General features: G+C 41.8%; 2 protein-coding genes across 2 annotated transcripts; one reads left to right on the plus strand and one right to left on the minus strand.

Annotated features, from left to right (window-relative positions):
- On the minus strand, positions 36,775–39,984 carry LOC8075429. The gene is made up of 2 exons (XM_002457910.2): positions 39,532–39,984; positions 36,775–37,756 (listed from the first exon to the last, which is right to left on the minus strand). Exons 1-2 carry the CDS (start codon positions 39,795–39,797, stop codon positions 36,979–36,981), a joined length of 1,044 nt encoding a protein of 347 aa, XP_002457955.1. The 5' UTR covers positions 39,798–39,984; the 3' UTR covers positions 36,775–36,978.
- On the plus strand, positions 64,722–70,465 carry LOC8074965 (protein usf). Its single transcript, XM_002455688.2, has 5 exons — positions 64,722–64,990; positions 65,858–66,000; positions 66,139–66,268; positions 69,047–69,238; positions 70,077–70,465. The coding sequence occupies exons 1-5, from the start codon at positions 64,730–64,732 to the stop codon at positions 70,287–70,289; spliced, it is 939 nt and encodes a 312-aa protein (XP_002455733.1). The 5' UTR covers positions 64,722–64,729; the 3' UTR covers positions 70,290–70,465.

Raw genomic sequence — 72,089 nt, forward strand, 5'->3', positions numbered from 1 at the left:
CTCTACAGGATCCAACTGACTGGTTGATCACAAGCCTCAACTCCTCCTGAGGTTTGGGGGAAATAGCAAGAGTGAGTCCATGTCGAACTCCAAAAGTATAGCAACTAGATTGTATAGATCCCACAATCTCATGATCAATGTGACATAAATAATAAATAATGAGCATATTTAACACACAAGAATCATCACCGTTGATGCAAGAATCCCCAAGGCCGCTCTTGACCGTGAGCACGGCTAGTATGCTAGTTTTAACACTCTGCGGAGGTTGTACATCTTTATCCATGAGTCATGATTTACCCTTTCGCCCGAGGTGATCAGCCTCTTAACCCAGTGCCAAGGAAGGTTGGCAGGGATCACTATGAAGCCTTTCAAAAGTTCGTCTAACATGTTAGGGCCGCAAGGTTTCCTTTGCGCGCAGATATAGAGCCCCCCTTGCGATGGCACAATGACTCGCAGCCTATACACATACAGACAGAGGCCACACTATACCCAAAACGGTTCAGCCCCTCCGCCCTTTCAGGTAACCTCTAACAAGCTAGAAAAGGTCTTCATACTGAGCTAAAGCTAGAGCCATTATAGCCCTCATGGTTGCACTGTTGTCCTGGTTATCACTTACAGATAAATCATCAAGTGGCTAAAAAGTCATTTTTATCATTTATTACTTAACATTAATCTAGTCACAGGATCATGGTCACAGAAATAAAACTCAAATGCTATACTTGCCTTAATCCAAATGCTCTTGTTGATCCTGCTGGTCTTACTAGTTGCCAAGGCTCTGATCTTGATCACTGAAGCACTCTTGATCACCACGAATTGCTCACCGACTAATTCCGATCATCGATCACAAACATACGACAACCAACATACACGAAGCAAATAAGGCTACAATTAGAACAGTACACCAGTCATATAAAAACAGTATGAAAAGTTTATAAAAAGATTCTACGCATCGCTACGATCACACGAACGTAAAGATCACAAAAATCGGAGCTAAAACGAAAAAGTTATGAATTTTCTAAAATTTTCTTTAGAAAAATAATTAATTAATTAGGGTCACGAAAATAAAAATTTTTAAACTGAGAAAACAGTGTTACTAACATGTAGAGCACATTAATACGAATCCAACGCAATTTGAATGGGTCAAAACGGAGTTAAGATGAGTATTTTATGGCCAAAAGAAAGTCAGTGGCAATTCTGTAAATAGTGAAAACGTATTTTTAATCTAAAACCGAGTTGTTTGCGTTTTCCAAACTGAAAGGCAAAGTGATTGGGGCTTACGTTGGTGGACAGGGAGCAGGTTCACCGGCAGCGACGCTTTCTTGGAGCTACAGGAACGCCGGAGGAGCCGACCGCTCGTAGATGTCGTGTATAGGCGAGACGATGGCGATCACGTTGTAGAGAAGAAAATATAATTTTTATTTTACTACCTTAGGAATTCTCAAATTAGAGGCTTGCTGACGGTCCTTAAGTATCAAATTTAATTATCAAATAAACAAAGAAAAGGATCCAAATGAAATCAACATCGAGACTTAGGGTTTTATCTGACAGAATTCCACAAGTTTTGGTGTATGTCTATTTCTGCAGGGATTATCAGGAAATATGGAAGAAAGGCCCACATGTCGGGATTACATAGAGATATTAATGTGTCACGCAATTATCTTACATCTACATCTAAAAGACTCCAGAAGCCACGGGAACGAAGCGGAGGCCGAACGGTGCCTGGCCCAAGGCGCCCGCCCTGAGGACCAGGGCGCCCGCCCCCTGTTGGAGTCCAATCAGGACACTCTTTCGGGATCAAGCTCCACCAACCTAAAGGATCAAGGATAACCGTTCAAGCAATGTCGGTTTGATCCAACGACCCATATTCACTTGGAAGGACTATAAAACCAGACCCCTTGGCCCTTGGAGGAGAGAGCCTCTCAACCCTAATTCATTATCCATCAAGAGATAAGAAGTCTCTGATCAAGCCTAGAGCCACCACATCAATTAGACATCTAGATTAGCATAACTACATAGGATTAGAACTAGAAGGAGTCAATCTTCGATTGGTTTCCGGATCTGTCAAGAGGATTCTTGGTAATTCTCTAATTGTTCTTCTAATTGTTCATCTTTGTTCTTCAATATTATGAATATGACTTTGTTCTACTTCAATATATTGCTTATGACTTTGCTCTACTTGTTTATATTCGCAATTCTATTGTTCTTAGTTTATCATAGTTATATACTTGGCTTAGTTAAATTGGATCTATATACATGTTTAGGATCGTACAGCGTTTATCCATCGGATCCATGGGTAAATGATAGATATTGTGTAGGCGTGGTGCTTATACCGTATTTATCTGCGATTGTACCCAATATGCCAGATCGTGGGGTAGTTCGTGATAGTGACCTCTTCATTGATTGTTATATAGTCCCCCTCTCGTGTATTGGGCTGGCAAAGCTACATTATTACAGGGGAGTGATTGCTATGTTTCTCATATTCCTTGCTAATATCACTATGCATGGGCGTAGTCCTGTCTCGCAATGATTGCTAAGTATAATTGCACTAACTATGATATGCTAGACTGTATAGTTAAGAACAACTTAGGAAATTTTCTTGTAGTTCGTTCTAATTCCATGCTAATGACTTGCTAGAATATCTAATTGAGGTGCTTATCATATTTATTATGTGGCTAAGTTATGCTGATCAGATTAATTACCTTTGTCACTATTCATTACTTTATATATCTTTTATGTGACACTTATCCCTGTATGAAAGAGTTAGATAAATGTTCTCAATTATACATGCAATGATAGATACTCAATCTTATATTCTATTCTATAATCAATATTGATGATTGCTAATCCCTTCCCAGTGGTAAAAATATAAATAACGATACCTATAATACTTCCCGGTTAAAATGTTACTGTAACACCCAAAATTTGATTTTCAAATAATAGAATTTAATTTGATTTATTTAAGCAATTTTTGTGGGCATTTAATCTAGTAAATAAATAATTTTTGTTGAAATTAAAATTCACCATAAATTTAGAAACATGGTTGTGCATTCATGCTGAGATTTATTTATTCTCCTGTGTGTTTTGTTTTGTCTACAAAAGAATTTAAAAACTCTTCTCAAAAAGCTATAGAAAAGAGATTAAAAAAAAGAAAAAAAAAGAAAACCCCCAGCCAAACCCCTCTCCCCCTCCCCCCTCGGCCGGGCAAGACCCAACCCCCCCCCTTTCTGGCCTGCTTGCCCCTCCCCCGCAGCCCAGCAGGCCGCGGCCCATGCCGAGCAGCAGCGTGCCTCCTCCTTCTCCCTTTTCGCTGATAGCGGGGCCCCTTTCCTCCTTGTCGCTGCCATGCGGGACCCACGAGTCAGCGTCTCTTCCTCCCCTTTCCTTTCTTCCTCGCGCTGTCACCGACCCAGACTCAAGCCGCACGGTGGCAATCCCGATTTCTACGGGATTTCCGAGTTGGAGATTTCCCACAAGCCTATAAAGCTTCGAGGGTGTTTCCCCGCATTCCGTTTTCCTAATCTCGCGACCCGGTTATGCCCTAGCTACTGCCGCCATCCTAGTCTGGATCTCACCAAGTTGGGAAGCAAATCGCCATCGCCGCACGCCTCTCTATCTACTCCTCGGCCGTAGCAAAGCATTCCAGTGAGTTCGCGGTGAGATTCTCCATCCCGTGGTGTTTTCCCCGTGAGTTTTAGCGCTCAGGGAACTCAAATGCCACGTCCATGAAAAGAAGTGCTTCTAACACTCCTACCAGGTGTTTTTGTTGTGGGAAGGAAGGACATATGTCCTATGATTGCCCAGAGAAGTTTAATCCGCAGAACAACGACCGGAGATCCACTCCTAATTCAGCAAAGGTGAACAACGTGGCAGCGGAAACAGTTCAGAAGGGACCAAAAATCATGATCGGTACGTTCAGCATCAACTCTATCCCTGCTACAGTTTTATTTGATTCTGGAGCTTCGCATACTTTCATATCACAAGCATTTGTTAGAGTTCATAGCATTCCACTTGTTGCAATGAAAACCCCTATGCTAGTTAATTCACCGGGTGGGACTATACCAGTTTCTTTATGTTGTCCCTCAGCAAGTCTTTCTTTAAGGGGGTAGATTTTCCTATCAGTCCCATGGTTATGAGAACTTCTGGCAAAGATGTGATCTTGGGTTTGGATTGGATGAAGCAATATGACACAGACATTAAGTGCAAGGAGAGAGTAGTGGCTCTGACAACCCCAAAGGGAGAACGAATCAGTGTTGATGTAACAGTGCAAGCACCACTCACAGCCAAAGTGAACCAACTGAATGATGATGTTGATCCTCAGAATCTGGTAGTGGATGAGTTTCCGGATGTCTTTCCAGATGAATTGCCAGGTATGCCACCTGACCGAGACATTGAATTTATTATTGAACTACTACCTGGTACTGCACCCATAGCTAAAAGACCATATAGAATGGGGGTTAATGAACTAGAAGAACTTAAGAAACAAATTAAGGAATTGCAAGATAAAGGGTTCATTCGTCCTAGTTCATCACCCTGGGGTGCACCAGTTATCTTTGTTGATAAGAAGGATGGTCGTCAGAGGATGTGTGTTGATTATCGGTCACTTAATGAGGTCACTATCAAGAATAAATATCCCTTGCCTAGGATTGATGACTTGTTTGATCAGCTAAGAGGTGCTTGTGTGTTCTCTAAGATTGATTTGCGTTCTGGTTATCATCAATTGAAGATTCGGAATTCTGATATACCAAAGACAGCTTTCACAACAAGGTATGGGTTGTATGAGTATATAGTTATGAGCTTACTTTATGTACATGATGAATAAAGTATTTATGGAGTATCTGGATAAGCTTGTGGTGGTCTTTATTGATGATATTCTAGTATTCTCCAAAACCAAGGAAGAACATGCTGAACATCTGAGATTGGTCTTACAGAAACTTAGAGAACATAAGCTGTATGCTAAGCGTAGTAAATGTGAGTTTTGGTTGGAAGAAGTTTCTTTTCTTGGTCATGTTGTTTCTAATGGTGCTATTGCAGTGGATCCTAGTAAGGTGAAAGATGTGCTGAACTGGAAACCACCTACAGATGTAAGTGAAATTTGCAGTTTTCTTGGTTTAGCTGGTTACTACCATAGATTCATTGAAGGGTTCTCAAAACTTGCAAAGCCTATGACTGCTCTATTGGAGAAGAATGCTAAGTTTGTATGGTCTGATAAGTGCCAAGCTAGTTTTGAGGAATTTAAGAAGAGATTGACTACTGCACCTGTGTTGGTATTGCCAGATCTGAGTAAGAGTTTCTCTATCTATTGTGATGCTTCTCGTCTGGGTTTGGGTTGTGTTCTTATGCAAGAAGGTAGAGTTGTTGCTTATGCATCTAGACAGTTGAGGAAACATGAACTGAACTATCCTACTCATGATCTAGAGTTAGCAGCTATAGTTCATGCATTGAAGATTTGGAGACACTATTTGATTGGGCATAAGAGTGACATATACACTGATCATAAGAGTTTGAAGTATATCTTCACCCAGACCGACCTGAACTTGAGGCAACGAAGATGGTTGGAACTGATAAAGGATTATGATTTGGAAGTGCATTATCATCCTGGAAAGGCGAACATCGTAGCTGATGCACTTAGCGGGAAGAAATATGCTAATGAGCTTCGGGCGACACCTGAATCTGAGGAGTTGTGTGCTGAATTTGCATATTTGAATTTGGGAATTGTAGTAAATGCTATGGAAATTGAGGTCACTCCTACTCTAGAGGAAGAGATATTGAAAGGACAGTTGGAAGATGAGAAACTAAAGGAGATAGCACAGAATGTTGTCCTAGGCAAAGCACCAGGATTCAGAATAGATGACAATGGTGTACTGTGGTTTGGAAAAAGGATATGTGTTCCTGAAGTGAAGGCTATTCGTGATATGATTCTGAGAGAGGCTCATGAGTCAGCATATTCCATTCACCCTGGTAGCACTAAGATGTACCTAGATCTGAAACAGAAGTACTGGTGGTACGGCTTAAAGAGAGATGTGGCCGAATATGTTGCTTTATGTGATATTTGTCAGCGAGTGAAAGCTGAACATCAGAGGCCAGCTGGACTGTTACAACCAATGAAGATTCAGGAATGGAAGTGGGAAGAAGTGGGTATGGATTTTATAGTGGGTTTACCACGTACACAGAGAGGGTATGTCTCAATATGGGTGATAGTAGATTGTTTGACTAAAGTGGCTCACTTCATACCTGTTAAGACTAAGTACACTGGAGAACGCCTAGCTGAGCTGTATATGGAGAGAATTGTTTGTTTGCATGGAGTACCTAAGAAGATTGTGTCAGATAGGGGTACTCAATTCACATCTCACTTTTGGAAAGCAGTGCATGATTCCTTGGGAACAAAGTTAAATTTCAGTACAGCATATCATCCACAGACAGATGGACAGACTGAGAGGATCAATCAGATACTGGAGGTTATGTTGAGAGCTTGTGCTTTGCAGTATGGGACTAGTTGGGATAAGAGTTTGTCATATGCAGAATTCTCCTACAACAATAGCTATCAGCAAAGTCTTAAGATGGCACCGTTCGAGGCACTGTATGGTCGGAAGTGCAGGACACCTTTGTTTTGGAATCAGAGAGGAGAAACTCAGGTGTTTGGGATAGATGTGCTTAGACATGCAAAACAACAAGTGCGGACTATTCAGGATAACTTGAGAATTGCTCAATCTCGTCAGAAAAGCTATGCAGATACGCGTAGGAGAGAGCTGGCTTTTGAAGTGGGTGATTATGTCTACCTGAAAGTATCACCAATGAGAGTGTGAAGAGGTTTAATATGAAGGAAAAGCTAGCTCCAAGGTATGTTGGTCCATTTAAAGTATTGGAAAGGCGTGGAGAAGTAGCATATCAGTTAGAATTGCCTGAAAGTTTGTCTGGTGTGCACGATGTGTTCCATGTGTCTCAACTTAAGAAGTGTTTGCGTGTACCTGAGCAGCAACTACCATTGGAAGAACTTTCTGTTAAAGGTGATCTCACTTATGAGGAGTATCCAGTTAGAATATTGGAGACAGCTGAGAGAGTCACCAGAAGTCGGGTCATCAGAATGTGCAAAGCACACTGGAATCAGCATTCGGAAGCAGAGGCAACTTGGGAAAGAGAGGATGATCTGAGGAAATCATACTCATATTTGTTCGAGTAAGCACCGTTCAATCTCGAGGACGAGATTCTTTTAACGGGGGTACAGTTTGTAACACCCAAAATTTGATTTTCAAATAATAGAATTTAATTTGATTTATTTAAGCAATTTTTTTGGGCATTTAATCTAGTAAATAAATAATTTTTGTTGAAATTAAAATTCACCATAAATTTAGAAACATGGTTGTGCATTCATGCTGAGATTTATTTATTCTCCTGTGTGTTTTGTTTTGTCTACAAAAGAATTTAAAAACTCTTCTCAAAAAGCTATAGAAAAGAGATTAAAAAAAAGAAAAAAAAGAAAACCCTCATGACGAGCAGCAGCGCGCCTCCTCCTTCTCCCTTTTCGCTTACAGCCGGGCCCCTTTCCTCCTTGTCGCTGCCATGCGGGACCCACGAGTCAGCGTCTCTTCCTCCCCTTTCCTTTCTTCCTCGCGCCGTCACCGACCCGGACTCAAGCCGCACAGTGGCAATCCCGATTTCTACAGGATTTCCGAGTTGGAGATCTCCCCAAAGCCTATAAAGCTTCGAGGGTGTTTCCCCGTGTTCCGTTTTCCTTATCTCGTGACCCGGTTGTGCCCTAGCTACTGCCGCCATCCTAGTCTGGATCTTGCCGAGTTGGGAAGCAAATCGCCATCGCCGCACGCCTCTCTATCTACTCCTCGGCCGTAGCAAAGCATTCCAGTGAGTTCGCGGTGAGATTCTCCATCCCGTGGTGTTTTCCCCGTGAGTTTTAGCGCTCGGAATCATGTTTTCAGCATTCTCCGGCAAGCTTGGGCCCTCCGGCCATGGCACCACCGCGCCAGAGGCCAATCCGGCCAGCCGGCCGCCGCCGCCAACCCCCTGGTGAAGTATGAACCGTTAGATCAAGATCCTGCGGCCGAGAAAGGAGGATACCTCTTCGGGGCACATTTTGCTAAAGAAACCCCGACCTTTTTATTTATGTAACCCGCGGTCCAAGGCGTAATCACTGGTTTCCGTTTTTTGTTTCTGAAGGCGCATTCCAATTGGGTTGAGTCGGTTTACGTTTTCAGATAATTTCAGATTTGCCACTGGATTTAGTTTGTTCATAAAATACTTATTTTAACTCCGTTTTTGTCCATCCAAATTTCGTTAGATTCGTTTCAACGAGCTCTACATGTTAGAAGTATTAGTTTACTGTTTTGAAACTTTTTAATTCTGCAGTAGCATTTAATTAATTATTCCTCTATAGGAAATCCTAGAAAATTCATATCTTTCACGTTTTAATTCCGATTTTCGTGAACTTCACGTTTGTGTGATCGTAGCGCTGCGTAGAATATTTTCATAAACTTTTATCTTTGATTTCTCACTGTTGGTGTAATGTTCTAATTATAGCTTGTTTGCTTTGTGTATGATTGTCTACATTGGATTGCGTGTTGTTGATTGATGATTGGGAATAGACGGTGGGCCGTACGTTGGTGATCAAGACCAAGCCTTTGAGGACCAGCAGGCTCAGGAGAGCTTTGATCAAGGCAAGTATAACTTGGGATCATCCTTGTTACCTATTCATTTATAAATACACATATATATCATATGCATGCTTTCACCTTGTCGACCTTAGCAAAATCATAGATGATTGTTACCTGGATTCCTTGCTACCTACTTGTTATGAATTTGTTGTAGTTGTGCTAGTGCTTGATATAATCCATGATCTTGTAAGATGATTAAAAGCTATGCAATGAACATAAAAGAATGACAAATAACTGTATGAGATCTTGTTTGTACGTGATCACCCGGGATAACAGTGCAACCATGAGGGCTATAATGGCTCTGGCTTTAGCTCAGTATGGAGACCTTTTCTAGCTTGTTAGAGGTTACCCGAAAGGGCGGAGGGGCTGAACCGACACGGGTATAGTGCGAGCCCCTGTCCCTATGTGTATAGGTTGCGTGTCATTGTGTCATTCGGAAGGGGGGTATCTATATCTGCTCGCAAAGGAAACCTTGCGGCCCTAACATGTTAGACGAACTCTTGAAAGGCTTCATAGTGATCCCTGCCGACCTCCCTGGGAAGGGGGTTAAGAGATTAGCTACCTCAGGCGAAAGGGTAAATCATGACTCATGGGTAAAGATGTACAACCTCTGTAGAGTGTAAAACTGGTATACTAGCCGAGCTCACGGTGAGGAGCGGCCTTGGGGACATCTACATTAAGATGATGAGCTTATTATGTTATTATGTTCATTTGATTATCGTTTATGCTAAGAATTAATTATGCTTACAATTGATCATGTGATTAATGGATTATTACTGCTACCTTGACATTTGCTATTAATTATGAACATGTTATCCACTATTAAAAGCTAAATACAGTCAAACCAGTGTCAGCTATTTGAGCCTCATGAACCCCTGGTTATACTTGTTGAGTACGATATGTGCTCACTCTTACAATTTCCCAACACCCCAGGTTATGATAATGATGATGCTTGGAATGAGGACTACCGTTATGAGTACGAGGTTTGGAGTGAACCAGTCAACCGTGTCCCTGTGTGGAGCTTCCGTTGTTTACTTCATGCTATCATTTTTTTATGAGACTATGTGATATATTATATTCCGCTATGTAATAAACACTGCAATGGTACATTTGAGATTTGTCTACTTATGTGTGCGACTGTTTCTGGGGCACATATGAGTCTTTTATGCATCCTATTTTGTTCTTCAAATATGGGTGTGACAGTTACATCGGTATTAATCTGTGCGCTTGTTGATCCCATTCATTATTTATTTAGATGAGCAATTGCATATTTCAATACCGCGTCTCTCATATCATGCTGGGGATGACAACTTGGCTTAAGTGCTATGAGAGATAGGTTTGGCATTTTTGGCGCTGTTATCAGAATTAGAAAATTAAGTCTATTTAAGAATACCCAACAAGGCTTCCCATATGATAGTCTTTGATGTGCTTTGCTTAAGGGGTTGGTACATATATATAAGGAGAAAAACTCCTCACCTCCACGTCAACTAGCGATATGGTACTAATTGATTTGCAACCTTCATCTTTACTAATAGGCCTAATTAATTATTAAAGCCCATTAGTAAATAACTACATGGTTTTTGGGATTTATTATGGGCTTTGACGTTGAAAAAATAATAAGAGATTTATTATTTTCGGAATTAATTATTTTCATTGATAAAATAATTCTAGAAAAGTTTAGAATTAGTAGTTAAGCCACGAAAAATACTCCGAAAGCTCCGAAAATTCAGGAAAAATTCTCAGAGATATTATAGAATATGGGGAACCGGAATAAAGTTTTTAGAGCTCATGATAAGATTGCTTAGAGCATCTAAAAATTAGATTATGCTCCACAGAAAAGGCCAGAAAAATTCCCGAGAAGTTTATAGAGATTGTTTGACGGATGAGGAACTGAAAGAAGTGCTTTGAGTGACAAAGAAAAGATTTTAGGAAGCTCCTAATAAAAACTTGAGTTGAGAAACAAGAAATTTTGTTGATAAAGATAAAGATAAAGACGTACTGGTCAACAAGGAAGATCGATCTACAAAACGCATTTTAAAAACTTTGCTCACTCAACACATAAAGGAGCAACAAGCATCACATCAAAACATATGCACCAGCATGTATGCATAATAATATTGCTAAGCCTTATGATAAATTTTAATTTAAGGAAAATTTTCATTTTACTATATTTTCATGAGCACAAAAAAACAAAATAAATTATTTTAACTTTATTTCGAAAGAAGCAAAATTTAGGGTGTTACAATTCTACCCCCTTAAAATGAATCTCGTCCTCGAGATTCGGAAGAGGCACAGATTCCAAAAGAGAGACAGGAACAAGATCTTTAAATACTCTTTCATCTTCACAACTTGCATACCACAGGAAAACACTTATGTCTCATAGTCGTAACTCGTGAACCAATTTTCCATAGAATATCTATTACTCATAATTGATCAAAATCCTTCTTGACTACCAGCTTTTGACTTATACAACTCAACGTGATGATAACTTAGCATGGATTTGCCTCCTCAGGTAGGAGTGAACCACCCAGATACTCAATTCTTTTTGGACGCTATACATCATAGTCTTTTAAATTTCCTTGTACCAAGTCTCTTCATCTAAGGTTACTTTCATCACTAAGTTCCAACTATTAGTACCTTTATCACCGTTGAGTTGCTTCACTCTCACATCCCATATATAACTTCATAAACTTTGATGTCATCTGATCCTCATACACAGCTCTTAGTCCATGAGTATCAGTAATGACATATATCTCCATTAACATTCTCTAAATGGGATGATATCTTGAACAAACCAAATTCACCAAGCACTTAATGTTCTTGTATATGATTTAACTTTTACCAATCATTCTCCTTGTAACTCCTTTAATTAGGCTACCCCCCTTAAGAAAGGTCAACTAGGGGACATAAGAAAGGTAGCTTGCATATTTTCCAGACAAGTTAATTAACATTGAGAACTTCTGACATCCCAAAGAAAAACTTATGTGCAAGAGAACAAACACGTATCCTGAAATTTTCTCGTGATATGAAAACACCAGTGTAGTAAAATAGACATAACTCTTGTTATGTTAATCCAATAGAGTTGCGGCTTATACCATTAGAAAACTTATGATATTCCCAGCAGCTTTCATGTAGAAAACCTCCTTAGGTTCTGTCTTTAAACTTAGGTAAAACAGCCAAACTTAATATCCATCCTGAAAATGTCTCAGCAAAGGTGCAGTAGCTTCCAGAAGTTATATCTCGAGCTACTTAACTCATCTGGAGATGATCCTTGCATATTTGAAAATCTTAGAAAATCCTCTACAACTTTTGTATACAACTCTTTCCCAGATTCTGGAGTTAATTTAGCTGAAACTGGGAATTACCACGTCTATCCAGATTTGGAAACAGAACAGAAACATCCAATTGTAAATATCCTATCTCAAGTTCTACTCATCCAAATAAGTTCCAGCTTATACCGTTGGAAAGCTTAGGAAATTGTCTATAACTTTTCTATAGAACACTTTCCAAATTCTATAGTTATATTTGTCTCAAACAGTAAGTAACCAAAACTGGTCCAGATTTCTTGACAGCACATCTGTATCATCTTGTGATTTTTGTAACTTCCAAACCATAATAGCTATGGGGGTGATTCTTGCGGTCAGAGAAAGATCTTGAAGTCTAGGTGTTCCCAGAAAATTTTGATAAACTTTGCACGATCAGACCTTGAAATAAACCAGTATTATTTCAAACTGCTCCAGAAATCAACAAGGAATAGAAACAGGATATAACCAAACCCCACTACTTATTTCATTACTCCTTATGCCTTAGGCCTATAAACTAAATGATATTGTGGAGAAATCCCACAAAATCATTGCACTCATTACAAAGATTCAAATCAAGCATAAGCATAATGACAAACCAACTAAGCATTGAAGATTCACACTTCACTCAATTTGCGATACTATCGTTCTCTTCATAGTAAGAGTAAAGATTCTAAAACTTATATTTCAAAGATGCAAGAAGGTGGTAAGAAAAGGTTTTAAAAGCATATCAAATCAAGGAGTGAAGATGAGGACAAGTACTTTTAAAATAAACAACAAGGTAGAGACAAATAGCAAGGATCGGGATATAGTATGGATGAAAATACCAAGGTTTATAGAGCAAAGATTTTATGACAATTCCAAAACCTTAAGACGACCAATTTCTAACTAGGCTTGCGTCCTACAGCTAGCATTGCTTTGATACCACTTTGTAATACCCGATTTTAAGAACAAAATCAGATATGCACCATATGTGAGTCTTAGAAGCCAAATCTCACATATAGCTACAAATAAGGGGTAATATCAAAAGACAATGCATAAATATATAACGTACTTAATATAAAAGAGATAACCTTTAATAGCAAACAACGGATAGACAACTCCAGCTTCGGGTATTAACTCCACTCTACAGGATCCAACTGACTGGTTGATCACAAGCCTAAACTCCTCCTGAGGTGTGGGAGAAATAGCAAGAGTGAGTCCATGTCGAACTCCACAAGTATAGCAACTAGATTGTATAGATCCCACAATCTCATGATCAATGTGACATAAATAATGTAGAGCATTAAATAATAAATAATGAGCATATTTAACACACAAGAATCATCACCGTTGATGCAAGAATCCCCAAGGCTGCTCTTGACCGTGAGCACGGCTAGTATGCTAGTTTTAACACTCTGCAGAGGTTGTACATCTTTACCCATGAGTCATGATTTACCCTTTCGCCCGAGGTGATCAGCCTCTTAACCCACTACCAAGGAAGGTTGGTAGGGATCACTATGAAGTCTTTCAAAAGTTCATCTAACATGTTAGAGCTGCAAGGCTTCCTTTGCGCGTAGATATAGAGCTCCCTTCCGATGGCACAATGACTCGCAGCCTATACACATACAGACAGAGGCCACACTATACCCAAAACGGTTCAGCCCCTCCGCCCTTTCGGGTAACCTCTAACAAGCTAGAAAAGATCTTCATACTGAGCTAAAGCTAGAGCCATTATAGCCCTCATGGTTGCACTGTTGTCCCGGTTATCACTTACAGATAAATCATCAAGTGGCTAAAAAGTTTTTTTATCATTTATTACTTAACATTAATCTAGTCACATGATCATGGTCACAGAAATAAAACCCAGATGCTATACTTGCCTTAATCCAAATGCTCTTGTTGATTCTGCTGGTCTTAATAGTTGCCAAGGCTCTGATCTTGATCACTGAAGCACTCTTGATCACCACGAATTGCTCACCGACTAATTCCGATCATCGATCACAAACATACGGCAACAAACATACACGAAGCAAACAAGGCCACAATTAGAACAGTACTCCAATCATATAAAAACAGTATAAAAAGTTTATAAAAATATTCTACGCATCGCTACGATCACACGAACGTAAAGATCACGAAAATCGGAGCTAAAACGGAAAAGTTATGAATTTTCTAAGATTTCCTTTAGAAAAATAATTATTTAATTGGGGTCACGAAAATAAAAAGTTTTAAACTGAGAAAACAGTGTTACTAACATGTAGAGCTCATTAATACGAATCCAACGTAATTTGAATGGGTCAAAACGGAGTTAAGATGAATATTTTATGGCCAAAAGAAAGTCAGTGGCAATTCTGTAAATAGTGAAAACGTATTTTTAATCTAAAACCGAGGTGTTTGCGTTTTCCAAACTGAAAGGCAAAGTGACTGGAGCTTATGTTGGTGGACAGGGAGTAGGTTCACCGACAGCGACGCTTTCTTGGAGCTACAGCAACGCCGGAGCAGCCGACCGCTCGTAGATGTCGTGTATAGGCGAGACGATGGCGATCACGTTGTAGAGAAGAAAATATAATTTTTATTTTAATACCTTAGAAATTCTCGAATTAGAGGTTTCCCATATGATAGTCTTTGATGTGCTTTGCCTAAGGGGTTGGTACATATATATATATAAGAAGAAAAACTTCCCACCTCCACGTCAACTTGCGATATGGTACTAATTGATTTGCAACCTTCATCTTTACTAATAAGAGTAATTAATTATTAAAGCCCATTAGTAAATAACTACATGGTTTTTGAAATTTATTATGGACTTTGACGTTGAAAAAATAATAAGAGATTTATTATTTTCGGAATTAATTATTTTTATTGATAAAATAATTCTAGAAAAGTTTAGAATTAGTAGTTAAGCCACGAAAAATACTCCGAAAGCTCCGAAAATTCGGAAAAATTCTCAGAGATATTATAGAACATGGGAAACCCGAATAAAGTTTTTGGAGGTCATGATAAGATTGTTTAGAGCATCTAAAAATTAGATTATGCTCCACAGAAAAGGCCAGAAAAATTCCTGAGAAGTTTATAGAGATTGTTTGACGGATGAGGAACTGAAAGAAGTGCTTTGAGTGACAAATAAAAGATTTTAGGAAGCTCCTAATAAAAACTTGAGTTGAGAAACAAGAAATTTTGTTGATAAAGATAAAGATAAAGACGTACTGGTCAACAAGGAAGAACGATCTACTAAACGCATTTTAAAAACTTTGCTCACTCAACACATAAAGGAGCAACAAGCATCACATCAACACATATGCACCAGCATGTATGCATAATAATATTGCTAAGCCTTATGATAAATTTTAATTTAAGGAAAATTTTCATTTTACTATATTTTTATGAGCACAGAAATACAAAATAAATTATTTTAACTTTATTTCGAAAGAAGCAAAATTTAGGGTGTTATAGTTACCTTAGCCATGATGTTGCCACCTGATCCGGTGTCACAGACAGTGTTATAGAAGTAGCATCTATTGATGGAGCAAAGAATGGTCGGGACACCTAGATCGTCCTTCTTGATCAGATGTGGGGACTTGAGTAGGTGGTCATACTCCATGCAGATTGCAGTGACCATCTGTGCTGTCTTGGTCTTCTAGCCTTTTGTTTGCCATTGTTCTTGGTTTTGACCTTGTTCTAGGTGTTGCTCTTGTTTCTACCACCGAAGGTCTCCTTCTGGGCAGGGATCGACAATGTCTTGTTCTTGAAAGAAAAGGCTTCCCTATTGCCCTTGATGTTGAAAGTGATCTTGGCATTGTTAGCGTAGATGATAGCTTCAGTAGTGTTCAAGAATGGTCATCCCAGAATGATAGGTGACCTCTCATTGGTACCAGTGTTCACTACTGTGAAGTCTGCAGAAATGTACGAGTTGCCTACTCATATAGAGATCTCTTCCATGTCCCATAGGGTAGCAGAGTGACTGATATGCAAGCTACAAACACATGATTGTACAGAATAAAGGATAATTGAAAAGTTTATCGTAGATCACCTTAGGCGTGATGTTTATGCTTGCACCAAAGTCATAGATTGCCTCGTCGAAGTTTGCACTTCCAATGGAGATTAGAATAATTGGTCTCCCTGGATCACCTTTCTTGGTTGGTAGAGACGAGTCTAACCATGTTCCTTTTGGAGGGTCACTCCAGTAGCTTCCTGCATTAAAGATGTCTACAAGATTTGCAGTTTCTAATTCTCCTGGTTGTCTAGGAATCTTACCTTGATCATTGGTGGCAGCAAAGGGAGCAAGTTGTTGTAACTGAGATTCTAGCATCTTATTAAAGCTAAGTTGATTCTTGATAGTATTGGCAAAACATTCCATTCTAATATTAACTAATTCTAAAGTTTTATCATTAGATGCTAGCTTTTTAGATAAGCTATCCATTAGCTTACCATAATTAAGCACTAACTCTCTTAAAGGTGGTTCATTAGTGTTATTGTAAGAATTATTACCTTGGTAATTACCTAAGTAGTTACCTAAGTAGTCAGGTCATTGTTGCTGGCTCTAGCCTTGATTTTGCTGAGGATGGTAGTTGTTGTTGTCATTGTTGTTGATGTAGTTCACATCCTCCCTCAGCTCTGGGAAGTCGGTACCTGTGTACCCAATTTCTCCACACTCTTCACAAGTCACGCCAGAATCATGGATGTGCATGACTTCCTTCTTTTCAGTGGTTCTCTCATCAAGTCTTTTCATCAGCAGGTCCATCTTGGCAGCTAACATGTCGACCTCCTTGAGCTGGTGCATTCCTCCACCTCTCTTGCGGGTCTGAGTTCTGTTGACGGTCCTTAATGCTCACATTTAACCATCAACTAATCATGGAAAAGGATCCAAATGCAACCAACACCCAGACTTAGGGTTTTATCTGACAGAATTCCACGAGTTTTGGTGTTTGTCTATTTCTGCAGGGGGTTATCAGGAAATACGGAGGAAAGGCCCACACATTGGGTTTACATAGAGATATTAACGTGCCGTGCAATTTTGTACCATCTAGAAGACTCTAGAAGCCACGGGAACGAATGGGAAGCCGAGAGGGCTCAGGGACAGGGCGCCCACCCTACTCTCCTGGGCGCCCGCCCTCACCTAGAGTCCAATCAGGACTCTCTTTCGGGATATTGCTCCACCGACCTAAAGGATCAAGGATAACCATTCAATCAATGTCGGTTTGATTCGACGGCCCAGATTCATCTGAAAAGACTATATAAGCAAGGCCCCTTGGCCCCTGGAGATCATACCTCTTCTACAGAATCAAAGTTAGGGTTTCAATTCTTCATCCAAGTAGAGAGGACCCCTCTAGTTCTTCTAGTTCCACCTCTAGTTCATCTAGTTCTAGTTCTAGTTCATCTAGTTCTAGTTCTAGTTCCTCTAGTTCTAGTTCTAGTTAGTTCTAGTTGTAATCTAGAAAATAGGGAGAGAGAAGAGGAGAGCGGAGGAGGAGGAGCCAGATCTGTCGGATCTTCCTCAACATTGTACTTTTGCAGCAACTGGTTCGTTCTTCATCGTTCTCCAGGTTCTTCAATTCATAATTCCTGAGTTCTTTAATTACTTTTATTTACATTCAAGTTATTTATTGGATTCCCCCTTGCATCAAGTGCTCTAGTCTTTGAAACGCTAGAGTAGTAATTAATAGATTAGACGTGGTGTTTAGTCTTGCAATTACCTGGAATTGCACCAAATCATGCGGATTGTTGTGGTAGCCCTAGGGTAATGACAGCCCTAACGGTCGACGTATTCCACCTCGTTTGGATCGGTGTCTGTAGGACCGTAGTCAGAGCTTCCTAGCCCCCTTCTTATCTCTTTCTGTGGTTAATGTTCTGATGTCCCGAAATAGATAATCTTGAAGTAATTCTTGATTCATAGATCAACTAGAGAACTCTTAGGAAACTTCCTCTCTTCCCACCAAAAATAATTATATAATTATCCTTGGGCGATCTTGAATCTTAATTAGTACACTCACGTTCCCTGTGGAAAATCGATACTCTGGAATACTCCCGAGTGAAGGCTACATCGGTATCCGTGCGCTTGCGGATTTTTCTGTTTGCGTTTAAAATACCCAACAAGCTTTCTGGCGCCGTTGCCGGGAAAACGGTAGCTGTGCTAGTTTCGAACCAAGTCGTCCGTGTATCCTTTTGCTTTTCCTTTTTTACCACACTCACCTTACCATTTTCACCATACCACATGGATTTCACTCTAAGCATCAATGAGCATGAAATTTATTTCATAGCCACTCCATTTACTCCATGCTCATATGCAACATCTTCCCAATCCATTGGTTTTTCCAACATCACCACATTCAAGATCTCCAACCCCCTCATCCTTTCTATTTATAAAAACTTTAAAAGGGCGGTTGTCGATGCATATGTCTATATTAAATATTGAAGATCTCGTTGAGTTGATCTTGATATAGGTCAGCGTTGGAGGGGAAACCACTTCGCTGACATAAATTGATGGTTTCCCAAGGACAAGCTTAGTGTCCTAAAACAAGCACTGATCAGATTGTAACATGAGCTTCTAATTATTTACAACATTACCTTGTGTGTTGAGCATATAAGGATAATTGTAAAAATATTCCTTCGGGTATTCTTGTCACTAACCTTTCCAGGATTGGAGCAAGAAGATCGGATGAATGACAAGCACAAGGTTTGTCCAACCAATCATCATACAACATTGAATTAAATTCATCCAAACTTGAATTTTGCAAAATTCAAGCTTAGGGGAGTACTTTACATAAAAACATCATTTGCCATGTTGCTATGTTGGTTGTCCCTACCTTTGAGACATGCTCAATTTGTTAAATACTAATCACACTACTTCATCTCCACTTGAGTAGATCTCTATAAATGCTCTCATGCTACCTTTATTTGCTTTAGTATATGTCTAGGTTTGGAGTAGTTTCATTTATCTCTTAATTAAGCATGGTGCTTAGTTAGGAATGTTGATCTTACTTCCAAGGGATTTTAAATTAAGCATGGTGCTTAGGTTAAAATGCCCTCCTAAATCAAATTAGACATGGTGTCTAGATTGATCTTTGAGCCGATAGTATGCTATAGTAGATATTGGATATTTTATTCGACTAACCCCTGCAGGAAAACTTTCAATATCGACCTGAGAAGTCCTGAGATAAACTCACATTGGAGACAAAGAGATAGATGCATGAAGTTTAACAATTTACACAAGGAAGGCATAGCTCACAAGAGATGATCCATGGAGGGTGCCACAAACACGATGCACAACCGCTAAGAAAGGAAAGCTTCCACAAGGTGATACTGTACCATCACTCTTCAAGTAAGGTAACATCTGAAGGTACTTGACTATCACTTTTATAAGCTTCTCCTTGGTTCTGGCGTTCTCATGAATAAAAGAGACAAACATGTATGATTTACAACTCTAGATTAACCAACCCAATCGATTTAACATGTTTAGTCCTTCCACCTTTGTGATCCCACACTCCTAACCATATGAGCTAAAATGTTGCACCCTCAATCTTTGGAAGATACATAAAAAACATATAAATATAGATAGATTATCTTTCCACTAGGTTGAGCGATCTGATCTGACAAATGTTTTAAATGCTACACTCATGATCTTATTATCCAGCAACTTTGTCTTGCTCACTATGCTTAAGGTTAGAAAAGAACAAATACACTTTTGGTTCTGTTGGTGTTTTTCCACCAACAGGGCCCATGCACTTGATCTCTGCCTTGTCTCTATGAGCAGGTACACTTCGAGCAAAATATGAAGGAGTTTTTCAACTCCTAGACTCCACCAAGTGAAGAACCTAGATCTACGAGCACAAACACACTGGAGATACTGGACACTCAGGCAATCACTGCCCTGAGATGCTTGAGGACGTAACTACTGGAGTAACCCCATTCTCGAAGTAATTACTGACCTTCTGACGGTCAAGAGAGACAACCCAGGATGCCCTGTCATTCCGATCTCCATCGGCATGGTGGACTTCCTAGAAGCACTCTGCGAATTTGGCTCCAGCGTCAACATTATGCCCAGGGGAGGCCATTCCTGAACACCTCAGGAGCTGTCATCTACGCTAGTGCTGCCAAGATCAGTTTCTACATCAAGGGGAAGAAGGAGACGTTTTCCTTCGAGAACAAGATTACACAAATCTCAGAGCATTCCCGACATGAACCAAGGAAGAGGACCAACATGAGGAATAGGAACAAGCAAATGTGGACTGAGTCAGCTAAGATGGTCACTGCAGTTCAAGGAGGTCAAGATCGTCGACTTAAATCACCGTTCCTGACCAAAAAGGACGTTCCAGGTATGCCAAGCATCCAGTGCTCCATTAATAGATACAACTTCCAGAAGACGCTTTGCGACAATGGGTCAGGCGTCAACATAATGGCCGCAGTCACCTATCAGCTTCTGTTCGGAACCATGCCCCTAAAATCGACATACATTCAGTTCCAGAGGGCAGATCAGACATTCCGAAAGGTTGAAGGTATAGTAACTGATGTCCCTATCAAAATAGATGATCATTTAGGTTATTGACATGGGAGAAGACGAGTATGATCCACCCATCATCCTTGGGAGACCGTTCCTCAGCACCGTTAAAGCAATCATCTACATTGGAACCGGAGAAGTCCACATGCACTTCACCTCTGAGAAGGTACACTGCTATTTTACTGACCCTAACTATATAATTGAAGAATCTAAGCAGGTCAGGACAAAGAAGACGACGCAACCGCAACCAGAGAAGGCAAATCATCAAGGACGGATGGGCGGACTACGAAGGAGAAGTGGTAATGTCTGAAGACATACAGCTTGAACAGAACTGTCCTGAGAAGACCGTAGCACCAAGTCAGGTGTGGAGAGAGAAGACAGTTATACACGAAGAGGAGGCGCTGCCGGAACCACCGACTACGCCATCCAGCGAATCCCAGGACGACTGAGAAAACGGAGGGTCCCCTTCGGAGGACTTAAAAACACTGAACGCCTTGCCAAGAGGTAAACTTGGTAGTTATCCTTTTCCTTTTCATTATTTTAAAATAGTTTGCTTAGTTAATCAGCTTCATATCATCTTGAAAAGAAAATAAAAATGTTAAAAATAGTAAGCCCCATGTGAGTATGCTCATGGCATAAAACCCATAAGTACATTCACTGTGGTGGCGTAAAAATGAAATAAATATATTCCTGTCCTATAAAAAATAAAATTATAAAAATAAATGATCCTAATAAGAGAGTAACATTTATTGAGGAGGCTCAACATGATAAAGGATAGATACTTATGCTAACACTTAACCAGTTCCACAAAGCTTTGTTGTCTATTTGAGCTCCACAGAATTCAAGGATCAAAGACGACTAACAGACGGAGGACATCCTAATCGTTGTCACGGTGCTGCCAACATTCAAATACACCTCCGCCACCTGCTAGCTACATCAAAAGGAATTATGTCAAAATCCAGCTTGGGGGAGATCACCCCCATTTATCCAGCAAAGTGTTCTACTCACGTTTATACTTTACTCAAATAATAAAAAGATGCATAATCATAAAAACCTAAATAAAGATTTTGTGTTATATATATATATATATATATATCTTTGCTTAGTTTGCTAAATAAATAAAAAAATAAAGTTTGCTATGAACCCTCATGATAAGCTCTCACATGGAAATGATGAATAGTTGCTCTACCATGACTAGTTCTCAAAATTAAAATCTCTCTCAAGTTTAGGTATGACTGTTACTAATTAAGATTTGCTCTAAACCTGAACTTGTGGGAAGAGTACTTGATCTAAAGTCTAAGTTGTTAATGGATATGATATGGGAAGGTTAAGCTGCTGTTTATCTGTTCCTAGAGATGCTAGAATTCTGGAGAATTTTATCTTTGAAAATCTTTAAAATATCACATGATGAGTTCCTGTATGATGAGAGTTTAAATTCCTACCACAGCCATATATACATGCTTGCTAGACTTTGAGCCACACATTTACTTTTTACTGCTTATGAGCATTGAGTGTGGTCAAGCTGTGTAGACCCTTAGGACCTTGTCATGTGGTTAAATCAAGATTCACTTGCAAGTTCACTCACACATGCTTCTTCTACTCCGGAAGTACGCATCCACATATATCCACCCATTTCCATCTCTAGAACCACCCAAAAATATTCTACTCCTAATCCGGGAGAGAATAGCAAAAAATATTCCTGTTTTTCCCTGTGAAATAAATGCTCAAGTTATCTTGGTTACTACCACTTGCTATATTATTTCAAGAGATGAGTGCTCTAAAAAAGAGAGAAAAAAAAGAGAGAGATACGAGGAAATAAAAAGGGGCACGTGCTCGGAACCTCAAAGAAAAGAAAAAGTGAGACGAGAGGTAAAAATGGACAAGTGTCCGACAGTAGAATTAGGGGTACAAGATACCCACCTGAGAGGAAAGAAAAAGAAAATATAGAGCATCTCATTCTCCTCAAAAAGTTTCAAAAGAGCAAGAAAGGTATGTATCCCCTCAAAAGAGCAAAAGTATAATTAGATTTTCACCATTGTTATCACCATCATCACCATACACCATTCATTCGCCACACATGCACATCTTGATTTGACTTATTGACTTGTTCTTCTGGATCCATGGTTTGACTATGCAATAAATGTCTTCTAAGTATGTATTAGCTGTCTCCTACCTATGAGCTTCAGATATCAAAAGCCTTATTAGAGTAGGGTGAGAGAGAAGGCAATGTCACTATGCCTCATACCAAAAATACCACATACTTTGAGAGAAGGCATATACCATTAATGCCTTGGTAAGGATCCAGAAATACCACAAAAGAGAGACTAGAGAGAGTCATACAAGGAATCTCTGAGTTTTATTTGAAAATCTGCAAAAACTCCAGAGCTATAGTTAATAAAAGAATAAGAGACATGGCGCTTGACTAGACCGTTCTATCTTTTAACTGCTCAAGACACAGGAGACAGTTGCAAGCCCCATAGTGGAAGGTAATATGAGTAAGTTTTAAATCTTAACAGTTTACCCTAACCAAGAGATGAGATCTTGTATGAACGCATGTGTACCTTTAAGGCATGAAACTACTGCAGAAACTCTTGAGTTCATCTTTGCTTAGGGACGAGCAAAGGTTAAGCTTGGGGGAGCTTGTTGACGGTCATTAATGCTCACATTTAACCATCAACTAATCATGGAAAAGGATCCAACTGCAACCAACACCCAGACTTAGGGTTTTATCTGACAGAATTCCACGAGTTTTGGTGTTTGTTTATTTCTACAGGGGGTTATCAGGAAATACGGAGGAAAGGCCCACACGTCGGGTTTACATAGAGATATTAACGTGCCGTGCAATTTTGTACCATCTAGAAGACTCCAGAAGCTACGGGAACAAACGGGAAGCCGAGAGGGCTCAGGGACAGGGCGCCCGCACTACTCTCCTGGGCGCCCGCCCTCACCTAGAGTCCAATCAGGACTCTCTTTCAGGATATTGCTCCACCGACCTAAAGGATCAAGGATAACCGTTCAATCAATGTCGGTTTGATCCGATAACCCAGATTCATCTGAAAAAACTATATAAGCAAGGCCCCTGGCCCCTGGCGATCATACCTCTTCTACAGAATCAAAGATAGGGTTTCAATTCTTCATCCAAGTAGAGAGGATCCCTCTAGTTCTTCTAGTTCTACCTCTAGTTCATCTAGTTCCAGTTCTAGTTCATCTAGTTCTAGTTCTAGTTCCTCTAGTTCTAGTTCTAGTTAGTTCTAGTTGTAATCTAGAAAATAGGGAGAGAGAAGAGGAGAGCGGAGGAGGAGGAGCCAGATCTGTCGGATCTTCCTCAACATTGTACTTTTGCAGCAACTGGTTCGTTCTTCATCGTTATATTGCTAGGAATTTATTATAGATTCACATGTACTATTGTAACTAGGCAGAAATAAAAGATATGAATACAATTGTAAACTAAATGGGTTCTTCAAGCGGACAGATAATTATACCATTGTAGCATTTTACCTAGGGAAGTATCCAGGTTGTCGATTTATATTTATACCACTGGGAAGGCTACGTGATAAACTATAATCTATTATATTGATAAGAATATAGGATGAATAAGTGATATTACCAATGTCATATAATCTACTCATAACAGGCAGAGGTCATAAGATAAATATGGATAAATATGGGTGATAGCATAATCATCAAATATCATAATTAAGGATAATCATCAGAGCATCTACTAGTCATAATCATAGTTAGCCATTGGATGAACTAGGGAGTTGGATCTAAGGTAATTCTAACTACATCAATGAATAACTCTAATCAGTGCAATTACATCTAGAAATCATTGTTAAGCTAACCCTATATCATAATCACAAGTAAAGAGGCATCAACTAATGAGGGTATTAAGACACAAGGGTCACCTCCTTCATGACTGCGCCCATGCTAGACCTACGTACAGAGGGTGCACTATAGAGGAACCAAAGCAGCTGTCACCTACGTAGACTACCACACGTCTCGGCACGTCAGGGTGCACTCCCAGATAAACAAAATATCTAAACACCACGTCTACATATTGTCTACCATCTACCCAATGATCGATTAGGTAAACGTTATAGGAGCAATTACATGAATTCAATAAGGTCAAACCAACTATCCTAGACATATAATCAAAGTATACAATAACTATTGCAATTAAGAACATATGAATCTATTAAGAGTAAAGTCTCCTAATATATATAATGAATACAATAAAATAAGAACTAGATCTATTACCGAACTCTTGCGCTCTAGACCGACGCTAGGGACTCTAGATCCCAATGAAGAACTAGATCTCCTCTACTTCTAATCTAACTAACTAGAACTATGAACTAGAAGGCTCTTGATGAACTTGATGGCTCTTGATACTTGATGGCTTGAGGCACTGATGAATGAGATTGATTGGTTGTTGTCTCTTGGAGGGGGTCTACCCATGTATTTATAGTCCGGTGGGATGCGTGTGCGCCGTAGGATCAAACCGACTTAACCAAGGGCCGAGATGCATCAGGAGAGACGGTGGAGGAAGCTTCCAGAAGAGGAGGGTCAAAACCCAAGAGGGGGTTCCAGCCGGCGCTATGATGGGGCCGGTCGGCCCCACCTGGTGGCCTCTGCCCCCCCAGCTCTTTGGGTGGCTTCCAGAGTCTTCCCACGTCCCGTTCGTGATCCTTTCATGGTGGATAAGTTTTGTGTTTATTTTGCACTTGAATCCATCTTTTCAGCTTTTCTAGAAATAGACCCTAGAAAATACAGAATATGCAAAACTCATAGTGTGTTTTCATGTTCTCCTTCGGGTTTAAAGCTCTAATAAAAGTTGATGTTATCAACCGTCAACAGATTTGTCCATCTCTCTACCTTAGATGCTTCACCTAAGTTGCTTTTGCTACTCTACATACCTTTTGGGAACTTAGTTAAGTTTATATTCCATCATATTTTGTAAATTGAGTTCTAAATCTTCTACACTCTGATGTAAGTTATTTTTGTAACAAATGTTATAATGTTGTGGTAACTCCATGTTGATCATGTATGAGTTACAAAATGTGGGTGATTCAGGGTCCTCCAAGGACACCCGACAGACTATCTAAGTTATATCTCTCATGTGCAGCAGTCCGAGGTCTTCACGACAATGATAGGTGCATGTGGGCCATATATAATTAGGGTGGTTCTGCCACAATCATATCATGGAAACTCAGTAGGTGTCTTGGCCCGCTCCTATACAGCTATTGGTGGCATAGGAAAAACTACCATGTAGATTAGGAAAGATAGCCAATGAGCATATGGCATGTGCCTCTTCTCCTTGAAGCCCTCATACCCATCAAGAACCTAAGCAATAGGAGTAAGGTCATGTGGTGTCTTGCTCGAGCCCTCTCCAAAGTCACCCCTAAAGCATGACCAAACGTCCTCAATAGAAGGCAACTCTCTACTATGAGGGCGTCTAGGTGAGTCAACACTAGGGAAGCACAACTGGTGTAGCCTCACCTCCTCATGTGGAATCTAGAGTATTCTTCTTCTTTTCCTCCTCCTCTTCTTCTTCTTCTTCCTCTCCTTCTTCTCCTCCTTCTCCTTCTCCTTCTCCTTCTCCTTCTCCTTCTCCTTCTCCTTCTTCTTCTTCTTCTTCTTCTTCTTCTTCTTCTTCTTCTTCTTCTTCTTATCCTTCATCATCTTCTTCTTCTTCTCTTCCTCTTCCTCTTCCTCCTTCTCCTTCTCCTTCTTCTTCTTCTTCTCCTTCTCCTTCTCCTTCTCCTTCTCCTTCTCCTTTCTCTCTAGTTCTAGGGTTATTCCTTGTTCTTGAGGAGAGAGAGAGAGAGAGAAGAGGGTTGCAAATGAATGGAAGAGGGAGAGTGGGTGAAAGGGTGTGCTTCAGTTGAGAGATATCTATCCCAATTCGTGCTGACATGTGGGTCCCACTTCCACAATTGGGAGAATAGCTCATTTCCACTTAAGTTTGTTCTGGTCTTGCCTTTGTCGGATGGTCTGGTAACCTAGCGGATGATCCAGTGGTTTCTGTCTTTGCTAAATGGATAAAGTCATTGGATAGCTAGTTATTGGTGACCAAAGCATTGCTCTTGAGTAGTTTCTTGAGACCGAGTTGGTGTTGATGACATCAATAGGATGAATTTTAATCCAAGTGGGGGTTCGCTTTCTCCACACGGGGTGTGTTAGTAGATTCTTGGTGCTTCAACCTACGTTACATGGCATGGATTTCCGTAGAAATTTCAACAATTGACTTCTCTTGATATTCTAAAACAACTGCCTAGATTGTAATGGGTTTCGGGTTGTTACAACTTTCTTTGATCATTTGGCATGCACATGATCTCCAATAGTGCAACATCCAATTTTGACCAGTGATTTCTATTGAAATAATCTTCAAAACAGATGATACTATGAAGAACTTATTGACAAGGATCTATATGTTCCACAAACATATGGTAAATATGAAAATAGATAGATTTCAAAATCCAAATTTATTGACTACAAGTATCACGGAACCACAAAGTAGTAAGTTGTATTAATTTTTATGAAGTATGTCTAGCAAACTGTGTTCTGACTTCATCATAGATATTCCTTGCATCTCAACAGATCGAATTAAAAAAAATCTTGTAGATCCTCTGCTCCATCTATATATGGAAATGTATGGTAAAATTTGCATCCTCTTAAAATTTGGCTTTCAACATTTTTTACTGTGCGTTGAGAGTTTTTACTGTGATTCATGGACGGTAATATCTTAAGCATAATAATACTTAAACCTGGTAAACTTTAACTATTGTTACTTGACTATGGTCTTGTTTAGTTGTGAAAAGTTTTTGGATTTTGGCACTGTAGCACTTTCGTTTGTTTGTGGTAAATATTGTCTAATCATAGACTAATTAGGATCAAAAGATTCGTCTCGCGATTTATAGCCAAACTATTCAATTAGTTTTGTTTTTGCCTATATTTAGTGCTTCATGCATGTGCCCCAAGATTCGATGTGATAGGGAATCTTGAAAACTTTTTGGTTTTGGGGTGAACTAAACAAGGCCTATGTGTTCCCTTCACATAGGTTGATCATAATTGTAACACCCCAGGTGTTTGCCACTAGTTAGACCCTAGGTTTTGAGCTCAAACATGTCATGATATGTGGTGATGATCAAGTCAAGGTCAATCCATGAAAGTGAGCCTCAAGTTAAACTTGGAGAATGCACCCTTGCTTACATATAGTACCTTTTCAAAGTGCATACTTGGGTGATGTTAATGGAACCTCTTTCATGTGCCCTACATCCATCACTACCTATTGTGATCACTCAAAAAGTTTCATGAAGTTTGGAATCAAAAGGTCACATGAAATGATAAGTTACATGCTTGTTGGAATGGCCTCATTAAGTGAATGGAATCATGGAACATCAACCAATCCTTGCAAACTTGCCCAAATGACTCTATATGAACTCTACAACAAAAGTCATGAAGGGTTCATGTTGAGCTTGTGCCCAGAAAGTGCTTCAATTGGCCTAAAACCTTAATTCAAGCTTTATCAAGTTGCTACTTTGACCAAAGTGAAAGTTTGACTTTTGTACTATTTCTGAGGTTTGACCTTAAACAAAAGTTGTATTTTAGCTTCTGTAGAACAAACTTTGTTTAATGGTCAAGAGCTAGTTTGGTCCCTAACCTAGTCAAATTGAGCTCACAAAAATCAACTCAGTGCTGTTTTGGATCTCTGAAATTTTGGCTAAGTCATCAAGGTGCTCAGTTTCGGGTACCCTAGTTGGGAGCTTTGTATTTCTCATTCCAGGCTGAACCTGTACAAGGTCCTTTTGTAAACGTTGTAGTATAGTTTGTATACTAAAATCTTTGTTAAAGTGCCCAAATCCGAATCTTCTTCTAGGCATGTCAAATAATAGTCACAAGATTGAATCTACTGTAATTTCCAGCACTTCGAATTTCTAAGTCTGGGATTGCAGTTCATCACGTTGGCATTCCAACGTTCTCCAAATTTTACTAAACAACTTGTTTGGATCCCAAAATAAAAGGTGGAGTAAATTTTGTGAGCAAGAGCATACCAAAAGGTGGCACCAGTTTGACTTTGTTTTGGCCATCAATTTTGAGTTTTGCTAATCATCATCAAGCCATTGACACTTAAGGGTAGGCATCAAATTATCTACTAATCTACAACTCTAATGACCATGGAACCTTAACCAAAGTTGTAGGGCAGGCCGAGCTTGGCAAACTTCATTTTTGGCCCATGTCCAAATTCGGCACACACATGGCCCAAATACACGTCCCACTCGAGCCACATCGTTGCACAACACGTGTTCGATGAAATACCGTCGTGGCAACCATGCAAGGGCAGCACGTCCCACCTCCATGCCACGCGCCCCTGCCCTCTCCTCATCGTATTTTGGACTGCTGGGTCGCTGGCAGACATCCCCATCCACTTTCTCGTGCCTTCCTTCGCTCTCCACCGCGGGGACGTGAGCATGTCGGCCATGGCCATGGCTGAGCCCTCGGAGCTCCATGGCCGCCGTTGTTCCTGCTCATCCAGGCGCCCCCACGCTCAGACAGCACCACCACCGCCTCCGCCACTTCCTCCTCTACAACTGGCGCTCCTCGGCCGAGGTGGAAGACCGCCGGAGTGCCACCACCACTGGCCGCCGCCGTCGCCGCCGACGTGTGTGCGTGGCCACTGAGCCACGGGCCACCTCTGGCCGAGCCATGGCCTCCTCCGAGTTCGCAAGACACTTCTGGTGCTTCCCCACCCCTCCATCGCCACCGACGAGGCTCCGACTAGCCGGAACAGGAAGCTCTGGTGAGTCCTCTGTTCTGATTCGTGACCAGGGTCGCTCTCCATACAGGGCGACACGGGGGCGACTCCCCACCTCCATCTCCACCCCCGTCGGCCGGCGAGCACCCCGGGCCGCCATTGCCACCGGCTTGCGGCGGTGGCGGCCAGCTATGGCGCCCAAAAAGGCCACCCCATAGCACCTTTTCCTTTCTCTCTTCCCCTTCCCTCCCCTCCACCTCTTCCTCTGACCTTGGGCTCCGAGCTTGGTTGGCCGCGGTGCGCTCAGGCTTGAGATCCGGGGCCCCTTGGGCCGGATCCGACGCCCCCCTCCATGGATACGGTAGGGGTCCAGCTCGGCGGCCAGCGTACACGGCGTGGCGTGCCAGGCAGCCAGATCCAGGCGGCCTCGACATACACCTGGCCATGGCGGCATGGACTCGGCAGCTCCCCCGCGGCGAGGCGCTGGGGCCAAACTTTGGCAGCGTGGTGCCCTGTTGGTTGTTGCGGGACGCGTCGGAGGTGGGACCCTACCAATGCCGCCTCTCCGCTCTAGACGCCTACGTCAGCTGGGGCTCGTGCTCTAATGCGTCATGGTCGGGCAGCTCGTGGGTCGGTGTTGTGGCTCGCGAGTACTCTAGCGCTAGCTCAGAACCGGACTCTGGCCATCCTGTGGCTTGACTTCCAGCGTACTCGCCCCTATGGAGGGCGGTGCTTGTGGCTGGCCTTGGCCATGGCTGGCCCACCATTTTCCGGCACCGCGACTTGGCAGGGCCACCACTGTTTCGTGGCCAACGCCTCTATGGGCTAGTGGTCGGGGCCAAGCGATCACCCAGTGACCGTGGTCGAACATGCTCTGGGGTGAAAACCTGCCCGACTTCTTCTACGGGCCGGCGGCGATGGCACGGTTACGTCATCCACCTTGTTGAAGGCGTCATCGAAAGATTGGTTCGTCGCATGGGTCCTTGGGGGTCGTTTGTGGACGAAAGTCCTTGAGCCTGTTTTGACGTTGTTGGCGTTCGTGGACGTCATGCCCTTCTTGAAGGCTGCGTTGTTGGCCAGCCCCCGTCGAAGCCGCTTGGTACTCATGTTGTGTCTGCCTGCGCTTCAGCTCTCTCCTCACTAGGGTCTATCAACCTAGGGTGTTGGTGTCGCCGCAGTCGTCTTCTTCGCAATGGCTACCTGGCCACTAGCGGATACATCTTCTTCGCAGAGGCTACCTGGCCGGTAGCAGATGCGGTCGTTTTCCTCTCCGCAATGACTACCTGGTCGTTGTGGATGGATGGATTGTTGGTTGCTGAGCTCTCCACAGTGGCTACCTGGTCGTTTGTGGATGGGTTTCGAGCTCTCCGCGGTGGCTACCTAGTCACTCACGGATGGATGCTGAGTCTATCGGTGGATGTGTTACCACCTTGCTTCACCCTACCCTTGCTGGTGACCCTTGCGTGATTGTTTTTTTATGTGGCAGGCATAGTCGGTTAGTTTAGAGGTGGAGGTCCATCCCCCCCCCCCACCATGTATTCTTGCTGGTCGTTTATGTCTTTGAGATTCCGCCGGTAATCCTTGGATTACCTGCGAGTCTTTGTATCTGTGTTTCGGCCTTTCTTTGGCCTTTCCTCTTAACGAAAAACGGGTAAAAGACCCGATCGCGAAAAAAAAAGATTCGTGACCAGGGACCTCGGGGTCGGATTCGACTAAAGCCAGGGGTTTTCTGCAGAACTCATGACTCATATGAATAGTGCTTCGATGACCTATTTGTTTTGGAGAAATGCTAGAACTTTGAAAATCCATATAAAATCATAGAAAAATCGTAAATAGCAAATGTGGACTTTTTCGAATCCTTGTGAAATTCTATATGCAGTAGATCTATAATATGGCATGTTTTAGTTTGAAGTTTTAACGGTAAAAATAGATTTATGCAGTTAGGTTTTAATTCCTTGCTATATTTGTCTTTTTCATAACCACTGTATTATTGCTCAAATAAATGTGAAAATATTGTGACAAGCTTTTCATATGATATTTGATGTCTGGTAAAAGTGTCATGAATTTAGGCATGATAGATTAAGAGTTATAAAAATAACAATTGCCCTGTGTTGCTTTGCTCCTATTCTAAGTAGATCTGCATGTTTGTATTGTTTGGCTCAGTTAAGTTGTAAATCATGCCTTGATGAAAATATATAAGTTGTAGTAATTTTCATAATATTTCCAGAAAAGTAAATAGCGCAATTTGTGGTTAAGCATATGTTTATGTATAGTGTTTTAAACTACAGTTCCTGTTTCTGTCTAAACCCAGACAGGTTTGCATTGTTTGTTATGTAAGACCTTGTTAGTTGTAGATTTAGCTCTAGATGTTTATAACAAAGTTGTTCACAATTTAGTAAGCTTTCTAGAAAGTACATAACCATAGTTTATGGGCATATGAAACTCAAGTTATGGCTGTTTAGTGTGGCATGATAGATTATGTCCATGTTTTGAACAGAGATGTCTTCATGGGGTTAATTGACCTTGTTAATTGTGCATTCGATCTTTAGATGATAACAGTAAAGTTGTAGATAACTTTATAAGCTTTCAAAAAAGTTAAGAATCATGTTTACTGGAGGTCTACGACTCCAGTTATGCTTCTATGAATTGTATGTTAGTTTTCTATTTGTAGTTGTACCTCTACTGTTTGGGCAGCCTGAGTAGTTTTGATTGTGCAACTAATTCCATGATATAAATGTTGTTTGTTGTGCAAGATGTCTATATAAAAGATGTAGATAACTTATTAATATATCTTATGGTAAAAATTTGCATGATTTTTGGTTGCAGTATGATTGAGTTATTGATTTAACTTGCTTAAGGCTTGATAAATGGTTTATAATTATAAATAAAAATGTAAAAATGGAAAATGTTGTTCCAGTACAATTCTGTGATATGGTTGTATCATGTTTATATATAATATGGTCATGTGTTTGAAGAAAATATGATTTATGCATTTATCTTGCTCTCACATGGTTAATTGCAATAGTAATTTGTCTTTTTCATAGATGTTGCTATGTTTATTGAAATGCAATGAAATTTTGACAGTAGACTAGGGATAGTATGTAGAAGCTACTGTAATTTTGGTGGAATTTACGTACTGACCACTTTTGGTATATGTTATTTAATTCACCTTATTATCCAAATAAATTAAGAAAGGCATTAAATAAATTTATTTGGTAATGACCACTATGTTTTCTGGTGTTCTTTAGATATGTGAAAACTGTTGGTAATAATGGTTTTGCTCAAATGCATGTTTGAAACATAAGTTAATAATTAATTGTTTGCAATTGTTGTTTCTGGACAGTTTCTGGAACTGTTTGGATTACCATATGTAAATGATGTGTTCTGGGAATCTTGTTTATAGCAAAGTTGTAGATAATTCATCTATCTAGATACTGTTAAAATTTGGTAGTATTTGGCCTTATGGTTTTTGAGTTATGTCTGTTCAAAGTTGAATTCCAGAAATGGTTGCTCTCTGTTTGTCAGGGACAGATTCTGGAACTTTATAATTTCGACCAGCTTAAGTTGAGAATCATGCTTTGATATCTACATATCAAATGTAGCTAATTTCTTAGGCTTTCTAGAATGTCTTAATTCATATCCTTTGGAGTTGTGTAACTCCAGTTATGATTTATTTACTCAGCTGCTGTTAACAGTCCTAAAAATGGCAGATTCCTTTTATTGCTGTTGCTTGGTATATTGCTATGTATGACTCATGTCTTTGATAATGGCCAAGTTATTACACCTGAGATCTTGTGAAACATGTATGCCATGCCTGATATACTTGGTTGCATTCTTTTCTATCTTAGTATGTTGGTTGTGTTATGTTACTTAAGCAACATGAAACACATATGTATGTGTAGAGTAACATGATACTTGTCTTGCTTACTGTATATCATGCATTGTCTATTGCACTTCTATGTGTTCATACACTTGCATCTTGCATCTTATTTAGGTACACTAAATGAACCACATGAAGGACGTGATGGTGGACCCATCTGGCTGATGGAAGGACTACACAAGTTTTGTAACCTTAGATGTCGTCAAGACGGTGCAAGCTAACTTAACTGACTTGTGTCGGATTCCAGGCAAGCCCCGGAGCATTCTAAGTCTCCTACCCTCTCTTTTTACAAAAGCATAAGAGTATAACTTTATATGATGCATTAGGTGATAGGAGTTGAATGAAACCGTTGGTGCATATTTCCTACCTTGTCCACTATATGAAACTACCTGAACCCTTACTAGTATAAGGAAGACGTTCTATGCTTAGCTATGCTTAGCTCGGTAGAAGCCAGGTGATTTCCTGTCACCTGCGAGATATAGGTGGATACCTAATCAGGGTTGGCTATATTTGCTATCGTGTAAATAACCATGTGTTAATAATGAATGGAGACCAGGCGGGATGACGGTAGTGAAACAACAAGGCATGGAGGTCTTGGGTGTGGATCTATCCCCGTGTGTGTCATTTAAGGACCGATACGCTGTACGTCCTCTTGTCATGTTGAACGCATGCCTGACACTTAGTTGGTCGGATAAGTCGTTCCGACCGCGAAGCCTACGAGTGCAACTCAGGCCGGATACCCCGTTCTGTTTGAGTGCGCACCCCGGTTGGTAGTAAGTATGTGTGGGGAGTCAATGGCGTAAGACCGAGGTATCAGGTTAGACCCTGGCAGATTGGCGGTCCCTAGGGCGGCGCTGATCGGACCCGCAAACTGGTCCTGAGTTGTGCTAAAGATGATCTAAAGCTGCCTTCGCGAGGTATGCTTGGGTGAGTGCCAGGAATACCCCTCCAGCTGGATAGGAATCGATTCGAATCGCCGTTTCTCCCGGATAGTGAGAACTTGACTTTAGCAGCGGCAACGTAGATACACTAAATGAAACTTAATGGTTATGATGATGATGGCTACATGGTAAACCGGATATGGTTATTAATGTGATGCTTATTAATCAAGTGATTGCTATAGAATAGATGCAAATCTAGCTATGGTAGCTTTATTGAACTTGATGCTAAAATCTTGACTAAAAGGTTAAAAGTAAGGACTCATGATAGTGATGCTCTTTTTGGCAAAGTTATGCTATCCAACCAACTCTACCAAATAGCCTTGCATATCCTTGAGAGTCTTTTATTTTCTCTCCTGTCGGGTAAGTCTAGCTAAGTACATTCGAGTACTCAGGGTTTATCCCACTATGTTGCAGGTGAAGTCTTCAGTCTGCTAAAGATGGTGGCTAACCGCTGGTGGGCTCGACGATTCTATATAGTGTTCTCATCTATATGCTTTTGTCGGACAATGTCACTTGTGCTAGCAATGTAATTCGAACTTATCTTATTGTAATCATTTGAAAGCTATGTTGTTTTCTAATCGATTTGGAAAATCCAAACTTGTATTACTATTTGTGAACTCTTTTGTAATATTATTTTCGTTGCAAATCTCCGTGTATGTGATGTGTATTTACTTAATCATGCGATCTTGGTGTAAAGTTGATTTACCGAGGTCCTTCGTGACACTTGGCAGACTACTGCGTTTATATAAGTGAGAGTATGCGTGTGTCAACGTGTTAAATGGGGGACAGTCGTACTTAAACTTGTATAAATTGGGCGGTTCTGTCATAATAATTCTTTGGATTAACATGTCACCAAAATCTACGAAAGGCATAGCCCCCATAAAAGAGATCTTAATATTGTACTTCAGAACTCAAGAAACATGCTTTTCATCTTTGTGAAATAAAGTCTGTTCATTTCCAAAAATTGGTTATCGCAGGGAGTGAAAAGAGTGGTCTGTTGGCCGTGCACCTAGGTCCTAGGTGGATCAATAACTTTTTGAATATCAACATGACACCAAAAACTTACCAAAGGTGAGCAACTCCAAAAATTTTGCATTTTTTATTTGGCAAACATAAAGTTTGTCAACTCACAAATGAATATGGCAAAGCTAAAAAGAGACAATCTCCAACCATTCCCCATAATTCTTTTTCAAAAAATAGAATTATGGACTCACTCGTTGCCCGTGCATTTTTCCCTCGCGCGCTGCCGCCAGTTCGTGCGGTTTTTCTTTCCTTCTTCGCTAGGTGACGGCTATTCCCCGTCGCCGCCATCCACGTGATATTGTTGGTCGCCAAGACGTCAACGAGGAGTCCCTGGTCGCTGGCGATTGCATCCAGCCAGCCACTGGATGGTGGGCGACAGCGACACCATGGAGTAATCGTGCGGGAACTGTGACGGCGGCATGCAGGAGAAGGAGTAGGCGCGCAAGAGAAGTCTCTCCGTCACACGAAAACACCAATGCCAAGTCTCGTAGACTTTTGCATATATGCATGGTTTGACCCTTCATTTGCCAAGTTGCCAAATTTGCCAAAACTAATTGCCAAACCGTTGGAGAGTAACTTTTGAGCTTTTTTTCAAAAAACAAGAATGCCTAACTCAATTGCAAAAGCGTAGGAGTTGCTCGTAGAACTGAAGATAGTTGCTTTTTTTTATTGTGTAATAAAGTTTTCTGATTCTCCGAAAAAATGGTTTTGGTTTTGTCATCACAGGGAGTGAAAGAGTGGTCAGTCGACCAAAGTTGATTTAGTTTTTATTGGTGAAGTGATGTATCCAAGCTTGAGCAACTATCGATGTTTCCATGTCCTCATTTGAGATATAAGGCAGTAGCAGTGACTGAGTGGCTTTTGTAACTTATAAGAAAATTAGTCAGTTCATTTTGTTTTGTCTGGATGGCTGGGTGCAGTAGCGTGGTTCTCTTTGCTTGTTCTTGTCAGAAATTTAGAATCAAATGGCATGGATTCCTTGTGCTGATGCACTGCTTAACTGCTGGAAGGCCGAGTATTTCTCATGCATCGCTATGGTTTTAAACGCCAAGGAATATGCTACCTGTAGGGCTCGTGCTCATCCTATGCGCCATTGGCTGCCTCTTTGCTCTGCATCATGCCTTTATGTTTGTGGCCGGCATAGCTTCACTGCTGCCATCCACTCTAGGCTTATGTTGCAACCAAAGTCCTGTTACCATGTGGTGAATGTTGGAAGTGAATTTTCTTTAATGGAACCAGAGAAGTCCTGGTCTTACACTAGAGAACTTGGCCTTTTTTTATGGTTCATTTGATTTTGCTTAGAACTGGCTATGAAGTTAAGCTCCTTGACGAGGAAGTGATTTTTCCTTTGCTTAGTTTTTCTACTCCATGATGAGGAAGACTTAAAATGTTTCTGTGTTCTTAGGTTCATCTTGAATGTTGACATGTTCATCTAAAATCTGTTCCTGGCAATGTCATTTTGGGCGTACTGAGCTATTAGATTTTCAGTTGGGTTACCAAGTTCTGGTTGAATGTAGACAATTCCACCGCAACAAAATTTAATGTTGCTATGGCTGATGGTCTTTGAGTGTGTTCTCCTTAAGGCCTTGTTGTCGATCCATCTCAATCTACATATGTTGAGGTGGATTGGAGGGGAACTTAAGCTAAATTACATCCCAATTCACCCCAGCACATGAACAGGGCCTTAATCACATATTGCAAATTCAAAATGGGATTTCCCCTTATACCTGAGGTGTCTTGATAAAATAATCTGTTGCATGCAACATTAGAACTTGTTGCAGTGGGACTTTCCACATTCAACCAGAATTTGGTAACCTCATTTCTTCCATTCAACTGCAAAATTTAGTAGCTCCCTCCCTTCCCCAAAATTACATTGTCCTTCTCAATAGATAAACTAATGACCAAACGATTACAATGTGGGCAAATACTTTAACATCCTACTTAGTGCATGAAGAACGGGATTACAAAATTACCCATCTTCTCCTTCTTTTCGAGCTCATCCTTCTCAGCTATTTGTTTCAGAGTCGTCCACCCCTTTCTTGTCCGCTTTCTTGAGCTGCCAGAAACCTGAGAAGAATCCTTTGCTGCATATTTCACATTATTTCTAGAGTCATTCGAGGCAGACTTGCTAGAGCCTGAAAGTGTGTGAGTGACTGAGCCAGAAATCACGCTACTTCCTGTCTTGAGTATTCCTGCTGAATCTTTAGGGACAGTCACCACCAGTGGTTTCTTTTTCTGAGGTGTGACAAATGATGAACCAACTGGAAGTTCTGCTTGCGAAGTAGCTTCGCATATTTTAACCTTCTCAGAAGCAATAGGGTCAGTTTCATGCATCTGTTCATCAAGATTACATTTTAACCTTTCGCCATGCTCATCACTTTCAGAAGTTGACTGTCTCAACAGAGATGACAATTCCACTTGCAAAATTGCTGCTTGAGAAAGCTCAAGCACTTCTTTCTTATCATGTGTTCTTCTGTTGTTATTGTTTCCTCTCATAATTCTATGGGATGAGTTCATAGTACTATGGTCTCTTAATGGTAACAGGCTCTTAACAACACCCTTCCCACTACCTAATACTAGGTTCTGATCTCCACAAAAATGGCATGCATAGGAAACACTGTTCTGACAACAGTTTGATTTCTTACGACGTTTTGCTTTATTTCTCTTGTTCCTTATGCGGACAGTGCAGTTGAAGCCTGGCTTTAAGATTGTCTCACACCTGCAATATTGGAAACATCTTGTTACAGATCTATGTTCTGAGATATTTCTGTAGGCTGAAATAAGGGCTGTGAATAGACAGAAGTTACCAAATACTAGTAGAAAACAGGCAGAATAGCATGACTGTGATCTGAAACAAACACAACATATTCTACCATAATGTACAGAGGATTTTCACTGATTTTTGGAATTCCCAAATCACTTTGGCCTGGACACTAGTATTGTACTGCATCCCATCTGGGATACTTTATTATTTTATTAATTTCAAGCTTCCTTCTAGCACATGAAAGGATTCTTAGTTGTTTGAATTCCAAGAGTAATGGTTGAATAAGATAGAAATTTTATCAGCAAGCCGTGCTACATGGAAAAGGCACACCCTTATTGTCATCACAACATTTTAATTTTACTTTGCTGATAGTAAACTAATGAGTATGTGCAGACAGGCACACATGATCATTGCCATACATCATTTTCATTTTACTTCGCTTATCGTAAACTAATGAGGTACATGCAGACACATGGTTGTCTGACAGCTGACAAGTTACAGGACACAAGGAAGAACAACCAATCAGGGAGCAATGCAACCTTTTGCTTCTATGAAAACGGGATGCATATTTCCCAATATCCACGTGTCCCGAAAGGGTTTAAATACTAAATGGATAATCGATATATGAATCCAAACATTTAATATCTGCACTGTATACGAATCCAAATACTCAATCGGATTTCTGATACGTATATGGAATAGATATCAATGTCCAACACATCCAACACTATCTCTATCCCAACTCCAAATCCCAAAAAAGAAACAACTACCTGCATTCGGTATCCATAATATCCCTTCAGATCTGATACAGTGTATTGCTACTTCGATGGTATTATGAATATTGGACAAGAACCATCCTGTGATGCAGTATGTTAATAAGCAGCAGGACTCTAACTATCACGATCAATCATACATTTGGACCACCCAACCAATGTTTATCAGGACATGTCAAATGTCTATCATGAAACTTTATTTATGAAATGGATTTTTTATCACATCACATAAACCGCTGAAAGATATTAATTGTCCATCCATGTATCTCGACAGATATTGTTATCTGTGATTGAGTGGAGATTAGCACAAAATCTAGTTAAACATGAGAGTTGATAAAAATCCATTTGCAAAGATAAAGGCTGAGAAAGATATGCTCTAGGCCTTGCAACAGTTACCAAAATCCTTTACAACCCCAGACAAGCTGACATATTGGTTACAGCCATTTTTTAATCATTTCCAACAGACCTTAAAATCTTTGATAATTGTCTCATAGAAATGAATTATACATAATGGTATGGCTGCTTACAATTTAACAATTACATATAAGTCCTCCACTAGCAGATAACACAGAGCTAATCAAAACACAGAAAATGACGTTAACAAAATAAGGATATCAGAAATAATATCAATATCCTGACAAAGCAGTATCAACTGCTTGTTAACTGTTAATTGTTGTCGGCGCCACTATGCCACTACGTTTTCAGCTTGATAGGGAAGAATTATAGTTGGTTTAAAAGTTAGATTGTTGAACATATTCATAGACAGAGTCACTAGCAGAAGAACAATCTGTCTGACAATTGACAACAATACATTCTCCAATGTATAACAGCCAGTACAATTAGATTCGAGGAGAAAGGAGCAAATTGATTTTGACATGGTGTGGTGCCCTGGCGGCTAGACAACATGCAAAGAGGAACAAGGCATAGTAGTGAAGTAAGCAACAACTTTCATGTCACCTCTGGCAAAGGAAAGTGGCGGCGTCGAGGGGTACTCCGGCGGCCTCGGCGCTCGCGGCGAGGCGGCGCCCCAGCAGCGCGCCGATCGGGCCCACCCCGGCCTCTGCGCCCGCCCACGCCGCTAGCCTCTGCAGGTGCTTGACCCTCAGCAGGGAGACATCGTCTACGTGCGTCCTCCCGGAGGTCTCCTCACGGAGCGACACGGCCTGGTTCATGGACCTGACCGGCGTCGAGGTGCCATTGGCGCTGCGAATCTTCTTTCCCATGCCGGGCCTCCGGGTACTTGTCAGCGCAAACGGTTGCTAGCCCTAAGCTTGCGCGTCTCCGGCGGCGAGGCGGGGACAGAGACGGGGCAGTGGTGGAGCCGAGAGCAAGGCGGCGGCGCTCGATTCGGGCCGCTGTTGGGCTAGGGTTTGTTTTTGACAAATTCCTGTCCGCCGTATAAAAAATAATCAAAAAACAAACCCCTAGCCTTGCCTCTCCAACCATTTTTTTTTATGTTTGGTTGTTTGGGTTCACATAAAAACCAAAAATTTTTCAAGATTTTTCGTCACATCGAATCTTGCGGCACATGCATGAAGCACTAAATACAGACGAAAATAAAAACTAATTGCACAGTTTTACCTGTAAATCACGAGATGATCTTTTGAGTCTATTTAGTCTATAATTAGACAATAATTGTCAAATAAAAACGAAATTGCTACAGTACCGAAAATCAAAAAATTGTCAGAACTAAACAAGGCCAAAATAGGCTGGCCATCTATACAGCTTTTTTTTCTCGCAAGGCGGGACAAAATGCAATATGGATGCAGCTTTCTATAAAGGAAATCAGTTTGCAACGACTCGTGCGGTTCTTCGAGATCAAGATGGTAGAACATACCGAGGCACAGCCAAATAGTTTGAGTTGTGTCTGAACCCTCTTGCAGCAGAAGCATTGGCGTTCTGCGATGTATTGCAACTAGCAAAGAACCGAGGCATCAACATGTTACTTCTAGAAATGGACTATCAGGTCCTGGTTAGCCTTTGTGGGTCAACCAATCACAGCAAAATTCTGAGATTTGTTCTCTTCTTGGACAGATAGAGAAACTTAGCCAGAACTTGGATAGTTTTGATTTTCATTTTATTAGTAGAAATTGTAATAAGCTAACTCATGCTTGTGCTCGCTTGGTATCCCATGATAATCAAGTGGTGGAGTGGCAAAATACCCCACCTGATCTCATGGATATAGTAAACACTTATCGTAATTTTGCCCATCTTTAATGAAAGCTCCGGCTTTGCCTAAAAAAACATGCCCTGCTCATCATATGCTCTATTCTCTCCATGGTCGCTTTACACCCATTGAAGAGGTGCCCACCAGGTGTTTGACCAAACTTCTCAACATGGATAAACTTACCAATTTAGAGAATGGGTGATTTATCGAAACAAATCAGACAACCAAATATATTTTAGGGCTAGACAGGCTAACATAGTACTGAGAATTGACTTAGTGGGAGCAAACTAAAAACTGCCCAAGCTAAGATTCTAGCCAAGCTAGAAATTGGACATGAAACCAAACACACCTGAATTAGTTGCTCGATCGGTCTCTCTACCAAAAAAAAGTATGCTCTGACCAAATTCCTCTGTTCGGCTGGCTGACAAAAAGGTTTCTGCTGATGTTAATTTGTTGCGACAAAAAACTAGATTGAAAAATAGCATTAATAAAACTAATTTGGTTATCGTTTCATTGAAATTTGGCTTATACAGATATTGATGCTGATTTGTTATGAAAGTGAAACACTATTTCTTCACTAAAAATTACTGTAGAAGTAGTGCCAAAGGGTGCAGGGCCTGTTTGTTTTGGTTAGCTAAACTTATCTTTTAATCATTTTGTAGCCAAACACTATGACTAAATTGAACTAAATGGCATTTAGTCCTCTCTAATCACTTCAAAGTGACTAAATGGAACTAAACTTTAGAAGAGCTAACCAAACAAGATCTTTAGAGCTACTTCCCTCCATTAACTGCAACCTCCAAATGCTTGCAGGACCGTCCACGTGGCCCTCGTGATCGCGACACCTCCGACGCCGCGCGATTCAATCCTACTAACACTGGAAAAATGAAACATCATCACCTCCTCTATCCTCTCCTTGTTCCACGGCCCTTCATGTAGCGTGGCTAGGGTTCCACGCCGCCACCCCGCGGGATCTTCCTGACGGTGTCGCTCGCTGCCTATCTCCAGGCCGCACGGCGGCCCTTGTTAGGCTGCCCGTTGCCATGTAGTCGTTCACCGCATGTTGTTTGTACTCATGGAATCACGGCCTCTGATCCGCACCCGGTCCCGCGATGCCTCCGCAACCAGCCTTGGCGTCGTCTAGGCTTGGAGACTGACACCTCCGCAACTAGCCTTGGCGGCCCTTGTTAGGCTGCCCGTCTCATCGAGGCCTGCACATTGATCCGATCGGGCTCGGGTCTGAGCTTGGAGACGTCACTGACCAATACCCATGTTCAAGAAGAGATCACATCTTAATTTGTCAATACCTCACAAAACATCCATTATAAAATGTTGCTACAGGCACTGCATTTCAAAACAAAATCGAGTCAACATCTATTGTATTAGGATGGATCTTTGTAAAGTAACATAGAGAGAGTAGCATGTGGACGCACTTGGCCTTGAGCATCTGAATGGAAGCCAGGGAAATATACAAAGTACGCCATGTTGCCAAACCTTAAAAAGGGCCATCAAAATTGATGTGTGAATTATTGTTTCATCAAATTTAAGAAACTCTAAAGGAGCACAGAGAACATGCACAACAAGACCTACTAATGGAATTTGTAAAGTGCAGTTCAATACTAATGCTAGAAGCTAACATAGTTACAACTGTACATCAGTTGTGTGCCCTCATCCAAAGACTTATACCATCAAGGTTTACTCAGAGGGACACTGCAATCTTATATTTAGTGAATAAGGCTGAAGCCATATGCAACCGCACACTTGATTCTGAAAATAATTAGTAGAGAAGTGTCCTGGTTTGAAAACTTGCCTTATCTTAAAATTCTTCATCTGATTCACACGAGTGACTTCTCAGTTCTCACGACTCACGAACAGACCACAATTCAATTGTTGTTAGCAGCATTCATAATAAAAAATGATAATAATGCTCAAGCATAAGATCCAAGATATCCTGACCTGGTTGGCACACTTCCTGCAAAAGCAACCGCACGGTCGTGCTCTAGTTTTAAAACTGGATTCCTTCATGAAACAAGACAATCAGGCTCCTAGCCGAAATCAACACATGAACATCATCAGGAGAACGAAGGAAAGACCTCGAAGAATGAAGAAATAATCAACAAATAAACCCACCTCAACCATGCCTCAGAGTCTCAAACAACGAACGTTGCGATGATCTACCTAGTGTTCCCAGAGAAATCTCCTACAACTAAAAAAACTAAAGAGTGGACACTGTTTTGGTGTGACATTTTAATGTCGGTCCATGGTTCTGCCCCTCCTGCGATCACACGTCCCTCACTCATACACCTGTGCCTCACCCCTCTTTCCTTCTTCCGTGGAAAACGAAAATCTATGATTATTTCCCTTCCTTAAAAACGCTGAGCACTCCGCATGCACAATCAATGCAATTTGTCAACAAGCAAAATCACAGGGATATTGCGTTGCATACAAGGAAAGCGGAGGTCAACAAGGGAAGCTCACAGCCTTATTCCTTTATTTACACAATCCCGAACGCATTTATCAATTGCCAGTTTAAGGAACAATTGGTGATCATCGCACCTCACGCAGTCACGCACCTCACAGAGTCATTCCTCGGAGGCGGACAGCATGGGAGGCGGTGCGGCAGCAGAAGGTCATCGAGGCGTTAGCAGCGCCCACGACCACTATCCTTCCCTTGTCGCCTACGGAGACGATCGTCCATCCGACGATGCCAGGAAATAGCCACGCAATCATTGCCACGTCGAGGAGTTGTCACGGCCTATCCATGACCCTGCAGCGTTGCCAGTCCATGGTGTGGGCGTGAAGCCTTCTGCACCGCCATCCACAACCACGACGAGTACCATCCTGCTCCTAGTCCCAGCCCACCGCGACATCGCCTAGGACACGCCCTGCCTCGCACCCGGTGGAGGTTTCCGATCCCGTGCTCCACGACAAACCACGTCCGAAGCTTGAGACCTTGTTTAGTTCGCCAAAAATTTTAGGTTTCGCTGCTGTAGCACTTTCGGCTTTATTTGGTAATTATTATTCAATTGTAGACTAACTAGGCTCAAAAGATTAATCTTGTAAGTTACAGGTAAATTGTGTAATTAGCTATCTTTTTTATCTATATTTAATACTTCATGCATATGCCGCAAAATTCGATGTGATGAGGAACCTTGAAAAAATTTGGCAACTAAACAAGGCCTGAGTCGTCCCTTCCTTGCTCCTCCAGCGTTACGCAATCTCACGTCAGGATTCACATATGACTATTTCTGTTCGTCGGGATTCAGGTATGACTGTTTCTGTTGCCCCGTCACATTGTTGTGTTAACTATGGGTCTATTTCTATTATAGTCTATTTCATCCACAATGAAAAATAATTGTGCTTGTGCACTGATTTGGAGACAAAACTAACACCTCTAATAACAAGGTAAGATTGTGCAGCATCCTATCAAATATTACATTGTATATGTACACTGTATTAAATCATGAATTGAATCCTGTAATCAAAGAAAACAACAACATGTTAAAGACGACGTGAAGATGGTCAAAAGGAAAAGGTTCGCCACCACGAGCTTGACAAAATACAACAAATGGGCCATACCTTACAACTTGTATCTCCTCTGTCTATTCAACTTCCACATTAATGTTGAGGCATATGGGAGAAGATTATCAAGTATATGTTTAGGTATATCTAAAGGGTCGTGACCGAGTTTTTGGTGGTGAGAGGGGTTGACAAGGAAGATAGTGAAGGGAATGTCGTTGAGATCAAGTAGTATATAGATGCTAGATGGACAATATTTAATTTTACAGTGTGATCCATGTGTTTTTACTATAAAAGTTTAGCTATCCCGTAGCAACGCACGGGCACGAACCTCGTTAAATTAAAAGGCATGCGGGGGTGATGCCGAATGCAGAATTTACCTGGTTGGCTGAGAGGAGGATACCGGGCAATAAACTAATCCACCATTCTCGGCTTGCTTGAATCGGAGACGACGTCTCCAAGCCCAGGTCTGAGCCTGATCGGATCAACGTGCAGGCCTCGATGAGACGGGCAGCCTTACAAGGGCCGCCAAGGCTGGTTGCGAAGGCATCGCAAGGCTGGTTGCGGAGGCGTTAGTCTCCAAGCCTAGACGACGCCAAGGCTGGTTGCGGAGGCATCGCAGGACTGGGTGCGGATCAGAGGCCATGTCTTTAATTTAGCTTCATCTCCATAATGATATTTTGCAAGAGGTGTTGCAGGAAAAGAGCGCTGCAGAACTCTGGTTGAAACTGGAATCGATCTGTATGTCCAAGGATCTAACCAGTAAGATGCATATGAAGATGAAGTTGTTCACTCTCAACATGAAGGAGGGTGACTTTGTGATGAGCCACTTATCTGTATTCAAGGAGATCGTGGCTGACCTAGTGTCGATGGAGGTGAAGTATGATGATGAGGACTTAGGTCTTTTACTGTTATGTTCACTGCCAAATTCGTATGCTAATTTCCATGACACCATACTTTTGAGCCGTGATGAACTAACCCTTGCGGAAGTTTATGAGGCACTCCAATCCAGGAAGAAGATGAAAGGCATGGTGCAGTATGACGGTTCGTCATCCACCAAGGGTGAAGCATTGCATGTGAGAGGCAGATCTGAGCATAGATCCTCCAATAATAACAGCAACAGTCGTGACAAGAACTACGATGAAAGAGGCTGTTCAAAGTCCAAGCCGCCTAAGATGTTTTGTAAGGGTCTATTTGGAACGAAGGAATACAAAATAGAGGAATGGGAAAAAACACAGGAATAGGAAAGGAATACATGTATATAACAGAGGAAAGAAAAACGCAGGAATTCTAGAGGATTTGGTGTTTGGAACAAAGGAATATAAACAACATAGGAATGAGTGCTTGGCTGTGTATCTTCATAAAAGCCAAGAATAGAAAGTCAGTACTAGCGTGCATGAGCCTTGGACTTCGTGAAGGAATTGAAACCAAGAGCTAGAAGTGGATTCTTTCTTTCCTTCAAAATGTACATGCGCAGGAATTTTTCCTTTGGACGGGAACTTGTGAATCCTTCATTCCAAACACTACTACAGTGTTTAAACTATAGGATCTGGTTCCTTTAGAATTCCTTTGAAAATCATGTAAACCAAATAGGTCCTAAGTATTGCAAGAAGAAAAACCATTTTATTGAGGATTGTAAGAAACTTCAAAATAAGGAGAATGGAAAAGGCAATCCTTATGGTAATGCTTCTGTTGTTTCTGGTGCTTAAAATTCTGATTCTAAAGATTGTCTAGTAGTTTTAGTTGGTTGTGTTGCTGGTCATGATGAATGGATACTTGATTCTGCATGTTCATTTCATATCTGCACTAACAGAAATTGGTTTAGTTCCTATAAGCCTGTGTAGAAAGGAGATGTTGTGCGTATGGGAGACGACAACCCGTGTGACATTGTGGGGATCGGCTCTGTTCAGATCAAGGCACATGATGGCATGACACGTACGCTGAAGAATGTGAGGTACATACCAGGGATGGCCAGAAATCTCATCTCACTCAGCGCGCTTGATGCAGAAGGTTTCATTATTCTAGTTCAAATGGCGTTGTAAATGTATCAAAAGGTTCTCTTGTTTGCTTAGAAGGTGATCTGAATTCTGCAAAGTTATATGTCCTTAGAGGAAGTACTTTACATAATATTGTTTCCACTATTGTTGCTGCATCTGTTACTAATGCTGAACTTAGTAAAACTAACCTCTGGCATATGCGTTTGGGACATATAAGTCAACTTGGTATGACAGAATTAATGAAGAGAAACTTATTGGATGGCTGCACGTCGAGTAACATGAAGTTCTGTGAGCATTGTATTTTTGGGAAGCATAAAAGGGTAAAATTCAACACTTCAGTTCATATTACTAAAGGTACACTTGATTATGTACATGCTGATTTATGGGGTCCTTCCCATAAGCCTTCTCTTGGTGGTGCTCGTTACAAGCTTACAATTATTGATGATTACTCTAGAAGGTTTGGCTTTATTTTCTAAAAAATAAAGATGATACCTTTGCTGCATTTAAGAATTGGAAAGTTATGATAGAGAGGCAAACTGAAAGGAAGGTGAAATTGCTTCGTACTGATAATGGTGGAGAATTTTGTTCGGGTGCTTTTGATGATTATTGTAGGGCTGAAGGCATTGTTAGGCATCACACCATACCACACACTCCGCAGCAAAATGGTGTGGCCGAGCGTATGAATAGAACCATCATTTCAAAGGCTCGTTGCATGTTGTCCAATGCAAGGATGAGCAAGCGTTTTTGGGCTGAAGCAGCTAACACCGCATGCTATTTGATAAATAGGTCGCCTTCTATTCCACTAAATAATAAAACTTCCATTGAGGTATGGTCAGGTACACCTACAAATTATTCACAGTTGAAAGTTTTTGGCTGCACTGCTTATGCTCATGTTGATAATGGAAAATTAGAGCCTACAACTATTAAATGTCTTTTTCTTGGTTATGGTTCGGGAGTTAAAGGATATAAATTATGGAATCTCAAAACAGGAAAGACTTTCATGAGTAGGAATATTGTTTTCAATGAATCTATGATGTTTAATGAAAGTTTGTCCTTAGATCATGTTCTAGAGAGTCATAAAAGGGAGCTGCAGTATACCAGTGTGCAGGTGGAGCATGTGGGTGATGAGGCAGATGTGCAGGTGGAGCCTGTAGATACTCATGATGATAAAGTTGCTGATGATAATACTCATGATAATGTTCAGTAGCACTCACCTTCTGTTTTATAGTCAGAGGAGGCTTTGCCTATTGCTCATCGCAGGTCAAAGAGGGGTTGTGGACCTCCAGCTCATCTTTTTGAAGAATGTAATTCGACTTATTATGCTTTGAGTTGTGCTGAACAGGTGGAGAATACTCATGAGCCAGCAACTTATCGTGAAGCCATTGGTTGTGGTCATCATGAGAAGTGGATTTTAGCTATGCATGAGGAGATGCAGTCTCTTGAGAAAAATAGCACATGGGAGGTTGTTCCTTTGCCTAAGAAGAAGAAGACCAACCGCTGCAAATAGATCTTCAAGAGAAAGGAGGGTTTAACTCCAAGTGAGCCTCCAAAGTTTAAGGCAAGGTTAGTAGCAAAAGGCTACAGTCAGATTCCTGGTATTGACTACAATGATGTGTTCTCTCCAGTTGTAAAGCACAGTTCTATTCGTATATTTTTTAGTATTGTTGCTTCACATGATCTTGAGCTTGAGGAGTTAGATGTGAAGACTGCATTTTTACATGGAGAGCTTGAGGAGGATATATACTTGGACCAGCTGGAAGGGTTCATAGTGCCTGGCAAGGAGAAATTTGTTTGCAAGTTAAAGATATCCTTGTATGGTTTGAAGCAGTCCCTTCGTCAATGGAACAAGAGGTTTGATTCATTTATGCTGTTGCATGGTTTTAAGAGGTCTAAATATGATAGTTGCGTTTATATCAAGCATATTAGTGGATCACCTATATATTTGCTGTTATATGTTGATAATATGTTGATTGCTGCCAAGAGTAAGATTGAAATCACTGTGTTGACACTGTGTTTTTACACAAATCAGGAAAGCTAATGAAGCCTGGATCGGCAGATGGAGAAGTAATGACTGGCCGATGAGGAAGTCGGCGATGGCCTATGATACCGATGATAAGGCAGCAAGAGGGAGATATGGTTAAGTCCGGGGATAGTGGTTGGTCGGTGCCGATTGGTGATATTGTCGATTGCCGATGGAGGGTGATTTGCCGATGATTGTGAAGGAAGATGTGGAAGTTGTCAGGGGGACAATGGTGGTGTGCCAATCACCTAGGATGGATAAATTGTTATTTTCCATAATTGTTAGAGTTTATTTTATGTACGAGTTCTGTTTGATTTGGAATTACAATCCTAGTCATATCTGGTTATAATTCTTTAGGACAGAGTATAAATATAGGCCTAATAGCGATGTAAGAAGGCATACAATCAATAATATACACAACTTTTACATCTACTTTTTCGACGACTTCGTCAACTCGCACCTTTTCTTTTACTTACGAGTACTTAAGAATTCATCGAGTCATACTCGACGAGTTCTTGAGTTCCGCGTGAATACCTCTTGGCCGTGGCATCCGGGCGCATCGCTGTTGTCAGGACCAAAGTATTTGAGTTACCACCTTTGTCAGTTGTAAGGTCAAATCGGCTGACATGCCTTAACGTTGAATCGGGTATTAGCCCTTTGTGTTTGCAGATCTACTTTTGCATCAACACATCTTTTGGCATGCCCAGTGGGACAGATTTATCATCAAGATCAATATGTCTACTACTGAATTCGACACAGACAACATCATTGCTGTAACGGAAGCTGATCTTAGGGATGAGCAGAAGTAGGCGATGGCGAGAGCTATGGAGGAATACAAGCAGCTCTGCTTGAAATCCTTTAGCGTCAACAAGAGTGGTGAAGTAATCCAGAAGCAAGACCTGCCGATGCCTCAGCAGATCACTTTTGAAGCCAATCCTGGTAAATTGCAAGTTATGGTTGATAGTGCTATTAATCGTGCTTTGATCAATCAATCTAGTGTGCTGTCCAATACTGTTTTCAACGTTGTGGCTAGAACTTTCAAAGAAGGACAGACACCACCATTATACATGGGCCCGGACTATCATCAGCCAGGGTTATCATCGGTTGCGGCTCCATCGGCTCCTTCGGCCGTTGCGGGTATGGAAGCTACTTCTCTACCAAGCACATTAGGGATGACTAATAGGCAACCTACACCGATGAGGACTAATCCGGCAACATCAGAGGGATGGGTTCAACTCAACATAGATCTATCGACATCGGCAATGTCAGGATCTGCATTCCAGAATTGCCAAGTTCCTCCCAATTGGTGGGGATATGGTATGCCTCCGGAATTTTTTTCAAATACTGCTGGAACATCTCAGGTGGCCGACTTGGCAGGGAAAGCTCCTATGACATCGGCACCTCCAGTTTCGCCGATGACTCAAAATCCTCAATATTCAACTACTACTACCGCAAGGCCTGTTAGAGGGAACTTTCAGATGTCAACATTCCAGATGCCTAATGCATCGGCGGATCCACTACCGACGCACCAAAGGTTTATGACTCAGACAGGGTATGTCAACCCGATGACACCCAATTATCAGCCATCGGCAGGGCCTGCGCTGATGAATGCCAACATTGGGTGGACAGGGCAATTTGTCTTTCCACAAATGACACAACAGAATCATCAAGCTATGGGATTCCAGCAGGGATAGATGTAGGTTGGTTTTCAGAATCAAGGACCAGCCAATCAGTCGATGAATCTTGCACAGCAGATTGGTGGCCAGCAACCTATGGCCAATGTCATGTTTCCTAGAGAACGTGCACCTCAGAGACACGTGGAAGCTTATCAACAGGTGCCGGAACCTTAGCCCCTACATCGGCAGGATGTCGATGCCTATTGGGTCGATAAGATAGCTGAAGTAATGAGAGATCAGTTTGGGATAAAAGTCTAAGGTTAATACTTATTCTTATCGGACAACGTATCCTCCTGTATATGATTTAATTCCACTCCCAAATCGGTACAAGGTACCGGATTTCACTAAATTCTCCGGACAAGATGACACGTCAACCATGGAACATGTCAATCGGTTCATCATCCAGTGTGGAGAAGCGGCTAATAGAAATGAGTTGAGGGTTCATTTGTTTTCATCATCTTTGTCGGGATCGACATTTACTTAGTTTATCTCATTGCCACCAAACTCAGTTATTACCTGGGCCGATCTAGAGAAGCAGTTCCACAAATACTTATTTTCTGGAGTCCATGAGAAGAAGATTACCGATTTAGTGAGGTTGAGACAGTGTAATGATGAATCAGTTGAAAGTTTTGTGCAGAGGCTGAGAGATGTAAAAAACAAATGCTACAGTCTAGTGCTGGATGATCGGCAACTAGCCGATTTGGCTTTCCAAGGGTTGTTGCCACACATCAAAGATAAATATGCTTCTCAAGAGTTTGAAAGTCTGAGTCACTTGGTGCAAAGGATTTCTGATCAAGATATCAAGGTTTTTGAACCTAGGAAAGCTTGGAATAAGAAGGTGTCATTTGTTGATGAAGCAATGGGTTCAGATTCTGATGAAGAACCAGTCATCGGCTTGGCAGAGTGGGTAAAAAATAAAAAGCTGATGTCCTATCCTTTTGGCCAGAAAGAACCAGAGAAATTTGCCTCTGACATCACCAAAGCCGATAGGATATTTGATTTCTTGCTTCAAGAGGGACAAATTAAATTGTCACCTAATCATGTGATTCCATCGGCAGAGGAACTTAAAAAGATCAAGTATTGCAAGTGGCATAATGCAACATCACACAACACAAATGAATTTATTTTCTACGGGGATGCTAATACTCATCGGGTGGAATCAAGGGAGGTACACTATCAACCAGTGTGGAAGACACAGCTTCCCTAGTGGTGTCCAGAAGGATTGATAAGAACACAGAAAAGGAGGATGCAGCGAGAGAGGTAGGAAGAATTGAATAGGGAAGAAAATTCTTCTAAGTCTGAGAATCGGCAGCAATCAGATCCCAGGGGAAAAGGGCCATCGGCAGATGTTAACATGGTGTTTATGTTGCCGATGGAATTTCTTGCGCCTTTCAGTGATGATGAGGAGATAGATTTCTCTGATTAGATAGCTCAGCTGGCACTTGACCCAATGACAGCTATCTTTGAGAAGCCTTCTGATAATGAGAGACAACATCTTAAGCCTCTGTTTCTCAAAGGCAGGGTTGATGGGCAGCCGATTTCTAAGATACTCATTGATGGGGGAGCTGCTATCAACATTATGCCATATGCAGTATATCGGAAACTTGGCAAAGGAGATCAGGATTTGACCAAGACCGATATGATGCTGAAAGATTTTAAAGGGAATGTATCTCCAGTTAAGGGGGCTATATGTGTTGAATTGACCATCGGCAGCAAGACTTTGCCGACAACTTTCTTCGTCATCAGTGGAAAAGGTGCATACAATTTATTGCTGGGGAGAGATTAGATTCATGCCAATTGTTGTATTCCTTCCACAATGCACTAATGCCTTGTTCAGTGGGTAGGTGACAAAATTGAGATTGTCCCCGGACATTCCTCATATGTCATTGCATCGGTAGAATGAGATACTTATGAGAGGACCAGATGCATTTTAGGGGAAGTTTGGGAGAAAGATTTTCTCAAGGTTGCCGATTATGAAATTCCACCGATCCAAGCAGTCGATTCTGATGAAGAGTTTTAATGGATAGGTTCGCCAATGATGGAATGTTAGGACAGGGGTTTACATCGGCTGATGATCTAGTAGAAGTAGATATAGGTAATGGCGATAAGCCAAGACCTACTTTTATTAGTGCTAAGTTGGATTCTGAGTGTAAGCAGCAATTAACTGATTTGTTAAAGGAATATAAAGATTGCTTTGCTTGGGATTATACCGAGATGCCTGGTTTACACCAATCGATTGTTGAACAGCGGCTACCTATAAAGTCTGGATTTCAGCCGCATCAGCAACCTGCACGGCGATGCAATCCTAATATTCTTCCTGATATTAAGGCCGAAATAACCAAACTTATTGAAGCTAAGTTTATTTGGCAATGTCGGTATGCCGAATGGATTTCTAATGTTGTCCCTGTTTATAAAAAGAATGGGAAGGTTCGTGTTTGCATCGACTTTAGTAATCTTAATAAAGCCACGCCGATGGATGGTTATCCAATGCCAGTTGCCGATTTGTTGGTTGATGCTGCAGCTGGACATCAGATTATTAGTTTTATGGATGGCAATGCATGTTACAATCAAATATTCATGGCTGAAGAGGTTATTCCTAAGACCGCATTTAGATGTCCTAGTCATGTTGGATTGTTTGAATGGATAGTCATAACTTTCGGCTTGAAAAATGCTGGTGCTACTTATCAAAAGGCTATGAATTTTATTTTCTATGAATTCATCGGCAAGTTGGTAGAAATCTACATTGATAATGTGGTGGTTAAGTCTGGGGATTTCATAAAACATCTGGCCGATCTGCGAAAGTGTTGGAGTGCACAAGGAAACATGGCTTAAAGATGAACCCTAATAAATGTGCATTTGGTGTATCAGCAGGACAGTTTCTTGGTTTTATGGTGCATCAAAGAGGAATTGAAATTAGTAGAAGGTCTATTGATGCCATCAACAAAATAGTTGCTCCTACCAATAAGACTGAACTTCAATCATTGATCAGCAAGATTAATTTTATCAGACGATTTATATCTAATTTGTCGGGTAAGATTCGTGCCTTTAGCCCTTTGCTTAAATTGTGAGCCGATCAGGAGTTTGTGTGGGGAAAAGAGCAACAATTAGCATTGGATGAAATCAAGAGTTATTTGGCAAATCCTCTAGTTTTGGTTCCACCTCAGCACGAGAAGCCCTTCAGGTTATATTTGTCTACTGATGATACGGTCATCGGTTCAGCTCTTATTCAAGAATTTGAAGGGAAGGAGCGTGTGATTTACTATCTAAGTAGAAGATTGGTGGATGTCGAGACAAGGTATTCGGCTATAGAGAAATTATGCTTATGCTTATATTTTTCTTATGTCAAATTGAGGCATTACTTGCTATCAGCCGAATGCAGTGTTATATGCAAAGATGATGTAGTTCGATACATGTTGTCAATGCCGATTATGAGTGGTAGGATCGGCAAATGAATACTGGCATTATCGGAGTTTGATTTACGCTATGAATCAGCTAAAGCGGTTAAAGGGCAGATTATGGCCGATTTTGTAACTCAGCATTGTGGCATGGTGGATGCTTTGGAGATTGTTCCTTGGACGCTCTTCTTTGATGGATCTACATGTGATTGGGGGGCAGGTGTCGGTATAGTACTAATTTGTCCTCGGGGAAAGAAATATGAATTTTCTTTACCGATTGTTGCCACGTCAACAAATAATCAAGCTGAGTACCAAGCTTTAATAAAAAAGATTAGAATTATTAAAGGAAGTTCATGCCGATGCTGTTGAAATTTTCGGTGATTCTATGCTTGTTACAAACCAGTTGGCTGGGAGTTATGAGTGCCAAAGTGAGATTTTGATAGCATACTATGAAAGATGTGTACAATTGTTGAAGGAATTCAAGGATTTCCGATTAGAGCATATTCCTCGGTTGCATAATGAAGAAGCTAACTGATTGGCTCAACATGCTTCAGGATATCAACCCATCTTGGAGGTATTATCGGTGGTCAGTGTCGATGATTGGAGAAGAGAAATTATTGATTATTTAAAAGATCCATCCAAGAAAGTTGAGAGGCGTGTTAGATTTCAGGCTACAAAGTATGTACTCCTCGAGGACGACTTGTATTATCGTACGATAGATGGGGTCTTGCTTAAATGTTTAAGTGAAGATGAATCTAGAAGCTTGATGGATGAAATTCATGAGGGAGTGTGTGGAGCACATCAATCTGCTTTTAAGATGAAATGGATGATTTGGAGGAATGAATATTATTGGCCGACAATACTTGAGGATTGCTTTAAGTATTTCAAAGGATGTCAAGGGTGTCAGAAGTTTGGCAACATTCAAAGGGCGCCTGCATCGGCTATGAATCCTATTATCAAACCTTGGCCGTTCCGGGGATGGGCTATTGATCTCATCGGTCAGATTTATCCACCATCAAGCAAGGGGCATAAGTTTATCTTAGTTGCCACCGATTATTTCACCAAGTGGGTTGAGGATATTCCCTTGAAGAAAGTAACATCGGCTAATATGATTGATTTTGTGAAGGAGCATATTGTTTACTGATTTGGTATTCCCCAAACAATTACTACCGATCAGGGTACTATGTTTACATCATGAGAATTTGATGAGTTTGCAATCAGTATGGGGATTAAGGTGTTGAATTCTTCTCCTTACTATGCTCAAGCTAATGAACAGGCTGAAGCTTCTAACAAAGGGATTATTAAGCTCATTAAGCGGAAAATTGAAGAAAATCCTAGGAGATGGCATACATTGTTAAATGAAGCCTTATGGTCATATCGGATGGCGTGTCATGGTTCAACCAAAGTGTCACCCTATCATTGGTGTATGGACATGATGCGGTATTGCCATAGGAAATTAAAACTGGTTCCAGGCGGATGTTTTCTTAGGATCAACTGACTGCCGATGACTATGCTACTTTGATGAAAGATGAGTTGGATGATTTAGCAGGACATCGGTTGAGAGCTTTAATTAGCATAGAGGAGAATGAAAAGAGAGTTGCTAAGTGGTATGATAAGAAAGTAAGAGCCAAGGAGTTTGCCGATGGAGATTTGGTGTGGAAGCTGATTCTACCGATTGGGACTAAAAGCTCAAAATTTGGAAAGTGGTCTCCTAATTGGGAGGGTCCTTATCGGAGAAATCGATGTGCTCCTGGCAATGTTTATATTCTAGAAACTCTCGAAGGAGTTGAATTCCCTAGAGCTTTAGATGGGAAATATTTAAAGAAGTACTACCCAAGTATTTGGATTGATGCGTGAAAGTTTAAATGCCGATAACAGTCCTATCGGCTCGACAAAATGTTAAGTGTATCTAGGGCCATGCATAGAGTTTAAGTGCCGATAACAGTCCTATCGGCTGGAACGAATGATTAAAGTTTTGAGAAAGAAGTTAAGCAAGCGACCGATGAAGAGTTCACTGGTTCAGCAGGGTTTGGATGGCCGATATTGCGCGCAGACAAACCTGGTTGACCTCCTCTATCCCTTAGATGTCTTCATCGGCAGAACCTTCCACCGGCTTCAACTTCTTCTTCATGAGCAGTGCCTTACGAGCTTGAACATTTCTCTCTTGCTGAAGAGCGTTGAGCGCATCGGGCAGTTGGCTTTCTTCCTGTTGGGCTTGAGTTAGGGCCTCTTCCACCTGCTTCAGCTCAGCCAGCAAAGCCTCCCTTTTAGCTGATAGATAAGAGATTCTCTGTTTAAGTTCAGCACCTGAGGATTGAAGGACGTCGATGCTCTTGTGCTTCTCATCGGCAGCATGCTTTACTTGCAGCATTTCTTCTTTGAGCTGGGCATAAGCAGCTCTATCGGCAAGGCGCTGAGTGGCTTTTTGATACTGGAGCTGGAGACTTTCTAAGTGGGCATCTTGAAAGAGAATCTCTTCGGCATCGGCTGGGATCTGACCACGAAGGATCTTGAATATGGCGTTGGCTGGGTCAGAGTCATCTACTAGCTAAGCTGTGTCTTGCTGCAATAAAGCTAGTAAATCTTCCAACTTGGTCTTGATCTCTACCGATGTGATGCCGATTGCCTTTGACGAACTCGCTTCATCGCCTTTGTCGTCAGAGATATCAATAGCAAAGGAAAATAGGCTATCGGGAGAATCTTGTTCCTGCAAAAGAAAGAAGATGAGTTATCTAAAATTAAGTATTGACAATGCAAAATCTGATGGATTAGGTATCTCACTTGCTTCAAGGTGATTTCTTGTCTCTGCCGTGGAGACGTAGCTGGCACCATAGTTTGATCGGCTGGAGCTGCCGATGGAATATCTTCAGCTAGAAATTACCAAGAGTCACAATGGCATTTATAAAATCATCGGTAATGATTCTGTAATCAGTACTTTACCTTAAGGAGGAGTAGCGATTGTCTACTCAGGAGGGACAACCGATGATGTGCCCAAATCGGTAGGGTCAGTGATCCGACCAGACACATCGGTTGGATCCGCTTGCGGAGGGGAAGGCACTTCTTGCGTCTGAGGCTCTGATTGAGGAGGAGAGGGCGCTACATGGATCGGGGATGCTGGACGAGGTGGAGAGGATGGTGTTGTCTTCTGTCGCTTCGGCTGAGTCTTGGTGCTCTTTGGACCTTTTCTCTTGGGTGGAGCTTGGCTAGGCTGGGGGGCATCGGCACCCGATGTTTGAGTGCTTTTGGTCTTTGCTGATGCGCCAGTTTGTTGTTACAGAAAACAAAGATTTCGTAAGATAAATGTAAAAAGGGTATTGATGGAGTTTTGCTGAAAGAATAAGATTTGGTGCAAAACAGAGTTACGGATGAAGTTCCCGTTGCAGCCGATGTGCCCTGAAAAGATAATGTGAGTATGGGATGAAATCGATATAAATAAAGAGAATTAAGAGTTTACCTTAAAAGCCTGAGCTAGAGTGGTAGCAGCTACCGATGGAGACACTTTCGACCGTTTGATGGTCGTCTTTCTGAAGCGTACATTGCGGTGCATTAGAGCTGCTAGACTTGGAGCATTGTGGCCGATGAGAGAAATTGGACCTGATTGGAGAAGTTCAATCGGCCTCCCACTTCTGCTAACCGTCGGTGCTGGGTTATCAACCTGTTGGAATGAAAATGAATAAGTTGCCGATATAGTTAAAATCAATATAGGAATTGAAGTATCGACAAAGGACTTACAACATCATCGAGAATTTCATAGTCAAATTCGATCATGTTGCCGTATGTATGGGCCGATACCCTGAACAGATGCTTCTTCCATTCTTCCCACCACCCTTTGTATGACTAAGTGATGAAGAGGGCTGGAACCCAAGCCGATAGATCGATATCTGACGTATCGGCATCTGGTTGGAGCTGAGCTATTCTAATCCACTCAAGCCCGCTGGTTATTATCTCCCTCGGGTTTATGACGTCGGCATAACAGAGTCTGATCGGCAGTTGACCAAAAGCCAGTTGGCGAGATAGTGCCGATGGGTTGTAAATCTCATAGGTGGTGTTGATGTTCTTTCCACTACCAAAGTTGTTGACTGGAATTGCTCTTGGGGTGATGATTGCCATCATTAGATCACTATCTTTGTTAGAGCATCATCAAAGGGTAGAAAGTGAGCGGAAATCTGGTCTCGAGATCCTCATAGGGCATCCATGCTCGCTGATCTTTAGAAAGACAATCATAGAAAGTTTGGAAGAATCGACCGATCTGGTTCTCATTAGGACCAGTGCCAGGGAGGACTATAGCGACCTCACCATAATTGAGGGGTGAGCGTGTTGCCGATTCATCATCTGCCAGTTCGTAATCTTCGGTTATGTCTTGTGGGAACTGCTGTGTGAAGAAGTCAAACCAAAGACGTTTGTGTATATGGACGTTGAGCCACATATTGATAAACCACCAAGGGCCTCCTAGATTGCCGATGGGTTCGCCTAACAGGAGTTTTTCTGCTACTTGATGGAGGAGGTGGTAAACAGAGCGTAGCAGATATCGGCCAAGGGGGAATCGGTTGCCATCGGCTAACATCTCTGCTACCGATAAGTAAACTGAAGTTGGTCCTACCGATCGGCCGCAGAAAATGAATTTGTCCAGCCACATGTTCAGGAAAGTGGCATGCTCTCTCTGACCAACTGCTCCTGTTCGCTGATATTTCTGAATATATCCCGACCAACCACCGATGTTGCGGGTTTCTACTTTGTGTTCGGCTTTACGGCCGAATAACTGACCATTATCGGCAGTGGTAACATCCAACCCAGTCAACATCACTACATCGGCAAGAGTGGGGGAAGCTGGGCCATGGCCGAAAATAAAAGCATTAACAGTGTCTGACCAGAAGTATGAGGCCGCTATCAGCATTGATTCATTTATTTCCATATCAGCAATGGAAAGCCTAAGGCACTGGTCTATCTTGCGTTTACCCCAATATACTTCATTTGTTTTACTAACCCTCAAAAACCAATCTTTCCATCCTTTGGTGGGGTTTGGCCAGGATCGGAAGGTGTCCTTCCACAGATCCAAGGAGAAATTTTCGAATCTAAAAGGGATCCTATTAGTTTCTGCATTGATCAGATCGGTAGGATCTGGATCACCCATCGAACCAAGGCACTAGAGGTGGGGTTGTTCAGTAGGAATGACAATCTTAAAGTTTGAAGAATGGAAGAACAGAAGGAAAAGAAGGAGAGAAAGCTAAGTAAGTAGACTTGCAAAAAGGTAAGGAATTGCAGTAAAGGAGTGGAGATGGATTAACCTTAGGCACGATGAAGTTGATGGCCATGTCTTCCTGAGAAGGAAGAGTCGAAGACTTGGAGATTCTTGGGAAGATTTTTGCTGCACGAGTTCTTGAGTTCTTCATCAATACCGTCGCCAGAAAATGAATCTGGGAATAGAGGATGGCAAGGTAGGGGAAAGAGTGCTGAGGAAGAAAGTATTTATAGGTTAAAGTGAGCAGGGGTATTTCTGACTTATCTCTTTGCCGCATCCGTGAAATTCGAGGATGTTCAGTTGGATATGGTAACTGTTCGCACAATAATCAAGGGATTGTGCAGGTGATTTGACAGCAAGTAATCATGATTTTAGGAGATATTTCACTGTGCAGGATCTCTTGGTCGGCTCATCGGCAGTCAACTCTAACAGAGAAGTTGCCGATGAACGTATGGTTAGGAGATTTGGTTCGGGTGGTTGAAAGATTCGAGGTGCATGCTGGAAATCCGGGTTAAGGTTGTTTGGATTTGGTAATTAATTGCTGTCAGAAGAAAATAATTGTGAAAAGACATCATTATCAGGAGAGAATTTCAGAGCATTAATGATTTTATACTCCAAAATTGGGGGCATGTGTTGACACCATGTTTTGACACAAATCAGGAAAGTTAATGAAGCTTGGATCGGTAGATGGAGAAGTAATGACTGGCCGATGAGAAAGTCGCCGATGGCCTATGATACCGATGATAAGGTAGCAAGAGGGAGATATGGTTAAGTTCGGGGACAGTGGTTGGTCGGTGCCGATGGCTGATATTGCCGATTGCTGATGGAGGGTGATTTGCCGATGATTGTGAAGGAAGACATGGAAGTCGTCAGGGGGACAATGGTGGTGTGCCGATCACCCAGGATGGATAAATTGTTATTTTCTATAATTGCTAGAGTTTATTTTATGTATGAGTTTTGTTTGATTTAGAATTAGAATCCTAGTCGTATCTGGTTGTAATTCTTTAGGATAGAGTATAAATATAGGCCTAATAGTGATGTAAGAAGGCATCCAATCAATAATATACACAACTTTTACATCTACTTTTGTATCTACTTTTTCGACGACTTTGTCAACTCGCAACTTTTCTTTTACTTATGTGTACTTAAGAATTCATTGAGTTATACTAGACGAGTTCTCGAGTTCTGCGTGAATACCTCTTGGCCGTGGCATGCGGGCGCATCGCTGTTGTCGGGACCAAAGTATTCGAGTTACCACCTTTGTCAGTTGTAAGGTCAAATCGGCTGGCATGCCTTAACGTTGAATCGGGTATTAGCCCTTTATGTTTGTAGATCTACTTTTGCATCAACACACTGAAATGAAGAAATTGTTGAGTAGTGAGTTTGACATAAAAGATCTTGGTACTGCTAAGAAAATTCTCCGTATGGAAATTACGAGAGACAGAAAATCTGGTTTGCTATGTTTTAGTCAGCAAAATTATATTAAGAAAGTTCTTCAGCATTTCAACATGCATAATGCTAAGGCTGTTAGTACTCCTATTGCACCTCATTTTAAATTGTCAGCTGCATAATGTCCTAGTACAGATTAAGATATTGAATACATGTCAAGAGTTCCTCATTCTAGTGTTGTTTGGTCTTTGATGTATGCCATGGTTTGCTCTCATCCAGATTTATCATATGCTATGAGTTTGGTTAGTAGATATATGTCTAACCCTGGTAAAGAACATTGGAGGGCAGTTCAGTGGATTTTCAGGTACCTCAGAGGCACATTAGATTCTTGTTTGAAATTTGGTAGAACTAAGAAGGGATTTATTAATTATGTGGATTCAGATTATACTGTTCATCTAGACAGGCACAGGTCACTCAGTGGATATGTGTTCACAGTTGGCGGTTGTGCTGTAAGTTGGAGGGCTACATTGTAGTCTATTGTTGCTTTATCAACTACTGAAGCAGAGTACATGGCTATTTTTGAGGCGTGCAAGGAATTAATTTGGCTGAAAGGTCTGTACGCTGAGCTCTGTGGAGTTGATTCTTGCATAAATTTATTCTGTGACAGTCAAAGTGCCATTTACCTTACCAAAGATTAGATGTTTCATGAGAGAACTAAACATATTGACATCAAGTATCATTTTGTTCGTGATATGATCGATGATGGTAAGTTAAAGGTATGCAAGATCAATACTCATGATAATCCTACTGATATGATAACTAAACATATTCCTATTGCTAAGTTTGAGTTGTGCTCAAGCTTAGTTGGTTTAGTGAATTAGTCCAAGAGGCTATTTGGCACCAGTGGTATTTTCTTTGTTATGTTCAGAATGAAGGTGTTAATTTATGCTACAAGATCAATTTCTCTCAAGGTGGAGTTTGTTGAATATGTTCCAAATTCAATTGCACACTATAAAGGTCAACTTCTGAGAGAGCGAAGCGGAGGCCCGTCGCCGGAGGCTTGGGCTTTGCTCCGGCCTAAGCCTCCAGCGACAGGCCTCCGCTTCGCTCCGTCAGAAGTCGGACTTTATAATATGCAACTGAATTTGGAACATATTCAACAAAGCGGAGGCAGAAGTGGCCCATTGATGTCGCCCTCGTTGCCACTCGGGGGTGCGGGGGGGCTGGCCCCCCGCGGTATGGTACATATACCCAAATTAGAGTTCCACCGAAGATATGATCTTGTAAGCCGCCGCATGACGTTGTAACCCAACTCTTGATAATAGTGAGGAGTGTTTGCTGCCTGACGCCTGTGGTTTTTCCCCTTCGCATTGGAGCGGTTTTCCACGTTAAATCTTGTGTCTCCGCTGTGTTTTGATCTTGTTTTCCTCATCGTTTATCTGCCGTCATTCACAACAGCAGCGAGCGACACCGTTAGGAAGATCCGGCGAGGTGGCAGCGTGGAACCCTAACCACACTACAAGAAGGGTCGTGGAACAAGGAGAGGATAGAGGAGGTGATGATGTTTCATTTTTTTAGTGTTAGCAGGATTGAATCGTGCGGCGTCGGAGGCATCGCGATCACGAGGGCCACGTGGGCGCAACGTTCGTTGTATGAGACTCTGAGGCATGGTTGAGGTGGGTTTATTTGTTGATTATTATTTCATGCTTCGAGATCTTTCCTTACTTCTCCTAATGATTGTTCATGTGTTGATTTCGGCTAGGAGCCTGATTGGCTTGTTCCATGAAGGAATGTAGTTTTAAAACTAGAGCACGATCGTGTGGTTGCTTTTGCAGGAAGTGTGCCAACCAGTTCCTGACGGTGTCGCTCACTGCCGCCACATGGCAGCCCTTGTTAGGCTGCCCATTGCCATGTAGTCGTTCGCCGCGTGTTGTCTGTACTCACACAATCACGGCCTGTGATTCGCACCTGGTCCCACGATGCCTCCGCAACCAGCCTTAGGGTCGTCTAGGCTTGGAGACTGACACCTCCGCAACCAGCCTTGGCGGCCCTTGTTAGGCTGCCCGTCTCTTCAAGGCCTACATGTTGATCCGATCAGGCTCGGGCCTGGGCTGGGAGATGTCGTCTCCGATTCAAGCAAGCAGAGAATGGTGGATCATTTTATTGCCCGACATCCTCCTCTTAGCCAACCAGGTAAATTCCGCATTCTGCATCACCCCTGCATGCCTTTTAATTTAATTTCTCTGGGAACACTAGGTAGGTCATTGCAACCTTAGTTGTTTGAGACTCTGAGGCATGGTTGGGTGGGTTTATTTGTTGATTATTATTTCATGCTTCGAGGTTTTCCTTCCTTCTCGTGATGATTGTTCATGTGTTGATAATCAATTTGTTGATTATATATATATATGGAAATTCCTTTCTACACGTACGTGTAGTTATAGGAACAGTATATTTAGTAGCTAGCTACAAAATAAGTTATTCTATAGCCACTTCCATTTACGATAATTTTATATACGAATTTACGATAATATGTATACATATTATAGGTTGGTTACTATAACACATGGGGATATTTAGTGTAAACATTATACCAAATCACTTAGTAAGAAGTTACTATAATATTATAAATTAACATAGTTATTATCGTAACTCAAAGTGGCTACAAAATATGTTATTTTGTAGCCAGCTGTAGGATTATATATAAATTCCTTTCTGCACGTACGTGTAGTTACTCTCATCTTCAATAAACTATATTGTGTATGTATTCATACTTGTTTATCGGTTTGAGTATGTTTATATACTCATATTAAGATACTCTAGATCTTACCACGCGAAAATTTTTCAAAAAAAATATATTTTAAATATATTACTAAAATGCCACTACTATATTATATACAATAAGTATAACCATATACTCTATGTATGCATGCATACTTAACGTACATATCACTCTAGATGGTCTAGTATGATCATATACTTTGTCTATATATATTTCGTCCGGTCATATACATATTAAATCTAGAGATATATAGATGAGAGTAACTTTACATATTTTTTAGTACCAGTGAATAGAATACATATATATGCACTGAAAATAATTGTACTTTCTTTTGTCCAAGTCATTTTGGGATCTAACTTTTTGTTTTCTTGATAATTTCTCAGAATAACTGAAGCTAAGTGCTAATGGATCGTTTCATCATCAATTGCTTAGCTGAGGTAAGCGATAATTTACTTACATAAATGTGAGAAAGAGTGGCATAATTTGAATATGGTGATATCTGTTCTTGAGAATTTTCTGAATTTTATCATGGATTTGTTTACTAAAATTAAAATTCTAAAATAGTTGTTTTGAAATAATTGGTTTTATTCTTTAAACATGAATTCAACGTAGTTTCAAAGGGACATGGAGGTGCGTTCCAATTGGATTTGTTTACTAAAATTAAATTTCTAAAATAGCAGGTTCGCCAAAGAGAAAGAGAGATAACTCAACCTCCGGCTGATTTTATTAATCGATATTATTTCACACTTATAGCAAACTGCTAACAAACTTCTCCTCAATCTAAGGGCTATCACTCCAATTAAATAAAACAAACTCCTAATTATCATGATATATAGCAACTGAGCTTCAACAAACTCCCTATGCGCCTCAGCGCGTGGTGACCGCACCCTGACATGTTCGTGTTGCGGACACTCCTAGCCACTGGACTTGGCGTGGCATTTGTAAACTTTGCCCACCATAACATCACTCTTCCCCTTAACGAACAGCTCGTCCTCGAGCTAGAAAGAAATTCAGGACGAAGATCTTCAAGAGGCTCCCAAGTGGCCTCGGCTTCAGGTAGGGCCTACCACTGGACGTGCACGTGCCAATGGCCACGGCGAAGCTGGGCGCGCTCGCTGCTATAAACGGCGACCTTAGTGTAGGGGTGGGAGCGCCGGGGCTGGTAGCTGGTGGAGTCCCTCAGAAGGGCCTGAGCCCCCGGACATGAGTCGTGAATGCACGCCCCTCTGGAAGCTATAGGCGGTAAGCGACGTCGCCAATGTGCTCCATGATGTGGAACGACCCGGAGTAGTATTCAAGTATGTCTCAGGGTTGTGGTGGGGGTCTCAAGTGTGTCTCTAGAAATTCATTAGAAATCAATCTAAACTTACATCCAAGGGTAATATTCAAGTGCAATAAATGTACATTATCAATGATAATAATGGCTAGACTTACCGTTCTAACTGAACTATTTTTGTATGATCAACCGGAGAAGTCGACCATGGAGAGGCGCACATGGGAAGGGAGGTGACAGGAGTTGGAGTTGCTCGTGGGGGACAGAAGTCGACCGTGGACTGCCGGGCTAGCGGGCAGTGGCGGTACCCTGCCTTGAGGTTCGTCCATGGGAAGGGGAGGGCTCGGGACTCGGGGTGGGAGAGAGGAGCCGTCGGGGGAGAGAGAGAGTCACGTGCGCCACACGGTGGGAAGAATTTTTTTCGGTGGATGCTGTACTCGAACCCGCGGCATCGGGCGTCGCGATCATGAGGGTTGCACGAGCGTGGTCGTGGGTGAGGGAGAGTGGGAAGCCTTATCAAACTTTTAATCTCAGCCGTTACATCCGTAGGTAGGCTGTGAGTCGTTGATCTTGAAGAAAGAAATTAGCTTAGAGAAGTTTTTAATTATAGTAGAGAGATATTATTATTTTTATATATAACTGGTTAAATTTAAATTATTTTAACACTATAGAGTTAGGGGGAATAGATATCTCGATCAAAAATGGAAAAAGGGGAAAATTACGCAGCTAGGTGCAGTGCGGTGCGGGCCTGCGGGAGCAAGGTCAGTAGTCAGGAGTCGGGAGGGAAAGGGATGGCCACAGCGCATCTGCTCCGCCGCGCCTCCTCCGCCTTCCTCTTCAGCACCACCAACCCGTTGCGCTCGTGCTTCCCTCTCGTCCGCCTCCAGCACCCCCGCGCCGCCATGGCCACCGACTCCTCGGTAGCCCCGTTCCAGAAGATCCAGATCCAGCGCGAGGACACCGTACGTTGCCCTTTTCTTTCACGCCCGTCCATCCTTTCCCCTCCGTCTCTTCGCGCACACAGCCTATTCGACTGAAAGGGCTCTTCCGGGGTTTATGGTGCTCTTCCTCCATTTAATCCAAAAACTCTTCATTCGACTCCAACTTGCATTTGGCGTCGACTGCCAGGCATGAGGCATTGAGGATTCTCCCACTCACGTTCGATTTCGTTTAGGAAGCTCAAATGATACTTCTTTTCTTTGTAAAAATGATATGAATTGATTGTTTATTGGTGGGCTGTCTTATGCATGGTCGATCGATTTCATGATTTTGGTACATAATCGTTTTTTTTTGGCTTGCATGGCTTCTTTTATCATTCTTCCCTGTCTTCTTCCTCTACAACTTTGGCTTCTTTTCTTGGTTCCTCTGCTTTCTCTTTTCCTTTTCTTTTGTCTATCGAAGGAACATGTTCTTTCTTTTTTCCTTTGCAAAAGATAAAAGGGCAACACATGTGGTTTTGGTGTCGACAGAATACCCGAAAGGGAATTACTACGTTGCCAGGAAACTAGTTGAATCCAATTATGTTATTTACTGTATTATATGGAGGATCTAATAACGTCTCCATACTTCCTAAAAAGTTAGTTGGTAAACCAGTGAGTTTTAGAAGTGGCTAAATAATGTTGGGAGCATATTTGATGGCTTCCTCCAATAGTTTGTAGAACCTCGCTCCTAAAATATAGAAGAAGATTTTGTATCAGAAATCCCGAACTGTTTCCAACAAGTTCTATACTATGTACAAGTTTCCCTGAGACGCTACATGTACAGTTTCTTCCAAGTTCTATTGCTTTGATCAGTTTATCTCATATTCAAATGTAACGTCTTACCTGTAGACTTTTGATGCCTATGTTGTTGGCAAAGAAAATGCTCCTGGAATTGTGGTTTTGCAAGAATGGTGGGGAGTTGACTATGAGATAAAGAACCATGCGATCCACATTTCCCAACTTGGTGGAGGATACAGAGCACTCATTCCAGAGTATGATCATGTCTTGTGTTGCCACCTGTTTATCACTTGAGCATACAAAATGAATGCTTCTTAAGATGTCAACACTTGCTTATAATATAGTGACTTGGCCGAGAACTTCGTCTCTTGGCATGTTTTTCCCCTTATCAGTTTATACCGTGGAAAAGTTGCTCTGGATGTTGCTGAGGCACAGCATCTGATGGAGGGTCTCGACTGGCAGGGTGCAGTCAAGGATATTCAGGCTTCAGTTAAATGGCTGAAGTCAAATGGATCACCCAAGGTAGGAGCTTCTTTATTTTGTCTGCTTGGTCATTTGCTATCTGTATTTGCTGTCGTATGATATATATTCTTACATGGAAATCGTTTTAATTAACTAACTGTTGTGAATCTATCACTAGCACCATACTAGGGTCCTTTCTTGTGAAAGCACCCATGATTGGCCCCGGATGATATTAAACTCCAAAAGTCTCCAATCTTCTTGTTGAAAAGAATAGATTGGGTTTACAATTATACAGCTCCCTTGGGTGTTTCTTATCTTTACAGGAATGATATGGTGCTCTTATTCAAGGTCTTGTAGATTTGAATAAAAGGGGGTGTATTTCACTTGATTAACATCATGTTAATCCTACAGTTTACTGGCTTGGCCATCCAGACGTGCTGGAGTGTGCCGAAGAGGAGGTCGCCCGTGTCGTAGTTGGCCGGGGAGACTAGATTGTGGCCATCGGCGTGCTGTCTGCTGATGTAGATGTCCTTGATGGAGAGGAACTGTTGGCTGTTGCTGTCGAAGAAGACGATTGTCACTGATGGTAGTATGTGCTATGTCCATTCTCAGAGTAGCAGGATGCTGGAGGGGAAAGCTTGTGTTGCTGGCGTAGATGTTGCTGTGTGGAGGCCGATGGCTAGGAGATGCGGAGATGACATTCCTAGCGACTCGAGCATGTCCTGGAGCAGGGGTGAAATCACTGGGATGTAGTATCATTCGTTGTAGCGGACGCTGCCATGTTGGAGGGACCAAGCTGGTGCTGCCGCTTGGACTTCAATGGTGACGGAGATGATCTGGAGTTTGCGCTCTTCTGTGGTGGCGACACGGAGCTGGGCGAGGATCTCTTGGTCTGTCTCGATGCTGGTGGCTGCTCTGAAGTTGTTGCCGGCTGGTGGGGGAAGTGCTGGGGTGTCCACCGATGGGATGCGAGGTCGGCGGTTCCTTGTCCAAGCTAGAGTTGGAGCTTTTGGTGGTGTCGTAGTCGATGCCAATGGTGGGAGTGGATCGCCTTGCATCAGTGGAGGCAGGCACTGGGGTCTCCATTGTATGAGCGAGGTCGATGGCTGTATCCATTGCACGGGTGGTGGTGTACGACTGCCACTTGGAGTTCAACCTGAAGGCTGGAGACAAAGTGTCTGACTTGGTGTTGTATACTGGTGATGTTGATGCATCGAGCGTAGGCAATGAAGTTGTTGATGTAGTCGTTCACGGAGCTGGTATGATGGGGTGGTGCGAGGTCGCTAGTGGTGTTGCGGTCAGGGCTGAAGTTGCGGATGATGTTGTCGGTGAAGTACGTCCATTCGGTCATGGGTGTATCCTTTGTTGCGTGCACGTACCATTGGTGTGCCGCGTACCAGGTTTGTTGTGTCTTCGGTAAATGGTACAGCCTGGAGAGTTGTTGCATGTGCGAAAGCCGTGGTATCGGATTTGTGGAGCCATCATATGTGGGGGTTGAGAGGTGCGTCTTGATCGGTAGGTGTTGTTGTGGTGGTGCTGGTATTGTTGGTGGAGTCGTGAGTTAGCGGTGTGCTCGGTGCCTGCGCCCTCTGTGCCGGTGGCCAAGTAGCCGGCTGCTGCTGTGGTGGTGGCACCTGGATCTGTTTGGTGACCGCTGGGCTGACTGGGAGACAGCTGGGCGTGTCGTCACTCAGTAGTCGATGCCGAGGTAGTGACAAGGTTGCTGTCAGTGGTGTTGCCAGTGTAGGTTCCTGCTTCGTGATATCCAACGCTTGCTGGACGTCCAGGAGTTGGTGCAGAGTTGATGGTGGGGTCATGGCTGCTGGAGTTCGTGGTGCCGGCTCCTGTTGGCGAGCGTCTAGGGCACGGGTGATAGTCGCATGGATGACCGAAGGTTCCTTCAGAGGTGGGAACAGCGGTGATATCGGTGGCTGTGGTGACGGAGGTGATGCTGATGCTGTCGGAGACTGCCAGGATGATCTCTGGTGCGCTAGAGGACTGGGGCCGTCCATCTTGCGCTTGAGGTATGACTTGCCGGTGGCGATCATGACTTGCTTGGTTTCCGTGACGAGGTCGTCGATGGCAGCTTCCTGGTCCAATCTGGCCTGGATGCTGGTGATGGCGGCGTCACCATGGATGCGTGCACACTTGATATCATGCAGGCCTTTGTCAAGGTTGACGAGTTGGCGATGCATCTCCTCGAAGTTCTTGCGGAGATCAGTGGCGAGGTTCTCAATCAGCTGCTGCATGATGGCGTTGGTGGAGTCCATGGATCGTCTGGTCTCCAGATACCAGTGTAATAGCCCGGTTAGGGGAGGGGGCTCTAGGTGGCGGATACGGTTGGGGAGGGGGCTGTGAGTGGTGGCAGAGAGAGAGGGCGGCAGCGCTAGGGCAGGAGGGAGAGAGAGAGAGAGTCGGTGCAGGAGAGGGAGAGGGGAAGGGGAGATAAGCTTGGGGCTGTTCTTTCTTAATTGCAATGATTACATAGCCCCTCTACTTATAGTCCTGGGTAGACTTGCATCCTAGGTAATCTTATGAGGGAAGTCCTTATAGATATGGACTCCTTCCTATCTTAGCTAATCCTATTCCTATTGAGGATCCTCCGGATATGGATAGTGGAGTGACGGAATGCTGCCCTTGCCGTGGGCGCCCTCCCCCTGGGCGGCACTGCTGCTGCCCTAGGTGGCGCCACCGCCGCTCCTAGTTGCTGGGCTAGATGGGCTGCCTGCCTTCGTTAGGTGTATGACAGTATTATTTTATAGTGATTAAGATGCACAGCATCATACATATACACTAATCAGAAGTTGATAACCTTCTTTTCCATCTTTTTGTTAATAGGTTGGTGTGACTGGCTATTGCATGGGAGGTGCTTTATCAATTGCAAGTGGAGTTTTAGTTCCATTGGTTGATGCTGTTGTTGCTTTCTATGGGACACCATCTTCTGAGCTTGCTGATCCTTCCAAGGCTAAGGCTCCTATACAGGCTCATTTCGGGGAGCATGACAGTTTTGTTGGTTTTTCAGATGTCACTGTAAGGCCATACCTGACAAGTCACTTATCTCTGTTGCTACGACATTCGCCAAATATACATGATTTCCCTTTCTGTTTTGTATTTTTGTTTTTCACAATGCATACTTTTCACTGATTGATGCTGCTATTTAGCTCTTATTGTTGTCTCTATTTAGCTCAACTGTTTTCCATATCCAAGTTCCTTTTGATTTAAAAAGTAAATTTTTTTCTATGCTTCATGTGGCAAATGTTGATGAACCTTGGGATTGCACTGCCTCCATGAGCATCTTTTATATATAATACTTCATCATCTGTAGTCATTACCATCAGCATCTCTTTAGGAGACATTTCCAAGAGGGCAAATTCATAATTAGGCCTGAAAGTTTACATGAAAACTGGGATTGCCCAGATCTCACTCTTCATGTGAACAAGGCATGGGGAAGAGTGTAGTCAGTGTTCTAGCCTTCATGGCAATCTTTTATAATGTTATGTGCCTAGCATTTGGTGGATAACTAATATTTCTCATTATGCCACGACATGCCATCGTTATGGGTGGGTTCTTGCAGATTTGCCATTCCTGGCCCACATGTCAGTGACTCATATGGTCCCACATGTCATTGACACAAACAGGGTTGGCACACTTAAGGGTGGCAAATAAATAATTATTCCGTTAGTAATAGCAATAAGTGGAAACATGGTTGTGTATGTGTATGATATCTGCATGTTAATTTTATATCTGGTGCTCCCAAATTGTCTCTCTACTTGATAACTACTCAAACAAACATAAAATACAGGAAGAACATATGATGTGTATATTGGATTCTTTGAATCTAACATTACTATCTTATATGATGTTTCAGGCAGCCAAGTCCCTGGAGGAGAAGCTCAAATCTTCTGGGATACCATATGAAGTTCACATATACCCTGGATGTTCACATGCCTTCATGAACACTTCGCCTGAGGCCCTCAAGAGGAAGAAGGGGATGGGTCTGACTGATGAGAACCAGGAAGCCGTCGACCTGGCCTGGTCTCGCTTCTCTTCTTGGATGGGCCGTTTCCTCGGATCTGCTTGAACCATTCCCCACTTCATGTGCTGTGTGATTATGTGTGGAGTCAGGTCCCATGAATAAAATGTTCAGATTCAGGATGCTCTATCCAAACCATACAAATGGACTGGGTTGTACGGTGCTCTGGATCGTCCTGTTTATGGATAAATATACCGCAGTGTCGTTTCCTTATTTTCTGTGGATGGATGCATATTGTGGAATAGCCGTCGATGCCTTCTCGCTGCGTCTGTATATTAGCGAGAAGGCTAATTCTCATCTTGGAGATGGATGCATATTGTGGAATGGAATAGCTGTCGATGCATATTGTGAAAAGAAAGCTAATTGTCATATTTATTGAGACCATCACTATATATTAGCAAGAAGGCAACTAACAACAAACTATACAAAGGTGACAATTAGCCTAGTTGAGGACGAGCTTTAGCTGGAGCATCTCATCTCCAAGAGCTGTACAAAACCACCTAATTCTTTTTTCCAAAAAGAAAAAAAAGTCTCCAATTGTATAACTTACAAATAATAAGTACTTCGTCCTTTCTAAATTGTAAGTCTTCGGCTTTTTTATTTATATAGTTTTTTGTTATGTATCTAGATACATTATGTCTAATATATAGTAAAAGATATATAAAACAAGGTCGAATACTTTAATATTTAAAACGGAGGGGGGCATGCTAATCTTTTGAATTTAAAAATATGTGTGTGTTTTGACATCTGCATCATGGTTCGCTCCCTCGTAGTTAGTCCATGTCTTTTGAGTCTTAATTTGGTTTTAGTAATTAAGTGATAACTACTGGACTAATGCTCTCAATAAATATGATTAAGTTAGGTCCACATGATGGGTTTGAGCAAGGTAGGAGATGCCAGAGACCATGATCATGGCCAGCAAGTGCTCAACCTTGGAGAAGAGGTGGAAACAGGAAGGCAAGCCCGAAGGCGAAGGTATATTGACAGGCTTTGCTTTTGCTGGCCAAGGTGCAATAGAGGAAACGATCTAGTTTAGAATAGGTAGTCATACTATAAAGAAGGGAGCTCTAAAATAATTACAATTGTCTAATGCCACTACGTGAGGACTAACAATGCATGTGCATTAAACCTAGTGCCATGGTGAGAAGCAAGTTATAATGTTTTGAAAAACATTTGAAAAATGCTAACTCAATGTGCTTGAAGGTGATGGTGTTCAATGGAACACATTTAAAATTACCACACTTGCGACAACAGATTGAGAGTTGTTTGGAGTGATTTGTAGGTCACTAGATTTATCTGGTGCCTAACCCTCGCAGGCACCAAAGAATGTGGAAGCATCTAGGACCCTAGAATGGGTTTCGATGATTGATGACAAATATTCATTACTATGACTATCATGTGTTTTGCAAATACACTAGAATGTTAGGTTGCGATAATGGAAGTCTTGAACAATATTGTTTTCATGCCCCATGTCGATGGAAATCGTTTTGGTTTTCAAAGGATGGACCAAAAGGTTAAGGACGGTTAGTTCCGAGCATCGAAGGTGTTGGGTGACGTTCGGATTAGTCGTTAGGACTTTGTTTTTTTTCCTTTGGTTGTACTATTAAGGGGGGGGGGTGCAAAGGGTAGCTTGACCTACGTGAGTCTAATGGTTTAGGTGTGGTGCACACTTATCAAACTTAGCACTAGGTAGCTGCAAATTGTCCTCAAGATTGTTTGGAGTTAGAGTCATTCAAAGGATTTCAAATTGGAAGTGAATGTAGTGTTTTCTATTGACTAGATGCTGGTAGTGTAGTCACCGGATGTTGAAGTGGTGCATCCGGTCAGTACAAGGGTCACCTGGTTCGA

The sequence above is a fragment of the Sorghum bicolor genome, chromosome 3 (genome assembly GCF_000003195.3).
Source record: "Sorghum bicolor cultivar BTx623 chromosome 3, Sorghum_bicolor_NCBIv3, whole genome shotgun sequence".
NCBI classification, from domain to species: domain Eukaryota; kingdom Viridiplantae; phylum Streptophyta; class Magnoliopsida; order Poales; family Poaceae; genus Sorghum; species Sorghum bicolor.

Coding starts and splice junctions, on each gene's coding strand:
- LOC8075429 (XM_002457910.2), bottom strand. CDS start 39,797: ATGGGAAAGAAGATTCGCAGCGCCAATGGCACCTCGACGCCGGTCAGG. Junction 37,757..39,531: donor GCCACTTTCCTTTGCCAGAG/GTGACATGAAAG, acceptor CCAATATTGCAG/GTGTGAGACAATCTTAAAGC.
- LOC8074965 (XM_002455688.2), top strand. CDS start 64,730: ATGGAAAAAGGGGAAAATTACGCAGCTAGGTGCAGTGCGGTGCGGGCC. Junction 66,001..66,138: donor TACAGAGCACTCATTCCAGA/GTATGATCATGT, acceptor TCCCCTTATCAG/TTTATACCGTGGAAAAGTTG. Junction 69,239..70,076: donor TTGGTTTTTCAGATGTCACT/GTAAGGCCATAC, acceptor ATGATGTTTCAG/GCAGCCAAGTCCCTGGAGGA.